Source organism: Xyrauchen texanus, chromosome 23 (assembly GCF_025860055.1).
Source record: "Xyrauchen texanus isolate HMW12.3.18 chromosome 23, RBS_HiC_50CHRs, whole genome shotgun sequence".
NCBI lineage: Eukaryota > Metazoa > Chordata > Actinopteri > Cypriniformes > Catostomidae > Xyrauchen > Xyrauchen texanus.
Genome location: NC_068298.1, coordinates 6209269 through 6281179, shown reverse-complemented (window position 1 = coordinate 6281179; position 71911 = coordinate 6209269). Strand labels below are relative to the sequence as shown.

The 71911-nt window shown below is 38.3% G+C and overlaps 3 protein-coding genes across 8 annotated transcripts in view; 2 read left to right on the top strand and 1 right to left on the bottom strand.

Moving 5' to 3' along the window:
• Positions 1 to 16935, top strand: part of LOC127663336 (UDP-N-acetylglucosamine--peptide N-acetylglucosaminyltransferase 110 kDa subunit) — a 23392-nt gene extending 6457 nt beyond the window's left edge. For 2 of the 4 annotated variants that reach the window (XM_052154873.1, XM_052154872.1), the window contains exons 5-22: positions 3821 to 3937; positions 4045 to 4124; positions 4222 to 4417; positions 4801 to 4941; positions 5052 to 5152; positions 7586 to 7739; positions 7823 to 7924; positions 8013 to 8192; positions 8709 to 8867; positions 8943 to 9032; positions 9138 to 9263; positions 9646 to 9816; positions 11353 to 11469; positions 11563 to 11727; positions 12724 to 12876; positions 14543 to 14795; positions 14901 to 15024; positions 15709 to 16934. In XM_052154873.1, coding sequence (XP_052010833.1) covers positions 3821 to 3937; positions 4045 to 4124; positions 4222 to 4417; positions 4801 to 4941; positions 5052 to 5152; positions 7586 to 7739; positions 7823 to 7924; positions 8013 to 8192; positions 8709 to 8867; positions 8943 to 9032; positions 9138 to 9263; positions 9646 to 9816; positions 11353 to 11469; positions 11563 to 11727; positions 12724 to 12876; positions 14543 to 14795; positions 14901 to 15024; positions 15709 to 15889 — 2610 coding nt within the window. In that variant the 3' untranslated portion in view covers positions 15890 to 16934. Of the gene's footprint in view, positions 1 to 3820; positions 3938 to 4044; positions 4125 to 4221; positions 4418 to 4800; positions 4942 to 5051; positions 5153 to 7585; positions 7740 to 7822; positions 7925 to 8012; positions 8193 to 8708; positions 8868 to 8942; positions 9033 to 9137; positions 9264 to 9645; positions 9817 to 11352; positions 11470 to 11562; positions 11728 to 12456; positions 12505 to 12723; positions 12877 to 14542; positions 14796 to 14900; positions 15025 to 15708 lie in introns of all 4 variants that reach the window. The other 2 variants (XM_052154870.1, XM_052154871.1) reach the window with 2 other exon arrangements.
• A 7176-nt stretch (positions 16936 to 24111) lies between these two features.
• On the bottom strand, positions 24112 to 27097 carry LOC127617046 (centrin-2-like). Its single transcript, XM_052088917.1, has 5 exons — positions 27024 to 27097; positions 26324 to 26482; positions 26048 to 26176; positions 24998 to 25135; positions 24112 to 24866 (listed from the first exon to the last, which is right to left on the bottom strand). Exons 1-5 carry the CDS (start codon positions 27024 to 27026, stop codon positions 24777 to 24779), a joined length of 519 nt encoding a protein of 172 aa, XP_051944877.1. The 5' UTR covers positions 27027 to 27097; the 3' UTR covers positions 24112 to 24776.
• A 16590-nt stretch (positions 27098 to 43687) lies between these two features.
• LOC127663055 (cell surface glycoprotein 1-like) lies at positions 43688 to 71018 on the top strand. Of its 3 annotated transcripts, none has more exons than XM_052154460.1 (24): positions 43688 to 43859; positions 49025 to 49075; positions 49397 to 49514; positions 50184 to 50288; positions 54653 to 54685; positions 54795 to 54851; positions 55009 to 55056; positions 55141 to 55221; positions 55326 to 55406; positions 56686 to 56742; positions 56838 to 56918; positions 57009 to 59468; positions 61385 to 61444; positions 61615 to 61686; positions 62098 to 62163; positions 63293 to 63337; positions 63438 to 63482; positions 63591 to 63641; positions 66357 to 66416; positions 66762 to 66788; positions 67621 to 67686; positions 68666 to 68716; positions 70182 to 70284; positions 70469 to 71018. In XM_052154460.1, exons 2-24 carry the CDS (start codon positions 49066 to 49068, stop codon positions 70565 to 70567), a joined length of 3876 nt encoding a protein of 1291 aa, XP_052010420.1. In that variant the 5' UTR covers positions 43688 to 43859; positions 49025 to 49065; the 3' UTR covers positions 70568 to 71018. The 3 variants fall into 3 exon arrangements, with proteins under 3 accessions (XP_052010420.1, XP_052010419.1, XP_052010418.1); XM_052154459.1 differs by having other exon boundaries at positions 43689 to 43859; positions 49400 to 49514; positions 70179 to 70284; XM_052154458.1 differs by having other exon boundaries at positions 43689 to 43859; positions 70179 to 70284.
• Positions 71019 to 71911: the final 893 nt, after the last annotated feature.

Below are 71911 nucleotides of genomic sequence, written 5' to 3'. Positions count from 1 at the left end.
CTTCTAAAGCGCCACGTCAGCACTCTTTTTACCATCCAGTCCCAGCAAATAGAGCAGAGTGTACTAAAAGTAATGTTCATAGTTTTCATGTGACGTCACATCCTTATAGGAATGCCCACCTGGAGGGCAAAACAAGGCTTTCTTCCGCTTCCCGTCAGTTATTTTTATCAGGTTTGTTTAGCGAAAATGCCGGATAGTTGTTGTTTAATTGGGTGCACTCTCCGACGAGGAGACAAGCCTGGGTTGTGCCTCTACAGAATCACGTCTGAGAAAGAAAATCTAGAGAGGAGATTGTGGATTTGTGCTATTAGACTTGCCTCCGTCCCTGAGGAGGGCAAAGAATGGTAACCATCAAAGTACACACTTCTTTGCAGCAAACATTTTGTCAAAGGTAAGCTCAAGTAAACACTGAGTATTTAATTGTTGCACTCACCTTTGCTCTGACAATGAAGAATTTATTTTCCTTCACATCCCAAATGGCAGCATTATTGACCCATCCAGATCAAAAATATATATAACTGTCTGTACTTTTGTACTCTTTCATCCTGGCGGCAGTGTAAGGGGTGAGATTCTCCAAAAGATATATGTAAACATTGTAAAAGTGGAGCTTTGGCAGGGACAGTTTTTAGTTATTGAAATACTGCGGCAGGTGCTGTATATGGATCGCAAGTGCCCAAAACTTGCAGTGTGTTTACATGTATTGTTTTTTTTTCTTTTGAGAGGTGATCTAAATATTCGTTGCTTGAAACAGATGGAAAATGAACAGTGTTGGCTGCCATGTTGGAACAATGTTTTGCCCTCCAGGTCTCCGCGCCAGTCACGTGACTGAAAACTATGAATAACCTGAATAACCACCAGGCCACTCATCACATTGCTCAGAAGCAAATCTATTTGGGTTTATTTGTTTTAGCAGTATTACAATCCCTTAAACCCTCTTTGTTTTATTGTTCATTTGGATGGGAAGATTAGATACAGGCCCCTTCTGTCCACTCCTTCTTCCTTGCCCTCTCTCACTCCAGTGCTTCTCTCGGTCTAAACACTGACCCCCCCACACACACACGGTAAGAAAGGCTGGGTATTTCTTAGTCTCACCAAATGGGGACATGGGACACATGCTGCTGTTTTGGCATGCTTTTTTTCCTTTAGTCTCACGGGGGGGATTTTGCTGGCTCGGTCTTGGAGAAATAAATGGACTGATGAAGATAGTGATCTTTGCAATGCCAAATATGAAAATAAGATGGCTTCTAACCCTAACCACGCAATTCTGGTCCCTTGTGTTTTTAAAACCATTTATTCCCCTCAAAAGCTGAAAAATGGCCATCTGGCAATAGGTTCGATTTACTTTTACTTCCCCAACTATATGAGGTCAATATTAAATGCCTTCTTTTCACTGCTTATAGGCAGTGTTGCAAATTGTGGTGTTAGTGAGACTTTGGGAGATTTGTATAGAGAGTTCTCCCCTTGTTGGTTAGAAGCCCTCTTATTTGGTGCCACAGGGGGGCGGAGTGGGGAAGAGTACAAGGGTGCCAGCGGCTCCCCCACCAGCTCTGTCGCTCCTAAACCCCCGCGCGCTTGCTCAAGGCCCGTGGAGTGTGTGCGCTATGAACTGTCTGCCTGAACTGTCAGCCAAGCCAGCAGATGCTCATCAAGGGTCCTCACAGTGCATTTAATCAGACAGGCGTATGAGCTTGGTCCTCGCTTTTCCCCAGTGCAATGTCACTTCCCCTAGTTAAGTATGGCTAACCAGGTTTGGGTGGGTTAATGTGTTTCAAACACTGCATTTGCCCTGGGCTGTGCCAGGCAGACTGATCTCTTTATGCACTCCACTGCACGCGTCAGATAACATGATAGAGACAGAATTACACATGCGCAGCACAAGCGATGACCTCTTTATTTCAGAGCTGTGGAGGCTTCTATATGATTATGAAATCTTTAAACCCCAGGCTTTTCTTCTTATCCATTGGCCAGGAGTCAAGAAGGCAGGACAGAATAAAGCAAACATGGTATTAAACTATGTAAACAAACAATACACAAAGGAAAAGAATCAATGATGATTTTTCTTCCCCTTGTATGTTATGATTATTAATAATATTCCCAGAGGAATGTGATCAGTTCATTTGAGTAAGATCAAGCCAGTTTGCCTCCCTCCCTTGTGTTTTAAAATGTGACAGGATAATAAAAAAAGACAAAAATCTGTGTAAATCTTAACTCGCCTTAAAAGCCTTTCTTCACACTTGAGCCCTTACGAACATATTCCTTTCTCTTAAAATGAATGTAAAATCCTTTACATTGCATGGGTTTAAACTGATGTTAGGTCATTTATAAAGCTGCCTTCTTTGTTTTTACTGGTTTTGTTGTCAACGCAAGTTTTGAAATCCATATGAAATGCCTTGATTACAAACTTTTACTAACGTTCTTGTGTTCTTATTTTGTCTCTTTTGGTTTTTCCACCAATGATATTGTTATTTAGAAGGTTTCAGGTGGGTGGCACAATTCCTGCGTAGGTGCGGTCCAGTGGACAGGAATACTAGGGCAGCATCAGTCCTCTCCTCCTCTTCCAGCTGCGGCCGCCCCCCCCCCAGAACAAAGTCCATAAATATGGTAACGGGTTTGTAACTGCCAACAAAAGAAAAGCACCTTACTCCAATACGTTCTTCTGTCTTGTGGCTACCTTTGAAGAACGCAAGCAAGAAAAGAATAGTAAATGAAAGAAAAAATTAAATGTCCAAGTAATTAAAAAAGAGGGATGGATTAAATGCTGAAAGCACAGTAAGATCCTCTAACTCTTTTACTTGTTGATGATTTTTTTCCTGTTCATTTTGGAGTATGATTTATTTTTTCTCCTTTATTTGAAGTTGTAGCGTTCTGCTGAGCAGATGATGCGCTGTGAGTCTTCAGTGGCGCAAGGGCTGCGCAGCGACCAAATCCCTTCAAATGCAACCAAAAAGGCGCGTGCTTGAACCACACTCTCCCTTCATCTCCCTGGTTTGCGGTTTGCAGACCTGCATGCCCTCCCTGCTAGCATGGCACCCAGTGGCTACACAGCCATACATATTACTACATTGGCTACAACTATTACGTAATAATAACTTGCTGGAACTCCAGTGTATAATCCCTTTAGATATAAATAGATTTGGCCGTGGGATCTAACTCCAGTTGCACACCCCAAATGAGAAGAGGGTTTCATAGCGTGTGCCAGTCTGGTGGGGAGTTGGATCGCTCCAGGTCTGTAGACTGCCCCCTGAGCTGGTGTTTGCGCATGCGAATGCGGGCGCTAGCGGAAACAGCGCAAGCGGCGACCACGGCATGGTTACACCAAGTGGCCGTCCGTGTGGCTTTTTGCGCTTGCATTACAGGGACCTCCACCTGCATGCCGCATTTGCATTTGAGGTTGTGGAATTGTCTTGAAATTAAGTAATAAATATGTTTTGCAAGTTTTTATGATCTCAAAGCAGAAGGTGATCTAAAATGTTTGTATCAAAATATAATTTTAAACTTAATTCATGGCTCACAGTTGTTTCAAAACTACATAACTGAAGAATGTAAGTCTGAATGTAGGTGTTGGTTGGATCCGCGCAGCGTAGGAAAAAGTGTGCAGCTTAGCGCGGCAGATTTTTGCGCCAGCGAGCCCATGCTGTAGACTCACTTTTTGCTTTTTTTGAGAATGGATACTAACTCTTCTTTTGTCTGCCCTTTTTGTTTTTCTTCCTTTTTTTATTTGATCTTTTGGTTTATTTTCTTTTACAACCCCTCCTCTCTACTCTGCTGTTCCTCTCTCTACCTCCTCTTCCTCTTGGTTTTTACTGTTGACCTGTTCAAGGGTTGTTACCTGAAGGCAATCGAAACTCAGCCCAACTTTGCTGTGGCGTGGAGTAACCTGGGCTGTGTGTTCAATGCTCAGGGAGAGATCTGGCTGGCCATACATCATTTTGAGAAGGTTTGTCAGCACCTGGTCCTTTTTGGTTATCTTTGGAAGTACTTTATGAAAGCTTGAACAAATAAATACATATAAATTTTACATGGCATGTTCAATTGTCTTTACAGGCAGTGACATTGGATCCTAACTTTCTAGATGCTTACATCAACTTGGGCAATGTTCTGAAAGAGGCTCGTATCTTTGACAGGTGACCAATCACGTTACAATGATTTTTCTTTCTGATTTTGCCTTATAGCCTAAAAATAAAAAATAAAAATTCATATGGTTTTAATTGTTTCCTTTAGAGCTGTTGCTGGTTACCTGCGTGCCCTCAGCCTGAGTCCTAACCATGCTGTTGTCCATGGTAACCTGGCTTGTGTGTACTATGAGCAGGGTTTGATTGACTTGGCCATTGACACCTACAGACGTGCCATCGAGCTACAGCCACACTTTCCTGATGCATACTGCAATCTTGCTAATGCCCTGAAGGAAAAGGGGAATGTAAGAAAATATTTGTGTGTTTACAAAAAATATCACTCTGTTTTTGTACACTCTCTGTATGCATTAGCCTTGGTCTTTGTAGAGGGGCATGATTAGTGTCATTTCTAATCAAACTGAAGACTGAGAAGCATTCGTTTTTTCGGTATTGAGTGGATTTATTTATTTTTTAGTATAAAGCTTCTCACAATGAAGGCTAATGAAAATATTGGCCATTCTGACCAAGATCTACAGTGCTGCTTTAAAATGAAAGAAAATAGCATCCGAGTTCTCTTTATTTTTAGCTTTATAGTGCATATGAGATTTGTTTGCAATTGCTCCCAACTTTCAAAGATCCTTTAGCTTCCAGTGTTTCAGAGTCCACTAACTCCTGTGTTTCCTGCTAGGTTTCTGAAGCTGAAGACTGCTACAACACAGCCCTGCGTCTGTGCCCCACCCATGCTGACTCCCTTAACAATCTGGCCAACATCAAGCGTGAACAGGGCAACATTGAGGAGGCTGTGCAGCTCTACAGGAAAGCTCTGGAGGTGAGTTGTAGATACCAATATAGTCCAGGAGCGTAAAAAAAAAAATTGCTTCTCCAAAGTTATGCATTTTGGTTCCATTAACTTGAGGTTTTGTTTTCTTTTTTGGTCAGGTGTTCCCAGAGTTTGCTGCTGCCCATTCAAACCTTGCCAGTGTCTTGCAGCAGCAGGGGAAACTTCAAGAAGCTCTCATGCACTATAAGGAGGCCATCAGGTAAGTTGATTTTGCTTTCTTTTAGCAATGTAGTAATACATTAAAGTGAACAATTTTCCCCAGTATCTACGCCCTAAATATCTTAAAGGGGTCATGCATTTTTTCCCTCTAGTTTTATTATTTTCTCTAAGGTCCACTTATAACATAAGGAAAGTTTTGCACCAAAAACAGTCAGAATTTAGTTATATATGACTGAGCGTTTTGTTTTTTGCTTTGGAAGAGTAACCTTTAAGGCCGTGATGTAAATGGCCTCTGCTATGATTCACCAACGTACAACCTCTCGAAAACAGCCATATATATTTGAAACTCATTCAATAGAGAGAATTAACCAACTCCACAAAAACTATATTTCAGGGTTTGTACATAACGCACATCCATCACAAAATAAGTACAGAAGCAAAGACTTTGCATCTGAGTAACTAGAACTAACTGCCTTCTCGACAATATGCTTTTGTCCCCGGAATTGAATAGTCAGAGTCATTACAGGATAACTGTGGCTATCATTATGTGCACACCTTCACCATGTGACTAGCACCCAAAGCCTCGTCTTGAACCAGGCATTGATGGATGGAGGTTTGGTTGCAACCCGAATCCACGAAGGCCTGGTATGTACCCCCTTAATACTCACGGGTATTTGGTACATTCCTGCTTGATCGGGGGTGGCTTGTGAAGAGTCGGGGACTGAACCAATGTCCCTACCTCCATCATGGGCATTGGTGCTTGAAATGCCGCGGCTACCCGCAGCTCCTGCAAACTGTCCCAGACTTCCTACCCGTGCCTGCGTTGGTGGATTCACTGACCTGGAAATGAGAGCGGAGAGGGACAGGGGAAACCGGCAGGTCCCAGGGAGAAGACTTCGGGGGGAAGAGAAGGGGAGGAGGAATGAGAGAGAGGAGAGAGACAGAAAAGAGCTGGCCATGTGGAGCGATGCATTAGACCCACTCCTCTGTCTGTCTCGGAAGCAGAGCAATAAACTGCTCCAGTACCACCAGGTCCATCACAGCCCCGACGTCGCGTTGCTCAGCCAGCAACAATGGCTGGCAGGGGTCCCAGAGCTGTTGAGTGAAAACATGCGTTTTAGGCCGATTTATTGCAAGATGGCTTTCTCTCTTTTTTTCTCTTATTCTCTCCTTTTCTCCCCAATTTGGAATACCCAATTCCCAATGTGCTCCAAGTCCTTGTGGTGGCATAATGACTCAATCTGGGTGGCATAGGATGAATCTCAGTTGCCTCAGTGTCTGAGACCGTCAATCCGTGCAACTTATCACGTGGCTTTTTGAGCGTGTTACCGCGGCATCACTGCACAACTCACCACGTGTCCCACCGAGAGTGAGAACCACACATTATAGCAACCACGAGGATGTTACCTCTTGTGAATCTACCCTCCCTATCAACCGGGCCAATTTGGTAGCTTAGGAGACCTGTCTGGAATCACTTGGCACACCCTAGATACAAACACTCAACTCAAGGTGTGGTAGTCAGCCCCTGTTTGCTCGGTCAACTGCATGCCCCCGCCGTCCACTCGGAGAGTTCCAGGAAAGCCTCTGGATCATCCTATGGGCCTATCTTGACCAGTGGAACATGGGCCGGGGCAGTCGCATGGTCTGGGGTTTCAGCAGCAGCCCCTCCTGGGGTAGCAAGCTCCAGAGCACCTGCCGGTCATCCGCTTGGCTCTGGAGGAGCACGATGAACTGCTGCTCCTGCTCTGTACGCAGCTTGAGGAGGGCCTGATTCTGTGACTGGTGGATGCTGGTGAGGGTCTTAAACATTTCCTCCAGAGGTGAGGCCTCCATGGCGGTGTTCTTCCTCCTTCAATCCCAGGTTTCAGCACCAGTGTGACAGGGTTCTTAACTCTCTTCAAAGGAGGAGGTAGGAACCAGGTGAACAATCACGAAGACTTTTAATAACAAACTATTTAAAACACACAAATATTGATGCGCACACACAACGCACCATGTTTATCTCTCTCCCACACTGACTTCTCTGGCTCCTCTTTATCCCTCTCCCAGCTGATTGGGTTAAATCAGCACCAGGTATCCAAACTTACGGCCTGTCCCCACACTCTTCCTAGTCACAGTCCCCTTTGGAGTGCAGGAATAATAGGCCTATCTGTGCTACTCTCTTCTCTTCAGCCAACTGACCGCCAGTGGCTGGACCAAGGGTGCAATTATGTAAAACTAGATGTTGATATCATTGCTATCGAGGAGTTCATGAATTGATGAGCCCCTGTGTGATGTCGAAGGCACAAAGTAGAGAATTAGGTGGTTTTGATTTTCTGAAACTTGCAGTATGTTTTTATAGTACAATGACCTCTTTATATGTCAAAATATCAAGGAAAATTTGATTCCACATGACAGATTACTACCCCTTTAAGTATTTTCAATATGTTGTCTATTCAATATCACTGTCTGTTTCTTGTCAACCACTTAACAGAATCAGCCCGACATTTGCCGATGCCTACTCCAACATGGGCAACACTCTTAAAGAGATGCAGGACATTCAGGGAGCCCTGCAGTGCTACACTCGTGCCATTCAGATCAACCCTGCTTTTGCTGATGCTCATAGTAACTTGGCTTCTATACACAAGGTTTGGATTTATAATCCTGTTAAATCCTCTACACTCTTGTTTAGTTTTTTGTAATGTGTAATTGTGACCTTCTCTCTTTGAAGGATTCTGGGAACATTCCTGAGGCTATTGCATCTTACCGCACTGCCCTGAAACTCAAACCTGACTTTCCTGATGCTTACTGTAACCTGGCTCACTGTCTACAAGTATGCATACATTATGAATGCACACATTTTAGAGTTTCCACCTAGTGCTGGTGTGAATCTTTGTGACATATTCTGCTGTCCTGATCAGATTGTGTGTGACTGGACCGACTATGACGAGCGTATGAAGAAGCTTGTGAGCATTGTGGCAGACCAACTGGATAAGAACAGGCTGCCATCTGTGCACCCCCATCACAGCATGCTGTACCCCCTCTCCCACAGTTTCCGTAAGGCCATAGCTGAGAGACATGGGAACCTCTGTTTGGATAAGGTAAGGTGTGCATTAATAGTCTCCACTAACACAATTTAACATCAAATATTACTGTTAAAGGAGTCATATTTGGACATTGACATAAAAATGCAATCACAACTCTATTAACTTCCATAATGCAATGTATTTCTGAGTGAATCAGAATTTTCATCATGTAAAGTGTAATATTATTTATTAGGTTAATATTGTTTTTCCACATCCATTGAGACTCGGTTGCAAAAATTTTGTTTTAGGAGTGTTTCAGAGGAAAACATTATCACGTTTTATATAAAAGGAAAAAAGGTTATGAATAATTTTCTTTAGAATAACTATCCATGCAATACACATGTTTCCAGTAACAAAAATGCTGTGCAACATGACACAATCTCAGCATGAACATAAAGCGGTCGTGACTGGTTAGGATGAAAAGGAGATTTATTAAGACAGTAAATAGTGTTCTTTTTTATTTCATGTTGTCTCTAACAGCTTGACTGCAGTAAGATTAGTGCTTGAATGTATATGTAATCTGTTTGATAGATCAATGCTCTGCATAAACCTGCCTATGAGCATCCAAAGGACCTGAAGGTCAGTGGAGGACGTCTGCGTGTGGGCTACATTAGCTCCGATTTTGGCAACCATCCTACATCCCATCTGATGCAGTCCATCCCTGGAATGCACAACTCTGAGAAGTTTGAGGTGAGGAGTCTGCTGTATTGGAGTTAAAATACTTGACTGTGTAGAGCTGGAGTTCTCATACTGTTGTTATTACAGGTGTTTTGCTACGCCCTCAGCCCTGATGACAGCACCAACTTCAGAGTCAAAGTCATGGCAGAGTCTCACCACTTTATTGACCTCTCACAGGTCAGTATACATATGCCTAGAATTAACTAACGTACACAGATTATTTATGTCCTCCATGCATTGCATTTTACTCTTGTGGTTTTATCATGTTTTGTATCTCCATAGATCCCTTGCAATGGAAAAGCAGCAGACAGGATCCACCAAGATGGAGTCCACATACTGGTCAACATGAATGGTTATACTAAAGGAGCACGCAATGAACTGTTTGCGTTGCGCCCAGCTCCCATTCAGGTAAGCATTTGTATGTCCCCCTAATATCCGCCAGAAGGTCATTCTGTCTAGGATGTTTACTATACAAATTCCATAACACAAAGTTTTACAGTTCACCCAAAAAGGGAAATTCTGTTACAATTTAATCACCCTTGTGTTCCAAACCTGTTTGACTTTTTTCTTCTTCTGTGGAATAAAAATGGTGATGTTAAGCAGAATGTTAGTCTGTCACCATTCACTGTCATTGTATGTAAAAAAAGATGCAAAAAAAGAGAATGATGGCGAGTACATTTATTTTTTTATAAACTATTTGTTTAAACTCGTAACACTCTAGCAGGCACCCAAAATCACTGTAAAAATGTAATTGAATCCTATTTATATAAATGTTTTCAATCCATTCCAGGCTATGTGGCTTGGGTACCCAGGCACCAGTGGAGCTCCGTTCATGGACTACATCATCAGTGATAAGGAGACGTCTCCTATTGAGGTTGCTGAGCAATACTCTGAAAAACTAGCCTACATGCCAAACACTTTCTTCATTGGAGATCATGCTAACATGTTTCCTCACCTCAAGGTAAGATTTAGGGCGTTTTCACACATGGCACGTTTGGAGCCTTTGTTTTGGAACCTGGCACGTTTTCTCCCTTGGTTCAGTTCGTTTAGACTTTTGGCAGCTATATTAGATATAATTGCACATTTAAAATAGGAGCTGATTTATAATACCCGGGTTAAGTGTAGTACAATAATTTTTCTCTTTTGGATAGCGGCAGAATACAGGTAGGACAGCACTAGCAACTTTTTGACAAAAAACTCTGCTGTTTGTGTGAGTGTGTACGTGTGAGAGAGGGAGAGATCTGTGATATCAGGTTTCAGTGGAGTTATAATGCAAAATCAACTAATGATGGATAAAAATAACCATGACTGAATCTTTACAACTCCTATCCATCCGAGTGTCAGATCATTTGTATTTGGAGCACCAGCTCTAACTAGCGACACTCGAAAATTCTCAAATTTTTTTAATGGTTGACATTTTTTACAGGCATATAATTTTAACCGGTATATCAATGGATGAACTTAATACTGGAACAGTGAACAAACATGGTAACATAAGGAGACAGCTTGCTCACATGTGACTTTTATTGACATAATGCAACATTGCAACAATTTAGTCCCCATTTTGGAAAACGAAGCAAACGGTCTACAGGTCTGAAAATGCCCTTAGTCTCTGTAATCATTTGGGATTTGCAGAATGACTAAATTCACTGATGGAGTGGATTTTGGAGTAGACTAGTCAACTAGCCAAAAATGTAAGAACATTTCAGAAAACAGTAAAAAACTAATTTGACAGCTGTTTGACAGACCAATAGGCCTTTTTTTGTCATGTAAAAAAAATTACTATAGGATAGGGGAAATATAGGTCTGAGGTACAAGAAACCTAATGTTTTCAAAACATGACGTGCAGACAGAATAAAAGATAGTTTAACCAGTTATGCAGTCGGCATATCATTGAAAATAGCCTTCTTAATCAGCATATTAAAAAATGGCATACTGCAAAAGCACAGATTTTATGATGAGCAAAATTAACACATCTACATGGTGTGAAATTCAGGACTTTGCTCACTAGAGGCGATCATCTTGTGCTTGGAAAACTCTCTCAGTGGAAAAATAACTTACAAGCATAAAGCTTAAAGACGACTCGAATGTGAAAACATCCATAGCGACTTTCAAGCTAGCATTTTGGAAATTGCTTCCCACACCACCACCACGAAATTATTTTATAGCTACTTTGCTGAGTTTCCCTTTAAAAAATAATAATATTTGTATTATTAATTATATTTAAAATGTGACATTTAAAATGACAGTAATTTAAGCGCAGCCTTTGTTAAACTGTAAAGCCAAACGTAAATGTGTAAAATTGTTGAATAGTTTAATGGGGAAACATATTAACCAGCTAGTAATTCCAGTGTCGACTAGCTGCATCAGAACCGTTTAGTTGACTAGTCTTGCACATCCCTAGTAATCATCTGAGCATGATTTAATTTAATGAAAAAAAATGTGTGTGTGTTTTATATGATTGAATTCATGTACTGTATTTTTTTCTTTTCTTTAGAAAAAGGCAGTTATTGACTTCAAGTCAAATGGACACATTTTTGACAATCGCATTGTGCTGAATGGTATAGATCTGAAAGCCTTCTTGGAAAGTCTACCAGACGTCAAAGTTGTGAAGGTAGTGAAGAAACCACTGCTTTTTATACCTCCCATTCCTCTGTTCACTTAAACAGATATGCTAATGCTAATTTTTCATTATTCCCTTTAACAGATGGAGTGTGACGGTCAGGAGACAGCTGACAGTAATGGCTCCCTCTCCATGCCCGTCATCCCAATGAACTCAGCTGCTGAAGCCATCATTAACATGATCAACCAAGGCCAGATCCAGGTCACTATCAACGGCTTTACAGTCAGCAACGGCCTGGCCACCACGCAGGTACGGCCCACAGCATGCCAACAGTGTTCATCTCCACACACTGTGTGGTTAAGAAAATTAATTATTCGTTGCACACTGGTTTCAAAATTAGGCTTCTCCTTGGCTGAGAGGGTCTGTGCTTACTCTAAGGCTGTGATTTGGTCTTTTCAATTAATCATAGCATGACAAATAAGTGAATAATTGACCGTATTTACATGCACATCAGTTCCTAATTAAGGTCCATTTCCATTTAAGCTTTTATTTAAATAATAAGAGGTTTACGTGCTCCATAGCTATTGGAATATTCCTCTATACATCGCACATTCTGATAAAATAATAGTTTTTCTGAAATAATGCAATTAGGTATAATATTATATATATTTCTTGTAATTGGAATATTGGCTTAATTGGGTTGGAATATTAATCAAATTCTTTTTAACATCAAAAACAGATTTTCTGTGCATCTAAATGTGGACATTTACTCATCCTTTATGACTAATTGTGCAAATTGCATATGGAGATTTATGGGTGTGGCGGTCTGTTCCCAGAAAGCTGTTACTTTTGCACCTGTGCCTTTTTGTATTCACTCATGAGGGTCTTTTTTCCGTCAGGTTGATGATTAAATGATTCTAATCCTCTCCAATCCATTTTCTCTTTTGATCATCCCTTAATGAAATTTGACTCCATGAAAAAAGATTTGGCATAGAGACAATTTCATAGCAGAACATTACCATGTTGTTGTTTTTTCAGATTTTTACAGTGGAGGAGGTTGTAGTATCTGGAACTGTAGCCTTGCAGGTATGGCACACTCAAGCTGACTGTGAATGGCACGCTTTGAGACAGGATGTGCAATAGCCTTTTCTCTGTTCACTTGGGCCTTCACACCACTTCTGTAGGTGGCACAAACATGGTGGCGGAGGAGTCTACTGGCTTGTAGGGATGGGCTGTGCTGTCACATGCTTGTCTTTTCACAGATCTAAGCTAGCTACTCATGTGTTTACTAATGTTTCTGTTTAGATCAACAATAAGGCAGCAACAGGAGAAGAGGTTCCGAGAACAATCGTGGTGACCACCCGCTCGCAGTATGGCCTACCTGAAGACTCCATTGTCTATTGCAACTACAACCAGCTCTATAAGATCGACCCTCCTACACTGCAGATGTGGGCCAATGTAAGATATTCTTATGATATATGCAGCAATAAAACCCTCCACAAACATATCACAACTTAAGTTTTATTGCAGCATTCGCTAGGACATGCAGTTAACATATATATTCCTACTTTTAATTTGAAAACTAGTTAAAGTACTTGTAAGTAGGTGCAATTTTCTCTATCTGCCCTCTGACACAAAAACATAATGTACCTTTTCAACAAAAAAGTATGTATACCCTTTCAAGAAATAAAAATAAAATTAAATATAAATTAAAAATAAATAACCAAAAACAACTAACTTAAAACATATGTTTAAAATAAAACTGTGTCAGGCTAGGAGAACCTTCTTTATTCAGTAATCTAACGATCAGCCGGATAATCACAGCACATTTACGCTCACTGAAATCTTATTCAAGTAGGAAAAAATATTTAGCATTCACAATATAAAGCTCTTTAAACTTAAACAACTCTTCGGATTTACAGTTTCAATTCAGTGTTTGACTTTACCAAAAAGTAAGTAGTTCACTAAATATAATATTTACCGTGTTTGTAAAATTATTACCTTCATCTGGGCATGAATCTCTGGATGGTGATCCCTCACTGGAACAAATTAGATGTTCACTGCTTTTGCTGACAGTTTTCATCTGCATGAATTTTGCTGTTATTTTTAAAAAAATATATTTTTTTTTCACTTTTATTAATGTTATTGTTCATTACGTTTTTTCCCAAAAAGTATCGTTTTTTTATTTATTTTATTTTGAAACCATTCTTGGTAATGTTTGTGAATAAAACTAAATATACGTTTTTAATGTGCCTTTCAATTTGTGAGTAATCGGGTACTCGTTTTTGTGCTTTAGAGTACTTGACAACAAAATTATGCGAAAATGACCATCTTTAATCAAAGGATTTGTTTCAATTAACGGATTGTCAAGTGAAATAATTTCTCAAGTTCAGCGCGGACTGACAACAAACCCGTTAATCCAAAGCAGAAAGCGAATTTCTGATGCAAGCGCTTCTGGATAGAATTTTTGAAAATAAAAGTCCCACAAGGAATGATGTAATTTTGAAATGAATTACTTTGGAAAAAAATTAATTAAAATATTTTACAACAAAGATTGTTTTAGGATATCTAACAATATTGTGATATTTACTTCATATAAATGTTGTTGTTTTTTAACCAAAAAATTGCTACATAGCTAATGTAAACTTACATATTATACAAAGTCTTATACAATTTGGAACTAAAGACAACCATGTTTGTGGTATGATGGTCATTTTTTATTCCAGTAAACTTGAAAAGGTTTTTAAAGCTTTGGGGGTTCCCACTCCAATGATGTCATCATTGGGTTATCCTATCACAGATCGCTTTTTCCAACAATTTATGGCATAATGCATTTTCACTCTCCTTTCTAATATATGCTTTCATACTCGCAAGAAATGAAAGATTGCAAAATAAGTCTAATGACAAGGTGTTTGGGGAAACTTTGAACAAATAATAATCACATTTAATTAATTGCAATATACACAATGTTACAGCATCACAACAATATTCTGAATATTGCCCAACTCAAATATTATTTTCCATCAGATGCCCCCTAAGTAATTGCAAAAACTTAAAGAGGAATTATCAGTGTATATCTGTTGTTAAAGTCAAATTGACGCCTACTGTGCTTTTGATTGTGTAGATCCTGAAGCGTGTGCCCAACAGTGTGCTCTGGCTGCTGCGCTTCCCTGCAGTGGGTGAGCCCAACATCCAGCAGTACGCTCAGAACATGGGCCTGCCTGCTTCTCGCATTATCTTCTCTCCTGTAGCTCCCAAAGAGGAGCATGTGAGGCGCGGGCAGTTAGCAGATGTGTGCCTGGACACCCCGCTCTGTAACGGCCACACCACAGGCATGGATGTTCTGTGGGCTGGTACTCCAATGGTCACTATGCCAGGTCAGTAACACAAACTCAGAGCAAATGCAACTGCTCATTACACCTTTTTAATCTTATTTATGCATTGATGTTTTTCATGCATTGATCTTTTGACTTGTTGTGCAGGAGAGACACTGGCTTCTCGTGTAGCTGCCTCTCAGCTGACCTGTCTTGGCTGTCTTGAACTGATAGCCCATAGTCGTCAGGAGTATGAAGATGTTGCTGTCAAGCTTGGCACTGATATGGAATAGTAAGCCCAGTTCTTCTTATTAGTGATGTTCAAGGCATCACTATTTACTATTTTAACAAACCTCAAACCCGAAATATTAGATTTGAACATGTAACGTGGCCTGCATGTTTGTGCTATATGCATGAATTTTGCCTTCAATAATGTGGCTTTTAGAGGAGAGATTGTACATGTCTAAGCAATTAGATGAACGAAATCCACTTGGCAGATGATTAAAAGGGTGAAAAATCCCATAGACTTGCATTCAGGCTACCCAAGGTCATGTAAAACCTGGACCTATAGGGCAAATGTAAAAATTAAGTTTTGAGTTCATTATGCTCAGTTCTTTAAAAAAATGTATAAATTACTGTCAATGAAATCTCAATACATTTATTTGTAAAATCTTTAACCAGTAATTACAAACAACTGGAAAAGTCATTAATTGTTCCAAAGGTGTGGGAACCTGTACATTTAAAGGAGGGTCCCCAGATTTCGAGACCAGAATATCATACAAACTTGGTGGGCTCTTTTTACTTAGGCTTGTTAGCAACCACCAAAAACACCCTAGCAACAGCAATATCATGTCAGCCACACACAACATCTTAGCATCGTGGCGGCAAGTTTTCCACAGGCAAATATCACTCAAGTGTCATTTTACACCTGTAAAACAAGACATGTATGATATACTTTTTCCTCAATCCCACACAGCCTGAAGAAAATACGCACCCGCGTGTGGAAGCAACGCATCTGCAGCCCACTCTTTAACACCAAACAGTACACCATGGACCTGGAGAAGCTTTACCTGCAGATGTGGGAACATCATGTTGCCGGAGGCAAACCTGACCACCTCGTCAAAATGCAGTCTCTGGAGACCAGCGAGAGCACCTAAATTAAGCTCAAAGGTTGCATGCCCCTCCATCCTCATTAACCTACAAGCCCCACCCCCTTACGTTCTCCAGGATGTGTCAATCACAAAGACTCTATTGAGAATAAGAGAGCACCTATTTATCCCAGTCAGCTTTAGTTTCCATGAGCCAGAGTGGACCGCAGGATACAGAGTTGCTCCACTGAGACTCTGCTCCCCTTCTTATCGTACCCTAAATAAATCGATGTTGGTTGGCTCTACTGGTTTCTGCATCTGCTTGGAATTCCAAAGGATGAGGACACCCTCATTCTGTAATTGAAGTGGTCTTTTTGAAAATCACATTGGATGATGGGGCCTTTCTTAAAGGAAAATAGAAATATAACAGTTAAATAACATCCTGTAACACAGAGATAAGTTTTTTAGTTAAGAGGATTTGCTGCTTGACCTATTTTAGCTTTCTCATCATATCCTAAAGGGTGACAGATGCAAAGCTCAGCTCTCTTTTCCCTAATGAATGCCAACATTGTTTTCCAAATGCTATCAATAGAAAATAATGAATCCTGCTTTCCTTTTTTTATATGCTATGTGAACAAGCTAAACAGTGGAGTGACTTATTACACTGACAAATGGCCTGAACCTGCTATTGACTCCTGATGAATTTTCTTGATTTTTTTTATTGTTTTACCAGGAATGGTCTAGGTAAGTATGTTCTAAGCTTCTTTTTGTTTTGTACACTGTCTTGCTGATAACTCATTTTATTTATGCCCTGTCTTTGTCATTTTTGCAAGGCTCTTTACATTAACTGAAATAAAGAGATGTGGCAAATCTTTCAGAGAGTTGCACATGCTTGGCTACAGTTTTCCCATTTACTCTTCAAATCCTTTCAGGAACGAACACATTCGTTTTGGAACTATCTCTGGTAAAATACTGGTGAATTGTGATCTGTATTGCTTTTTTGTTGTGCAGGGTGTCTGTTCTTGTTGCTCGCTGAACTGTCATTTGCGTTGTAAATTTGATTGCTGTGTTCAGAATAAAGTGCTAAAGATGTTTCTACACTTGTGTTGTAGGGTATCCAAGATTTTACTTATTTTACATATGGCCAAAAGAGGGCATCATCCATAAAATTAGACAAGTAGTTTTGCTTACTGTCAACACAGACATATGATGACACTCATTAATTAAATCTACTTGCGATTAAAATCCAGTCTAGATGTATTTTCTACTTAAAGGAATATTTTAGGTTCAACACAAGTTGAACTAAATTAACAGCATTTGTGTCAATGTTGATTTGACTTGCGAAGAAGCTGAAACCTGAGTGGTGGTGGCGTAGTGGGCTAATGCACACAACTGTTAATCAGAAGGTCGCTGGTTCGATCCCCACAGCCACCACCATTGTGTCCTTGAGCAAGGCACTTAACTCCAGGTTGCTCCGGGGATTGTCCCTGTAATAAGTGCACTGTAAGTCGCTTTGGATAAAAGCGTCTGCCAAATGCATAAATGTAAATGTCAACTGGGCTTACAGTGAGACACGTACAATGGAAGTGAATGGGGCTGATCCGTAAACATTAAAATACTCAGTTTTTCAAAAGTATAGCTACAAGATGCAAACAATATGCATGTTTAAAGTGATTTATTGTGATAAAATTGCTTACTAACATTCTCTGTGTAAAGTCATTTCCAATTTTACTATTTCATTGCCATGACAATGTAATGCCATGAACAGTATAATCATAAAACGACTGTAAAACCAATGATTTAAACAACTTTACAGCCCAAATAATACATGAATGTAGCACTCTTCACATGAAGGACGACAGGAAACACGTCTTCCCCACAAGGTAAGCTTTTTAATTCATGTTGCTCTTTACACTATAACTTTACACACACACAACACACAATAACAGCGCACTGGGTTAGTCTGTCATCTTCCTCCCCTGGAGGCACACTCGCTGCCCTTTTATGCCGCTCTCCCCGTGCTCACTGAAATTAGACACCGGTGTTAGACATAATTTAGCTCAGGTGTAAGCGCCCTTACCGCTTTTCTCTCCCGGACGGGCGCTTGACCACGCCCCCGCTGCCACAATGAATTAAAAATGAATGTGCTTATATAAAATTAAAAGCTTTAGATTTCTGGCTTTTTAAACCCTCCAAAAAATATGCCCCATTCACTTCCATTGTAAGTGCTTCACTGTAACCTCGATTTTTGCGAGGAAAACAAGTCGAAATTGCGTTTTATGGTAATCAACGTTGTTACACATGCTGCCGATTGAACTTAAATTGTGTTGAAACCGGAATATTCCTTTTAGTGATTTAAAGTGATTGTTTATTTTTATGAACCAGAATACAATGAAGGTGAAATTTTAGTGTATGCCCAATTAACAGGTACATTTATTATTATATATAAAAAATTACAAATTAATCAAAGAAATGCTGAAGGAATTATGATAATTGGAAATCAATCCACATTCAATCTAATAATATTCTTTTGGATAAACCAAAAAATGGGAATGTCAGTGTTTCTAGACACTATTATTTTTCAGATCTTATTTGAATCTGTGTTGGGTGTAATCTGATTACAAAGTAATTGTGTAATACATTACATTTTAAATTCTTGTCATCAGATTACAGTTACTGACTTCTAGTGAAGTGGTTATTGGTTAAACCACGTGGCTCGAGTGTTTTGACTACATTCACCAAAGTTTGTTCAGATCCATTTAATGATTCAGTGACCATTTCTTGTGGTGACAACATTTACATTTATGTAAATGCAGATGCTTTTATCCAAAGCGACATACAGAGCCCTTATTACAGGGACAATCCCCCCGGAGCAACCTGGAGTTAAGTGCCTTGCTCAAGGACACAATGGTTGTGGGGATCGAACCAGTGACCTTCTTATTACCAGTTTACCAGTTATGTGCTTTAGACCACTACACCACCACCACTCCTGACAAATGAGTGTCTTGTGTGAAATGAGTTAGTCACTGAATCAACGATCAAAATAAAATTATAATCCTTTAAAATGTGAATGTCTACAGACATACAAAGAGACTTTTGAAGAGTTTTTAAGCATTATAAGAACAAAGCAAATCATTTCCCTACAGTTTGTGATCTGCTGAGCATGACTTTTATCAAGAGACAACAATAATAGTCTTATAATGATTATGAGTTTCAATAATGTCTGTAGGTTTTCATGTATAAAAAAAAGCATTTCTACATATTGATTCACTTCAGTAAAATCTTTTTCCCTCACAATTTGTCAATTGCACACCAACATAGAGGTAAAAAAACAGGAGCTGATATTAAAAATAGCTTTACATATTTAACACAGATCTGGTAATCTGCTTCAATTAGCAAAATCAACCGATCAAACTATGACCTCACAAACAATGTAAAGAGCATAACTTAATGCAGACTCAGTCACTGATATACAGCTGAAACTCGAAAAATTAGAATATCGTGCAAAAGTTCATTAATTTCAGTAATTCAACTTAAAAGGTGAAACTAATATATTATATAGACTCATTACAAGCAAAGTAAGATATTTCAAGACTTTATTTGATATAATTTTGATGATTATGGCTTACAGCTTATGAAAACCCCAAATTCAGAATCTCAGAAAATTAGAATATTGTGAAAAGGTTCAGTATTGTAGGCTCAAAGTGTCACACTCTAATCAGCTAAACACCTGCAAAGGGTTCCTGAGCCTTTAAATGGTCTCTCAGTCTGGTTCAGTTGAATTCACAATCATGGGGAAGACTGCTGACCTGACAGTTGTGCAGAAAACCATCATTGACACCCTCCACAAGGAGGGAAAGCCTCAAAAGGTAATTGCAAACGAAGTTGGATGTTCTCAAAGTGCTGTATCAAAGCACATTAATAGAAAGTTAAGTGGAAGGGAAAAGTGTGGAAGAAAAAGGTGCACAAGCAGCAGGGATGACCGTAGCCTGGAGAGGATTGTCAGGAAAAGGCCATTCAAATGTGTGGGGAGCTTCACAAGGAGTGGACTGAGGCTGGAGTTACTGCATCAAGAGCCACCACACACAGACGGGTCCTGGACATGGGCTTCAAATGTCAAACGTCTTACCTGGGCTAAAGAAAAAAGAACTGGTCCGTTGCTCAGTGGTCCAAAGTCCTCTTTTCTGATGAGAGCAAATTTTGCATCTCATTTGGAAACCAAGGTCCCAGAGTCTGGAGGAAGAATGGAGAGGCACACAATCCAAGATGCTTGAAGTCCAGTGTGAAGTTTCCACAGTCTGTGTTGGTTTGGGGAGCCATGTCATCGGCTGGTGTTGGTCCACTGTGCTTTATTAAGTCCAGAGTCAACGCAGCCGTCTACCGGGACATTTTAGAGCACTTCATGCTTCCTTCAGCAGACAAGCAGATGGAGATGCTGACTTCATTTTCCAGCAGGACTTGGCACCAGGGGCGTCGGACTGGGGGGGTAAAGGGTACCGAGTACCCAGGGCCCGAGGCAGGGGGGGCCCCTTAGAAGTCAGTTTTCTATACATACATATTTGGTACGGGGGCCCAGCAAGATGGTTTGTACCCAGGGCCCAAAATTTGGTGCTACGCCCCTGCTTGGCACCTGCCCACACTGCCAAAAGTACCAAAACCTGGTTCAATGACCATGGTATTACTGTGCTTGATTGGCCAGCAAACTCGCCTGACCTGAACCCCATAGAGAATCTATGGGGCATTGCCAAGAGAAAGATGAGAGACATGAGACCAAACAATGCAGAAGAGCTGAAGGCCGCTATTGAAGCATCTTGGTCTTCCATAACACCTCAGCAGTGCCACAGGCTGATAGCGTCCATGCCACGCCGCATTGAGGCAGTAATTAATGCAAAAGGGGCCCAAACCAAGTACTGAGTACATATGCATGATTATACTTTTCAGAGTGCCGACATTTCTGTATTTAAAATCCTTTTTTTATTGATTTCATGTAATATTCTAATTTTCTGAGATTCTGAATTTGGGGTTTTCATAAGCTGTAAGCCATAATCATCAAAATTATATCAAATAAAGGCTTGAAATATCTTACTTTGCTTGTAATGAGTCTATATAATATATTAGTTTCACCTTTCAAGTTGAATTACTGAAATTAATGAACTTTCGCACGATATTCTAATTTTTCGAGTTTCACCTGTAAACTCCACTTACAATGTGTGCTTAAAAGAAGGAGTGTCCTGTTTGTTTTCTGCAGTGCATTTCCTTTATTGCTGCCAATCAAGAACGATATGCCGATAAATAACTCCCATTTGTGTGTTCCTCATCTTTAGATTATTCATTTAGATCAACATCAATGGCATACAAAGCATAGATAAATGAGCATTGTTGAAAGCAGCTTTGTAGAAATTAATGGAGCCATATTGACTCTCTGACTGACGGCCTGTTATGTAAGGGTTGTTTCGGCTCATGAAACTCACCTGTGATTGGCTGGATGTTCGCTCAATCAGCCCAAAGTAACAAAACGCAAATAATACTGTATACAAATCCACCATTTGGACTCTGTTTGGGTTTAGCTTGTAAAAGTGGGGGACAAAAATCACCAATTTAAAGAGTGCAGGGGACGTGTCCCCCATGGCTGCTACGCCCTTGGTTTTGAAACTGTGAGTATTTTAACGTTTACAGATTGGCTCCATTGACTGCCTTTGTAAGTGCCTCCACTTTTAATGTGACCTATAATGTGAACAATTCAATTGAAAAACAAACTGAAATCTTCATGGGGGGAAAAATGAAAATTAAAAACCTTAAAATAAACTGTGCTAAAATATATTTAACGACACTCCCTATATTCAATCTATTTCAAACGTTATAACTCATTATCTTTGGCAGCTCTTCTACTTATGGTTTTACATTTCAACATACACTCACCGAGCACTTTATTAGGAACTCTTTGGTCCTAATAAAGTGCCCAATGTGGTCTTCTGCTGTTGTATCTGCCTCAAGGTTCTACGTGTTGTGCATTCTGGGATGCTATTCTGCTCACTACAGTTGTACAGAGGGGTTATCTGATATACTGTAGCCTCTCTGTCAGCTCGAACTAGTCTGTCCATTCTCCGTTGACCTCTCTCATCAACAAAGCGTTTCCGTCTGCAGAACTGCCGCTCACTGGAGGTTTTTGGCACCATTCTGAGTAAATTCTAGAGACTGTTGTGCGTGAAAAACCCTGGAGAGCAACAGTTACAGAAATACTCAAACCAGCCCATCTTGCACCAACAATCATTCCAAATCTAATATTTTCCCCATTCTGATGGATGATGTGAACATTATCTGATGCTCCTGAACGGTGTCTGCATGATTTTATGCACTGCATTTCTGCCTCATGATCAGCTGATTAGATAATTGCATGAATAAGTAGGTGTACAGGTGTACCTAATAAAGTGGTCGGTGAGTGTATATGGATATACTCATCAATGAAACTAAATAAATATTAAAACATACATTTAATAAAAATGGGGTGATGGTTGTGTATCCGGTCCTACTCAACCCGCTCCAAACGTGACTCGAACTGGTGTGGGTGGCGGGCGTGCTAACGAGGAGGCTAAAGGCTACAGCCTCTAGCATCTGTCATCAGTGCACCTCTTGAGGCCAGGGGAGTGAGGTTTACACACTGCACAGCTACCTACCAGCTGGCTCCCATTACACTCAACCACCTAAACCTCACTCCCTTCCGGGTCACGGCACCACTGTAACCGATCCTACTCGACCCGCTCCGAATGGGACTTGAACCGGCTTCTCTGGCATGGGAGGCGGGTGCGCTAAAGAGGAGGCTAAAGGCTACAGCCTCTAGCGTCAGTTGCTAGTGTGCCTCTTGAGGCCAGGGGAGTGAGGTTTACACACTGCACAGCTATCTACCAGCTGGCTCCTGTTACAGATGTGTTCATCAGATCTTTCTTGAATTGCAGTGTTCGAGGCATGTAGTTGTTTCATGACACCCTTTACTAGTCTCCTTCCCTTCTATCATTTGTGGTTTATGATGATCTTTGTTAAATGTCTGCTACAGGCCTCCGTTTGAGGAGAAATGGTGAAATGCGCTTGGTGTATACAGTCAATGCTTTCTCAGATCAGCTTGGTCTGAATGAAAGCTCTGAAAACTGTTATTCCACTGAATGAAGAAGCTTTACACAGTAATGTTAAAAATGTTTCTTCTCCTGTCTCTGAAAATATCCATATTTTAAAATCTTCTTCCAAACACTCCTGGAGTGTTTTGAGTTTTAATTGGCAGTTTGGGAACAAGGCACATGTAAACACATACAACTGGAAACTAGCGGGCCACATTATTTCAACGTGGTAGTACGTCATCGGGCTCAGTGCAAGTAGTTCATTGCAACATTGAACATTTACATTTATGCTTTTATACAAAGCAACTTACAGTGCACTTATTACAGGGACAATCCCCCCAGAGCAACCTGGAGTTAAGTGCTTTGCTCAAGGGCCCAACAGTGGCATCTTGGTGGTGCTGGGGCTTGAACCCTCAACCTTCTGATCAGTAACCCTGAGCCTCAACCACTGAGCCACCACTGCCCCCAATCCGATGCAATTGAAAACATGCCTTTTCAAACACTCCCCCCAATCCCATGCAATTGGTCAAGCCAGTGTTGCTGTGTTGGGCTGGACAGGCCACTGAAAAAGAACAGAGCAATTTTTCACTGTTTCTGACGAAATCAACCTACGGATGGCTTACTGGAGTGGTGGTGGCGTAGTGGGCTAAAGCACATAACTGGTAATCATAAGGTTGCTGGTTTGATCCACACAGCCACCACCATTGTGTCCTTGAGCAAGGCACTTAACTCCAGGTTGCTCCGGGGGGATTGTCCCTGTAATAAGTGCACTGTAAGTCACTTTGGATAAAAGCGTCTGCCAAATGCATAAATGTAAATGTAAATGGATTAAACTGTCAGGTTGCTAAAGAACCGATGTATGTAATAATGTTTGGCAAAATGCCTATGTATTTAAGGGTTAAGCAAATCTGTAAAATGTGTGATCAGCATACAGTATATTGTAATTTAAAGGTCTAGTTAACCCAAAAATAATCCTTTTATCATTGTTTAATCACCCTCATATTGTTCCAAACACTTATTACTTTCTTTCATGGAACACAAAAGGAAATGTTAGAATTACAACCACTGTCAGTACTGACTTTCATTGCATCTTTTTTTCCATACAATGAAAGTGAAGGGAAACTACATGCCTTGTTGAGACAATAAACCTCAAGACCAGTAATCTCAAGAACAGTTGTTTGATATATTTTACTCAACTTTAAATAATACTTAAATAGCATGTCAGTTGTTATCAAGTGCAAAACATCTGAAACCAGTTTGAGAGAGACATGTGCAAATAGGAAAAATACAACCACAGGATGACATTATATTCACTTAAACTGCTGAGATCTCTTTACAAGCCGAGGTACAGAGAAAGGTACACTACAAACATCCCTGAAAGCGCAAAGTATTATAAAGCCTACAAAACACTGATGCTAAAGTCAACTGAAGCAATTGTTAATGTACAATATAGGCTTATATATAGACCATTTAGATTGTTAAATTGGTGATATAATCATATAAAAAAATAAAAAAAAGATATATATATATATATTTGAACATTAAAAATCCCTAAGGCATAAACTCATATTATAATCACTGTTTCAAAGAATATTTGAGCACATACTGCACCTTCATATAAATCTGATATATGCTACTGATTTATGATGTAGATTTAATGCTAAGGTTTAAATATATTGTCTGTAAACAGTTGATGTCTTTGCTATTTGGCAAACATCCATGGACCTGAAATTACCCCCGGGGATGACAGGCATCAAGGTTTTGGAATGGAGTGCATAAAACTGTGAAATCATAAAAAGGTACGATATTTATATAGCAATGAACATTTCCTGTGCTTATGGTGGCAGTCAGTACAAACTTGTTTTCTTCATGATGCGAAGAAATTCTTGTTGGTTAACTTCCCCATCGCCATCTCTGTCTGCTTCATCAATCATTTCCTGGAAGACAGATATACATGGAAAAATAAATCTGTCCCACAGCTTTGCATTCTTGAAAATTCAGAGGGACAATCTTCTTGTATTCTCATTAGACCAGAAAGCAAATATTAGTTTCTCGATTATTCTCATACCTGTAGCTCTTCGTCTGTGAGGTTCTCCCCCAGTTCTTTGGCCACTCGCTTTAGATTCCGGAAAGATATTTTTCCTGTCTCATCATCGTCAAACAGCCGAAATGCTTTAAGAATTTCTTCCTTAGAGTCCTTATCAGCCTTTAGAAAACATGAATTAACATGTCTGGTTTATATTCAACCCACAATCACACATTCATTTATTTTTAACTTATGGGTAAAGATATACTGTAATTAGTGGTAGTGATCGAGTCAGATGTAGTATGCACTCAAATTTTTAGTGTATATACTGTGTGTTTATATACATATATATGTATATATATATATATATATATATATATACAGAGCGGTTATCTGAGTTACCGTAGACTTTGTCATTTCTAACCAGTCTGGCCAATCGCTGTTGGCACCAACAATCATGCCATGCTCCATGTTGATGTGAACATTAACTGAAGCTCCTGACCCCGTATCTGCATGATTTTATGCACTGCAGTGCTGCCACATGATTGGCTGATTAGATCATCGCATGGATGATTGTTGGTGCCAGATGGGCTGGTTTGAGTATTTCTGTAACTGCTGATCTCCTGGGATTTTCACACACAACAGTCCCTAGAATTCCCTCCGAATGCTGCCAAAAAAAAAAAACATCCAGTGAGGGGCAGTTCTGTGGATGGAAATGTTTTGGCAATGAGAGAGGTCAACAGAGATTGTCCAGACTGGTTAAAACTGACAGAGTATACAGTAACTCAGATAACTGCTCTGTACAATTGTGGTGAGAAGAATAGTCTGAGATGCGGGTTGGTGCTGTTTTGGCGGCATGAGGGGGACCTACAGAATATTAGACAGGTGGTTTTAATGTTGTGGCTGATCGGTGATATATATATATAAAAACACACATTATAACATATACAGTACATACTGTGTGTGTGTGTGTGCGTGTGTGTACTTTAATTTTTTACAGTTATTATATGGGGAAATCTCAAAACGTAGACATTTTCACAACAGGTTTTGTTAGATTCACCAATGACAGTTTTATCAACATTTAAATCTTACCATTTTTTGTGTCATAACTGTCAGAAAATCGTTGAAAGTGATCTTGCCAGTAGCATCTTTATCCACCTCGGTAATCATTTTCTTGATTTCCTCCTTTTTAGGCTCAAAACCTAATGCTCGCATGGCCACCTGGATAGTTTGCATAATTCCCCATTAAATGCATTTGTTCAGTACTTTGTGCTTTGACAACATTCTTGATTAAACTATCACTCAGAGACCCTTGAGTCTCAAAGTGATTTAGCATGTTTCTAACAATTGCGAGGCATTATATCTTACCTTTAACTCTTTCACTTCAATGTAACCAGAGCCATCAGTGTCAAACAGCTCAAACGCCTCTCGGATCTCCTGTCTTTGCTCCTCAGTCAGTTCAGGCTTTGGATTTACTTTTTTACGATGGGCTACTGCCCCCAGTGATGGTCTTTTAGGACTAGTGGCCTATATTTAGAACAGAACAGAATAGAGCAATATTCAATGCAGATACTAAATACAGGACGAGAGAGAGAGAGAGAGAGAGAGAGAGAGAGAGAGAGAGAGAGAGATAAATAATAATAATAATAATAATAATAATAATAATACAGTACAATACTCAATAGAGAATTATACAATGCCCTAGTGTAAAAATGGAAAATGCATATGACAACAATGCATAATGCTTAGAATAAGACTGTTTGATGATTATTATGTGAAAGAAAAGAAGAGTAGTGGACAATGGAAACCTGTGATATTATATAGTCATTTTTAAAATGATTGTAAATACACTCATATATACTTAACTTACATGGAAGGACCTTTACCAGTAATAAGCATCACATATGGTTACGTTGGGCCTATATACTACAGGACACGCGTTAAAAAGGAAATATTACATATATATAAATAAACATCGTTTAACGGAAGAGATGCTACTTATATTAATCGCAAACATAAATGCACAAATCACAAATATTGCTACATAGTTGCATTCGCAGTGACTCACCATCTTTAGCGAAAGAAGACCCGAATTTCTTTAACCTACTATGGTGAAGGATTGTCTCATGAATATTATTTACGCTTCGTGACGTTCTGCCTGATGGGCGTGACGCGACGTGTGTGGCGAAGGCTTGGTTTATGAATATTAATTAGTTTGCGTTCCTGACGTTCCAGGAAGCAACTTCAAGACGACTCGATCAATATTCATGAGCAAGGCATTCGCCATAGTAGGATTGGATATTTTCCTAAAAATATCGCTTCTTCAAACAAGCTGGTGGATACAGTATCTAATTCATACGAAAGCCCGGAATCGCATGTGTGGGGGGAAAAAAAAATAACGGTTAAAAAATAAAAAATAAAATTGTGTAAAAAAATAGTGTTCCTTACTGAGCCTAAGTCTTAATTTGTTTTCTCTCTTCCAAAATGTATTTTTTCGCTCTTCAAAATTTTTTTTCTGTCTTCAAAACAATGTATGCGGTACCAACCTTGGCCACCAGGTGCCACTATCAGTAAACATGTAATCGTATGCTTTTAATGCTTACAGAAGCTCTGAACCGCAAGGTGAAAAACAAATGGTGAAAAAAAAAAATTATTGTCTCAGTCTTAAAAAAAATAAATGTTCTCTTCAAAAAAAAGTTTTTTCCAACATTGCTGGCTTTGGTCTACTAGTGATGATGTTTCTGGGGGCACAGACAGCAGATACATGTAAATAAATGCATATTTATTAGTATATTTTGTGTCGTATTTTGAATATTGTTTATACAATTAAATGAAATATAACAAAACTAATTTAAATAAACAGCGACATCCAGTGCCCAGAATATGAACTTCATATACTTTCTCCATAGCGGGCCTAATTCTGTTCTATTTCTAAAGTCTCGCAGGCCGCATCGGAGCAGTCAGAGGGCTGCAGGTGGCTGTAAATACAGTATATTTCAATAGATGTTTACTACTATTACTATTTATATACTTTAAGATATGAAGTTGGAGACATGATATATGTGTAGATGTGGCATGTTTCCATAAAGTCGCTTTTTTTTTGTTTGTTTGTTTTTTTGCATGCCTTCGCTTCAATTTAGAACACTTGATTATCTAAACAAAAAAACTAAATATGCTTTGATGTGAGGATAAAAATATGGATGATATTGTCAAAGATGAAAGACATAGATACCGCAGATCCCCACAAGGAGTCAGGGATTGTTTTTATTTCACCTCTAGAGGCCGCTGTTATACTGTAGAATCCTCAAATGCCATCCACAGGGGAACTTGGAGGAATAATAATAATAATAATAATAATAATAATAATAAATAAACTATCGACAAATAATGCATGACATATTTTATTAAGTCATATATTCGGGTCACAGGAAAATCCCAACGTTCCCAGATCTGTTCATACTACTCACCTGCATACCTGAAGAACATACTCTTTTACCGGCCGAAAAGTGTCCTTCATTAAATACAGTACATAATCTGACAAATGTGTATGTGTGATGCAGCTTCCATTGGAAGTAATGGTGCAGAGACAGTTTAGATCCATTAGATGGCAGATTGTCATTATCTTGACCAGAAGTTGGCAACCAAGTTTTGCCATTTATATTTTTTCTTGCTACTCTCTGTCCCATACCACATCCCTCCCAATCCCCATTTAAAATTATTCCTTGCAGTGACAAGGAATACATATCGTGTTCCTTCCTCTCTCTGTCTCATCGCTTGTGTGCCAGTGATTACCTTGTCAATGGTGGAATGCATGATTACTGTGATGGAGATAATCTGTCTGAACTGCATACATAAGTATAAATTGTATACATTGTGCAGAGTACGACCACTAACTGTGATGCACACCACTTTTCTCAGGCTAAAATAGAAATGTTGTGATTAATACAGTACCTCATCATGCAAGCTTTGGGTGTAGGCTTTGTGTGTACTCTCAGTTAAGTACATTTCTAATGAAATAGTTTTTACTTCGTTACAATGGGCGGCTTTCCTGTCGTTACATTACTAGGTTGAATTTTAATTAATGCGTTGTATTGACAGATTATTGAATGAGATTTATACGATAGCTGTAGTCCACACAGCTGCGCACTCTATCACAGACTGTCACTCGAGCCGAGTCCATCACTGCTGCAGCATCATGCTCACCCATATGGTGAAAAAATTATAATTAGTTAAAATTGCAGCTCCAACTTAAGGCAGTATGCTGAGGTAAGTGGCTCTAATGATAACACAGGCTTTTCCGTGACATGGTGATTGTCATTTTCAGGGTGATTCTGTAAATATTGTCTCTTGTGACCAATGTGCTTTGTCCCGCGTGTCATGAGCAGTATTTACGCATTTATCCTGCGCCCTCACTGGTCTACTGGAAACTATCACAGCTACTTCAGGCTGATTAACTGTATAAATCCATGTAAACATCCACATTATGTGTAAATGCCTTTTGCTCCGTTGAACGTGTAATTGACAACTGGAGCACGAACAGACAGCATTTGTGCACCTGGTGCCCTAAACAGGCTGCGTAGACTGCATTTTGGGAGCTGCTGTACTGTGTACTCTGTTGTAAGTTTTTCGACACTGAAAACTGTAACTACACTGAACTAAGAACTAAAAGCTGTAAAATAGCGAAAGTAGGCATTAATAATACATGATCTTGCTTTGGTTTATATTTCAGCATTGTATATAATGTCCCTGTGGGACATTGTTCACATTTTCACCGTAATAATTACTAGAAATGTTTCCAAACCTCTCTTCTTATTGACAAAGAGCCCTTAAATGGATAGTTTACCCAAAAATTCTCTCCTCATTTACTCACCCTCATGCCAGATGTGTATGACTTTCGTCTGCTGAAATCAAATGAAGATCTTTGAAGAATTTCTCAACTCTTTGGTTCCGTATAATGCAAGTGAATGGATGCCAACATTTTAAAGCTCAAAATCACAAAAGTCAGCATATAAGTAATCCATATGACTTCAGTGGTTAAATCAATATCTTCAGAAGTGATATGATAGGTGTGGACAAGAAACAGATCACTTTCACATTCTTCTATGCATATTGCCCCCTGCTGGTCTGGGACAAGTACTTTTAGCAAAAAATGACTTAAATGTTGATCTGTTTCTCACCCACACCCAGGGCTGGCCTGGCAATCTGGCATACCAGGCATTTTCCTGGTGGGCTGACGCACTTTGGGGCTGACGCACTTTGGGGCTGATCAGGGACAGACTGGCCAGCAGGAGAACTGAGCCGCCTCATTATGCAGAATGGAGCACAAAACGGCAGCGCGATATGCAGAAAAAGACAGCGAACCCCATAATAGCTCATCCATAATTTAATATTCTGTCATAATTTCTCTACCCTCATGTTGTTCCAAATCCTGTGACCTTCTGTATTCTGTGGAACACAAAATATGTTAGTGTTTCCCAAACTGGGGTACGCATACCCCTGGGGGTACGTGAGGTGACAATGGGGGTACGCGAATACAATTCTGAGATTTACTGTTCTTTCAATTTCATCACAGTCTAAAAATAACATTTAAAGGTGGGGTATGTGATTTGCAAAACGGCCGGCAGATTTTGAAAATACACAACTCTAAGGTTCTACCTTCTCTCCTCCAACGCTGGCCCTGACTCCACCCATTCGAAAAACATGGACGCGCAATCATGCACGCGCGAAAACTCAGATGCGCAGTGTTCTAGCAGTGTTCTAGACTCACTAGTCAAACAGTGCATTCACCTGTCAGACAATTTTTCAGAGCAAATTGTTGACACAGCAGGAGGAGGGGGTCGCATACCACTCTTGAAAGGTGTAGAGCTGATTTTCTCATAACTGTAAAAAAAAGAACATCGCCAGCCCTAGGCGTCTGTACAGCTGGTCTTCTATTCAAAACAGGATTCATAGAAATGTGGAACAACCCCACTAGCACCTAGCACTAAAAGCTCTATTCTCCATACATAAATACAATCGCTTCCTGTTACTGGGTCACGAAGCTTTGAGTATGCGCATCGAACGGGACACGCAGCCAGGGTGGTGGGGGAGGGGGCATGTACAACCGTTTGATTGACACATTTTCTGTCCAATGATTCTAGATGGTCTTGAAAATGATTGGCTGGAGTTTTTCGAGTCCTGCCCGTTCCACAGATGATTAAATTGCTTAATTTTCATTTCAGTGCTTCTAATTTACAGCCAGTAAGTGGGTTAGGAATAGGATTTCAAGTTATTTTGAAAAAATGGTCAAAAAAGAAAATCACATACCCCACCTTTAAGTTAATGTATTTCTCACTGACAAAAAGTATTTTGTGTGCCCTCTAGTGTAGAAACACCAAAATGGTTGTGTCATAAAGGTCAGAAAAATCTTTTGCCGCTAAAAAAAATGCATTTACTCATGCATCATGCATCACACATTTATATTTTGTCGCCAGCCCAGACCAGTGCTAGGTGACGTAGCTTAGTGATAGCAAGTTAAATTGATACTTAACTGTTTTACCAGACTCACACATGTCAGTCATCCACGATTTTAGTTGGTCTGTTTTTTTTTTTTTCGCGGTTTAAAACATCATTTGTATTTAAGGTTAGATGCATAGGGAGTTCATAAGCTTTGATGACAGGTGTCACACGCAGTCATTTTCACTCACATTTGCTTGCACGGTAGAGACCTGTGCATGACAGAGAGCTCAACTTTAACTGTCAATGGACATAAAGCTTTGGCGAAGTCTGCACGATCTAACGCAATGACGTTCCTGCAATGGTGCGCAATTACCGGCACAGAACCGAACGCTATTCTTGCGTACCATGATGTGATGAGAGGGGAGTTTTCAAGTTAAGCAGTTACTGTATATCATATCTAGCATACCCATCTCAATCGGTAAGCCATTTATACAGTATGTGTATGATTAATATAACATGTACAAAACATGTACAAATATACTTATAATATAAGGGAGTTGTTTTACAAAGATAATTGTTAAACAGACATATTTTAAAATGACCTTGTGAATTTGATCTATGCGTTAGAGACGTGGTAGGTACACAAAAGGATGTTGAATGTTTGAAGGGGACGCCACTGTAAAAAGTTTGGGATCGACAGAATGTCAGAGACTGACAGTCTCAGTCACCATTCACTTTCAAAATATATAGAAAAAAATACACATTTACTAAAAGTAAATAGTGACTCAAGCAAACATTCTGTCTAAAATCTCCTTATTGTGTTGGAATATAGGGGAGTTAACGTCCATTTGTGAAAGTAACGAGTTACTCACTACTTGAGTACTCTTTTAATTGGATACTTTCTTACTCTTACTCAAGTAATAATTTATGTTAGCACTTTTGCTTCTACTTGAGTAATTGTTTTATAAAGTAATTGTATTTTTACTTGAGTACAGTTTTTGGCTACTTGAGCCTCTCAAGTTTTTGGCTACTGTTCATTTTTATGATTTCTTATGCTTATATTACATCTGTTTCTCAAAATGCATGAATAAAGTAGAGTTTTTCTGTAGAATGCTACTAGCCCTAGCTCTGTAACTAGTGGGATCTCAAACTCAACCACCAGAGACATTCAACCAAAAGTGAGGGGAATTAATAAAAAAGTGCACTTTCTCACTCCCATAAAACAAAAATAAGAGAAATCTCAAACCTGAAATGTTCTGCATCCACACAATACTTGCCTAGATACCCCCTAAAAAATGTTTGACTTAGAATCAAACCCTTCCCATTATACATTGACCCTAAATATGGAAGTTTGAGCAATCTTGAGCATTACATCAGGACTTAAGTTCTAAGTCTAAGCAACAAAAATGTCCAAAATGTTTATATATGTACATTGTAATGTGCTCTAGAGATCAGTTTTTGTTCCAAGGAGCTAGGACCATCCTGAGCCACGATATTGAGGTTTCCGTAAACTGTTGTATAAACAAATTTTGTCATGTGCCATGACACAAAGATGGCCGTCGTGATTTTGCAATAACAATATTTAGAGGTAATCACTCAAAAAAAAAAAAAAAAAATAGGAATAATATAGCTGCAAGCAGCGATGGCGGGCCCAAGCCGGTGGCACCGCCACCCCCGTGCCTTTAGGGTTGCTGTGCACGATGGGCAATAACGTAACCTCACTTTGACTGTCGAGAAGATGTGTGCTGTAGACCTTGCATCAGTGTGGGCTCTGCAAAAGTGCGCATCGAGGGCACATATCAACCACAAAGTATGCGTGAGCACCCTTCTGATACCTAAAATGAAAAATGAGACACCCTACGGTCTCATGGAGTTAATGGACACATGAAATAAGTACACAAGACTGAAAATTCATATGAAGTGTGCCATTTGGGACAGGGCCTATGACCGTGAACCACAATAGTCACATCTATGAGGTAATTCAAATGTAGAATAATTTTTAATGTCATAGGATGTCATAGGCCAATATCTTTTGCAGCACTTAAATGTGTTAATCCAGAAGGCCAGTATTTATCTGGAGGTCTTTGTACAGGTTTATTAATGTAATTATAATTTACGCTTATGTGTTCCTATGATATGCAATGGAAGTACATTTTATGTTTAACATGGGTGTATTCACAATACATAGCATACTGATATCATATTTTACGATTATTTATCATTATGTTAAGTAGATCATTAAAGTTAAGATAGTAAATGTATTTATATATTTTGTAGTAGCTAATATAACAAGCAAGTACACTGTGGGAATTATGAATTATACCAATGGAGTCGTATGGATTGCTTTTATGCTCCCATTATTATGCTGTCCTTTTTATTCATAAATTAATTTCCTCGCCACGGCCAAAACGTTGGAGATATCAAAAATCCATCCGCAATGTAGCATCCTCAATGTCTTGACTTCATGCTGACCGAGTTTGGTGGCGATTGGATTAATTCTCTAGGAGGAATATATATAATTCCAGAGCATGTGTTTCCAAACAACCTATAATAGCCGACTTCCTGTTGGGCTGGCGTAAAACTTAGAGCACGAAAGTTGTTCGGCCCGATGAGATCTAGAAGTGTTCCAAGTTTCATATTATTACATGCAAGCATGTTTGATATATGGACCAAGTTTTCAGACCCCGCTCAAGGGGCGCTGTCGAGCCCCCTGCCACGCCCGGTACCAGCTTCAGCCCGGCCCTGATGGCCATGGGTTCTGACCCGTGTGCAAAGTTTCAAGAGTTTTTGAGCAAGTTAAGGGCCCCAAAAGTCCCGGAAACCTTGAAAAACAATATCTTAATGCAAATCTCACCCAACAGAAAACCCCTCTCCCTCCCCCTCCCCTTCCCTCCCCACACACACACACACACACACACACAGAATCGCAGGTCTGTCTGTCAGAGAGAGAAAAATTCAGAGAAATCCACATTCAAACCACAATATCTGACTTTCTGTTGGTCGGAGCTAATGACTGTAAATTAGAAAGTTGTTCAGCTCGACGAGAACAATATACACGCCGAGTTTTGTAACTGTAGATAGAACTAACTAAGTTATAACACACTTCATGTGTCCTTTTTAGTCCTAAATCAATTTCCTCGCCACGGCCAAACCGTTCGAGATATCAAAAATCCGTCCGAACGTAGCATCCTCAATGTCTTGACTTCATGCCGACCGAGTTTGGTGGCGATTGGATTCATTCTCTAGGAGAAATATATATAATTCCAGAGCATGTGTTTCCAAACAACCCATAATAGCCGACTTCCTGTTGGGCTGGCGTAAAACTTAGAGCACGAAAGTTGTTCGGCCCGATGTGATCTACAAGTGTACCGAGTTTCATATTATTACATGCAAGCATGTTTGATATACGGACAAGTGTTTGAATCCCATTCCAGGGGCGCTGTCGAGCCCCCTGCCACGCTCGGGTACCATCTTCGGCCCGGCCCTGATGGCCGCGGGTTCCGACCCGTGTGCAAAGTTTCAAGAGTTTTTGAGCACGTTAAGGGCCCCAAAACCTTGAAAAACAAAAAATAAAAGCATTTCACTCATCAGCAAAATCAGCCCCCTCCCCCAGACACAGAGAGACGTAGGGTCAGTGGGAGAGGCAGAGAAAATTCTCCAAAAAATCCACATTCAAACCAAAATATCTGACTTTCTGTTGGTCTGAGCTAATGACTGTAAATTAGAAAGTTGTCCGGCTCGATGAGAACAATATAATTACTGAGTTTTGTGACTGTGGGTTAAAGTATAAAACCAACCCCTCACTTTTGTCAAAAGGTGGCGCTTACTGAGCCCCTGCACCACGCCCGTTTCTGAAACTTTGCACATGTCTACTGGCTAATAAATGTGATGTGTCTGTCGAGTTTCATGCAATTTCAAGTATGCTAAGAGTCTAAAAGCATCAAAAAGAATATTCGAGTTTGAAGCATTGCCGCTGCAACAGTATCCAAGATATCAATAATCCTTTCACATGTCTACATCTGCCGTGTGTTTACATTACACACCAAAAGTTTTAAGTAAATCGGGTAAAAATAAGAGGGTGATTTCAAAGCATTTTGAAAGTGACACACTTCCTTCTGCCAGTTGGTGGCGCTATAACTTTGACTCACAATAGTCACATCCATGCGATCTGGCTCTTACAGCGAACAAACTGCTGAAGTTTCATCGAGATCAATTAATGTATGCAGAAGTTATAACACACTTCCTGTTTCTCTTTTCGTGCCATCATTTCGTTTCCTCGCCACGGCCAAACCGTTCGAGATATCAAAAATCCGCCGGCAATTTTTCATCCTCAATGTCTTGAATTCATGCTGACCGAGTTTCGTGGCGATTGGTGGAATTCTCTAGGAGGAGTATTTCAAATTCCATTGCATGCCTTTTCCAAACAACCCTAAATAGACGATTTCCTGTTGGGCTGAGGTAAAAAGTAAAAGTATGAAGGATATATGAAACGATGAGATCTATATGTGTACCGAGTTTCATATTATTACATGCAAGCGTGTTTGATTTATGGACCAAGTTTTTGGACCCCGTTCCAGGGGCGCCGTCGAGCCCCCCTGCCACGCCCCGGTACCAGCTTCAGCCCGGCCCTAATGGCCGCGGGTTCTGACCCGTGTGCAAAGTTTCAAGAGTTTTCGAGCACGTTAAGAGCCCCAAAAGTGCCCCAATAGTCGTAAAAAAAATAATAATCATAGTCATCCTAACGAAAACAATAGGGCCTTGCCTTTTCAAGGCTTGGGCCCTAATTAAAAATGGTCAAGCAACTTGTATTGGACCACTTGAGATGGACTGACCTAAAAGCTACTTTTGACACTGATTAATCTGTAAAACTGATATAGCTCTACTTGAGACCCTCATGACTGTGTGTAATATTTGAGATATTTTTACATTTTTATGAAAAGGTCAAAAAAGAGTTTGTTCAGGTCAAATGATTGAAACCCTTTTTGAAATGAATAATTAAGTTGTGTGCAATGAAATTAAGGTTAAAGAAAGTATTTTAACATTTACTTGATGGTCACCAATTGACATTTTCAAAGTCATTAAATCAATATATAATATATTAATATAAATCTGTGTGGCAGGGCGGAGGGCGGGGCTGGGTTGTGATTACACACACCCGGTCCCTTATCAGGCTAATTAAGCCTCTGAGAGGGATAAAGGCCGATGGCAGATGGCGGTGTGACGAGCGAGACATGTCTATCATGTGTGTGTTTGTGTCTTTTGTTTAAGTTTATAATTAAAATATAATTTATATTGTCAAGCCAGTTCTCGCCTCCTCCTTTCAATTGAACTCCTTTACACTGGTGCCTAAATCCGGGAAGGAGGAGGGATATGCTGTAGTAGAGTTCTCGCCACTACCATCCACCCCAACGGAGCAGCCGCAGCCATCTGCTAGGGGACGAGGATCCCGGCCGCCTGGAAATGGAGGAATGGCCGCCGACCGCGAGGGGAGAAGGGGCTCCTAAACGACTGCCTGGAGCGGTCAGGGCTGCTGCCAGGGGCGGAAGAGTCCCCACCAGCCGCTGTTTTTTTGGGGGGGTACAACACTGTTACAGGAAGTACCCCCCCATTTTTATTATTTCTGTTTCCCTCCCCTTGTCCCCTCCCTCATCCAGGTAGACGGGGATGACCTGCCAGCAGAGGGTACGGAAGGCACGCCCCTCCCCATGGAAAAAAAAGGGGGTGTACGTCATGCCAGGGGCTCCACTGCCTGAGAGAACGAGGGAGGAATGTGGCAGGGCAAAGGGTGGGGCCGGGTCGTGATTCTACCCAAATGGTCCCTTATCAGGCTAATCAAGCCGCCGAGTGGGATAAAGGCAGACTGTGGAGGATGGTAGGGTGTGAGAGAGAGATTGTTTACGGACATGTCCGTCATGTGTGTGTGTTTGTCTTTTGTTTAAATTAAGCATTAAAATATTGTTTATCTTGACAAGCCGGTTCTCGCCTCCTCCTTTCCATTGAACTCCTTTCCAATCTGGTTTGAAAAATCTTACATGAACACAAAGATTACGTTTCTAAGAACTTGAAACCATCATTTTGTTCACTGAATTATAAATAACTGCCACTATTCTTGACAAGCATTTATATGTCTTAGTTTCTCCCGAAGGGGTTTCCTCATATTTATAACACCTTGAATTGAACAGTCCATCACTGCTGCCAAACATTTTTACTGAAGTGAAATTCATTATTCATGTTATTTCAATTTTGTGACTTTTACTGTACAGCATAAATGATTTATCTTAATTGATTCAGTGTTCTCTTATTAACAGGCTTACCACATAACCAACGACGAGCCAGTGCGTTTCTGGGAGTTCATATCACAGATTCTGGTGGGCTTGTTTTACAGTGCCCGACTGTACCACCTGCCCTACATGCTGGTGTATGGAATTGCCCTGCTGCTGTGCCTGATTGCCTTCTAACTGCGGCCCCTGATCCAGATCAAACCCAACTTCACCCCCATGTGAGTAGCTCTGGCTGGCACCCACCACTACTACAGCTGTGCCCGTGCCAGTCAGGACATGGGTTAGCAGCCTGTGGTGTCTTAACAAGAAGCGATAGCACGCACTGTTGATAGCTACCCACATCTATGGAAGGGAGCGTAATACCACAGTAAATGCTTCTTTCTTGCACGCTGAGGCTGGAGGTTTGACAGACATGTTTACTGTTTGCTGAACTGCAATATGAGCCTGAGACGAATCCTTTGGATTGCCAGTGTTTATCTGATCAATTACATTAACAATGCACTTAATCATTCCTATGATAAATGTCATTTTTCACCAACAAATATTGGGTTCAGATGGCACATATAGATATTTGTGACTTCAGATATGAAACAGCTATTCAAGTGTTACTCTGTATAAACATCTACAGTAATTGTATCAAGTTACTTTTTTGGATTTGACGCTTAAAGTCAGCATGAAATGTCAATCACAAACCAATTAATTCTATAATGTGACATATTTAATTTTTAATTTGAATGTAATTTGCAATGCTTTATGGGATTGTAATTCATTCACTAATGAAAGAGGTTAAGTACTTGTGAAAAAAGGAACAATGTGACCTTTTTAATGCTGATGCTTGCTTCTCTGCTTTTATGTTTTCAGTGCTGTCTTGAGCACAAAATGTACTTGACAAGAATGTACTTCTGTAAGAGAGAGGAAACAACCCCATATATGGAGGACTGGGGGGTCAAGGTGGGGGGTGTAACCAGCCTTGTGTGACAAGAACCATAGAAACCACTTGCTTTAATAAATGGAAGAACTGCTTGTGGCATTCTGTGTCCATGTATTTCTTCCCACCGGTGAATTCATCTCCTGATCAAAGAGTGACTGCGAGGAAGGCAGAATGAAGCATCCGAATCATATTTGACAGTTCCTTCGTCTTTTTGTCACGATTTTCAAATACTTGTTTGCTTCAAATCAAAGCTTGTATTCTTACCTATGGAAAAAAAAAAGGGTTAAATATGGGAACAAAGCTGGCTGAAAAAACGGACGGGCACTGTTGTGCTCTATTGGCTCAAGGAATATTCCGGGTTCAATACAAGTTGAGCTCAGTCGACAGAATTTGTGGCATAATATTGATTACCATAAAATGATATTTGGACTCGTTCCTTCTTTTCTTTAAAAGAAAAAAGCTAAAATTGAGTTTAGAGTGAAGCACTTACAATAGAAGTGAATGGGGCCAATTTATGGAGGGTTTAAAGGCAGAAAGGTCATAAAATTGGATATAACTTTACACAAAGGTTAGTAAGTGATTATATCTCTAAAAAAATATCATGTTAACACGCATAATGATAATGTCTTATGGCTATACTTTTGAAACAGTAAGTGTTTTAACGTTTATGGATTGGCCCCATTCACTTCCATTGCCAGTGTTTATCTTCTGCTTCGCTTTAACCCAGATTTTTTGCTTTTGTGCAAAAAAGGAGGGTCCTGTCTAAATTATTTTAGTGGTCATGAACATTATGCCACAATGCAGTCGATTAAGCTGAACTTGTGTTGAACACGTAAAATTGCTTAAGCATTATTGCTCCCATCCACATGGCCTACAAAAGAAAGTCAACAGAAAAAGACAGTTGTTTTAAAGTTGGAGCAAGTTGTTACTTTCTGATGAAATATTACAAAGGTAAAACCAATGAGACTAGGAATTTGTAGTAGGAAAGCAAATTGGGTCAAATTTGACTTCACCTAAACTTTAAAGACACCTTTTGTTGGATGTATTATGATGTAATCAATTTCCACAACAAAAAACAGACCAGTTTGTGAAGAACATCAATGAATTAATCAACATGATGTCACACCTGTTAAGTAATTATAATTATATAGTAACTATAAGATGGACATAAACTCTTTATTACCTACTGAGCATTTTCTCTGTCCATTTCCATTTCTCTGTCTTCCATATTTCATGATGCATCATAATATGTGCCATTCACATCATCTGTCACATATGCATATAACTATTATTTCCCGCTAGTAATCCTTTATCGATACATGTCACCCTGCAAAAAGAACAAATAACAGCGATGTTTCCCCAATCTTGCATTTTTGCAATTCCTCCAGTGGGCGTTTGATGGGAGGTGGGAGTGTTGTTCAGATTGCTGAGATTCCCCACGCACATTTTGATTCACTATCATTATGACACAGTGGTCAAACCTGTTTTGACCCATGGCAGTTGGTGTTACCCACTATGAAACTACATCGGGCCTGTTAGCTCACAGGGGTGTGAATGCATCTGATGGCAGCAGAATGCTGGCCATTGGGTTAGTGAGTATCCTAGAGACAGCACACACTCCATTTGTTGTTAAAAATAGTGTGTGTGAGACAATTTTACACACTGTGATTTGGATTGGTGCCTCAGTGTTCATTTAGGCGGTTTATCATTATTGAACATTGCATTACCATTGGCAAACCTTAACCTAAGAGGTTAGTTTTAGGTTGTCTTTACTTTAGAAAGTCCACAATTTGTGAGTTGTGTTAATTTGGTGATAAATGATATAATTAAAATGACACATTTTGTATTTAATGTCCAATATATATATATATACACAGTGCATCACTTTTTCCACATTTTGTTATGTTACAGCCTTATTCCAAAATTGATTAAATTGAGTATTTTCCTAAAAATTCCACAAACAATACCCCATAATGACAACGAGAAATACGTTTTTTGCAATCTTTGCGAATTTATTAAAAATAAAAAACGAAACAAATCACATATACACAAGTATTCCCAGCCTTTGCTCAATACTTTGTTGAAGCACCTTTGGCACCAATTACAGCCTCAAGTCTTTTTGTGTGTATGATGCTACAAGCTTGGCACACCTATTTTGGGGCAGTTTCTTCCATTCTTCTTTGCAGGACCTCTCAAGCTCCATCCGGTTGGATGCGGAGCATCTGTGCACAGACATTTTCAGATCTCTCCAGAGATATTCAATCAGGGTCAAGTCTGGGCTCTGGCTGGGCCACACAAGGACATTCACAGAGTTGTCCCGTAGCCACTCCTTTGTTATCTTGGCTGTGTGCTTAGGGTCATTGTCCTGTTGGAAGATGAACCTTCACCCCAATCTGAGGTCCAGAGCGCTCTGGAGCAGGTTTTCATCAAAGAAGTCTCAGCCATTTAATCAAAGCTTAAATGGGTGCATTCATCTTTTCCTCGATCCTGACTAGTCTCCCAGTTCCTGCCGCTGAAAAACATCCCGCAGCATGATGCTGCCACCACCATGCTTCACTGTAGGGATGGTATTGGCCAGGTGATGAGCGGTGCCTACTTTCCTCCAGACATGACGCTTGCCATTCAGGCCAAAGTGTTTAATATTTGTTTAATCAGACCAGAGAATTTTGTTTCTCATGGTCTGAGAGTCCTTCAGGTGCCTTTTGGCAAACTCCAGGCGGGCTGTCATGTGCCTTTTACTAAGGAGTGGCTTCCGTCTGGCCACTCTACCATACAGGCCTGATTGGTGGAGTGCTGCAGAGATGGTTGTTCTTCTGGAGGTTTCTCCTCTCTCCACAGAGAAATGCTGGAGCTCTATTAGAGTGACCGTCGGGTTCTTGGTCACCTCCCTGACTAAGGCCCTTCTCCCCCAATCGCTCAGTTTGGCAGGGCAGCTTGCTCTAGGAAGAGTCCTGGTGGTTCCAAACTTCTTCCATTTACGGATGATGGAGGCCACTGTCATTGGGACCTTCAATGCTGCAGAAATGTTTCTGTACCCTTCCCCAGATCTGTGCCTCGAGATATATATATATATATATTTCAATCCATATATATATATATGTATACATAAAATTGTATCTTACATTTAAATATGCACCATATATAGAAAAATTAAAACAAAACAAATGTCTGGGTAATAGTATAATCTTGAGATCATTAGGAAAAAAAATATTATCAAAAGGCGTTAATAAAAATTAAATATTTAATAAATGAAAAGAAGAGAAAAAGTCAAGGAGTTCTAAAAAAATTCAGATAAAAAAAAAAAATGAATAAATAAAAAATAATCCCACCAAATCGGTTGGTTTGATGTAACTAGCATGCAGGAAGCTATTTTGCTGTCATGTGACTACAAAATAATGTCAATGAGATGGTTAAAAAACACAGGTGGCCAAACGTTTGGAATAATGTACAGTTTTGCTGTTTCGGAAGGAAATTGTTACTTAAATTCACCAAAGTGGCATTCAACTGATCTAAAGTATAGTCAGATATAGTCAGGACATTACTGATGTAAAAAACTGCTGCACCACTATTTGAAAAAAGTCATTTTTGATCAAATCTAGATAGCAGCATCACTCCAACACCTTATCCTTGAGTAATCATGCTAAATTGCTAATTTGTTGCTAGAAAATCACTCGCCATTATCTCAAACACAGTTGAAAGCTACTTGGTTTGTTAAATGAAGCTTAACATTGTCTTTGTGTTTTCTTTTGAGTTGCCACAGTATGCAATAGACTGGCATGTCTTAAGGTCAATATTAGGTCAAAAATGGCAAAAAAAGAAACATTTTTTTTTCTAGAAACTCGTCAGTCAACAATTTGAGGAATGAAGGCTATACAATGCTTGAAATTGCCAAAACACTGAAGATTTCCTAAAAAAGTGTACACTACAGTCTTCAAAGACAAAAGCACAACTGGCTCTAACAAGGACAGAAAGAGATGTGGAAGACCAGATGTACAACTAAACAAGAGGATAAGTACATCAGAGTCTCTAGTTTGAGAAATAGACGCCTCACATGTCCTCCGCTGACAGCTTCATTGAATTCTACCCGCTCAACACCAGTTTCATGTACAACAGTTAAGAGAAGACTCAGGAGGACTTATGGGAAGAGTTGCAAAGAAAAAGACACTTTTGAAACAGAAAAACAAAAAGAAAAGGTTCGAGTGGGCAAAGAAACACAGACATTAGACAACAGATAATTGGAAAAGAGTGTTATGGATCTTAACCCCATTGAGCTTTTGTGGGATCAGCTAGACTGTAAGGTGCGTGAGAAGTGCCTGACAAGACAGCCACATCTATGGCAAGTGCTACAGGAAGTGTGGAGTGAAATGTCACCTGAGAATCTGGACAAACTGACTGCTGGAATGCCAAATATCTGCCAAGCTGTCATAGCTGCATGTGGAGGATTTTTTAATGAGAACTCTTTGAAGTAGTTTAAGTAAGTAGTTTTTCAATTTGTAATTGTAGTTTTTCATGTTATTAATATCCTGACTATACATTTTGATCAGCTGAATGCCACTTTGGTGAATAAAAGTACCAATTTCTTTGCATAAGAGCAAAACCTGTACATTATTCCAAACCTTTGGCCACCAGTGTATATATTTTTTTATTGCATTGAAAGTTTTGTGTTGTAAGTTTAATTCATGTTTTTGAACGATTTAACCAAGAACATAACCTTGTATTTTAGTTTTTTAAACAACTTTTCATAATCTCTGACAAATGTATTTTTCATTGGCCCCAAAACAAAAATGCAACCTGCTGCCCTCTCCACTGCGAATTACAATAAACACTCAATTCAGTTCTCACTGCATCCCTGTTCTTATTAAAGTTACACAAGTCGTTGTACTTTAGTAGCTAATTTGCATCAGTCCCATAGGACTGGAATGTGGTTTGACCATTTCCAGTTATGTTTTCTGTAGTTCTGACACTATCTAACAGCAATACATTCAACAAATAAAGGGAAAAGATTAATACACTTCCCATTCCACCCAAAACAGTGACACAGACACACACACACACATACACACAGGTACACACCCAACTGGCTGGGCAGGTCTGTGCCCACACTTGGATCTGCTCGCTCAATTAGACAGCTGTCAGTGCAAACATCTCCTCATGTGTGTTTGTGTGCGTTTATTGACCGAGAGCTCAGAAAACGTCAGGTGAAATTTCCAGAACACCTCAGAGCAGATTGTACCAAGAGACTACAACTGACCAGGTAAGTCATCTGTTATTATCATTAAATCATCACAAGCTAGTTTCTAACTACTTCTGACATTTTGGAGTTTACAACCATTCTTTGCTCTTTAAATATGACTAGCTTTGATTTCAATCCATTCCATAGTATTGATTGAATCTCTCTGTATCTGTGTTGCTGGAATATTGCACTGGTGAAAGTGTATTTGCCTTCGTATGATCATTTGGCTCTCGCTCTGTGATTTGACACAAACAATGTTCAATTGTTACTCATAATCATTTAGTAAGTCTATTTTAGAATTGAGCCTTTGGGTTAGTGGACTCTAGTGGTTTTTGAATTCCTGGAAAGCTTTATTATACTCTAGAAAATTGAACTACTGGGTATTAGCCTCACCACATAGACCTTTTAGATGATATCAGATTTGGACATTTGTGTTTAAATGTTTCATATCATGTGATAATTAGATTGCGGAATGTTAAGGCAAACTCAGGATAGTCCCATCAGATATGTACAGTACAATGATTACAAACAGGGGTGATAATTGAAAACTATGGAATTATTATTGACATTAAGGGTGCTTTCTTTTCATTGCAGTGCAGTTTATTAATAATAATGGGGTGATTTGAGGTAAATCAAGTTCAAACTCATATTTCGCCTCTTGTGTCACCCTAACTGACCATAAAATGCCATGATTGGCTTTGACTGACATTCAGGACATAAATTAACTAATGACACTTAAATTCTTTTGACTTGTTAAGAGGTTGTGGTTGTCAGAGTGAGTGTTTTCTCTCTCTCTCTCAAGAGGATGGACAGGCTCTGTGACATGGTTATGAAATGAAACTCTCTGGAATCTTGCTTAATGCATCATAGCTACAAACCCCCACAGCTGTTTATCTGAGCATCAAAATACTTGAAATAACTGGTTTGTTGAAAATATTTATGATTTATGGGCTATGCTGAAAGGAATGAATAATATGATGAATTGTACTCATTTAAGACTGAAGTAAATAAGACTATTTAACATGCCACTGTATAAAAATATATTCCATTTTGTCAGATAAACTCAATTTTAAATGTTGATTAAACTACCTACTGTAAATAGAGATGACTTAAAACTATCAATAAAGTCAACTTTTATTAATTTAAGTAAAACCATCTTAAAATTTTAAACAGTGTGCACACACAATGTCATGTTGGATTGTATATTATCACATCTATTGACTTCTATTGACTGCCTTACTTGTTGACATGTTTTTTTTGTGTGTGTGTGTGTGTGTGTAAAATAACTGCATATGATGGTCCATTTAGTGGCAATCTTGTAAGGCTAAGCACTATGCACTTCATATTGTTGCATCTGCTATTGAGGATGCCCGTTGGAGAAGCATTGTGGCTGAAGACAAAATCCACAATCCCTTTCTCTTGAAATTATTAAAGTGATGAAGGAACACCACCTTCAACTCAACCCTGCCAAGACCGAACTCCTTGTCTTTCCAGCCAACCCTGCTGTTGAACACAACATCACCGTGCAGCTGGGTCCAACTACAGTTTTGCCTTCCAAAACGGTCAGAAATCTAGGGGTAACCATTGATGATGAGCTAAATTTCACAGACCACATTTCAAAAACGGCAAGATCTTGTAGATTTACACTCTACAATATCAGGAAGATAAGACCCTTCCTCTCTGTACATGCCACACAACTGCTTGTTCAGTCCCTTGTCATAACTAGACTGGACTACTGTAACGCTCTCATTGCAGGCCTTCCTGCATGTGCTATTAGACCTCTCCAAATGATCCAGAATGCAGCAGCACGTCTGGTCTTTAATGAACCAAAGAGAGCACATGTTACACCACTCTTTGTCTCTCTCCACTGGCTGCCGGTTCATGCACGTTTTAAATTCAAGGCCCTGATGCTGGCATACAAAACAGTCACTGGGTCTGCTCCAGCATACCTAAAAACATTTATGCAGAGCTACGTTCCCACCAGAAGCCTGCGGTCGGCTAAGGAACGTCGCCTTGTCGTACCAAAACAAAGAGGCACCAAAACACTTTCCCGGACTTTCAGTTTCATCATACCACGGTGGTGGAATGACCTTCCCAACTCAATCCGGGAAGCTAACTCGCTCTCTATCTTCAAAAAAACGGCTAAAAACACATCTTTTCCAAAAGCACTTAACCGGTCAATAAAAAAAAAAAAAAAAAAAAAAAAAAAAAATATATATATATATTTAAATTTCTTGTTGCACTTAAATCTGTTTTGTATACTATTATGATGATAGTGAAACTTTGTAATATGGCACTTTTTGTACCACTGTCTCCCTAAGATGATTCGCTGATGTTCTCCCTCTTTTGTAAGTCGCTTTGGATAAAAGCGTCTGCCAAATGAATAAATGTAAATGTAAATGTATTTGGTCAGAGCGTGCCAATTTATGAGGACATGAAAATAATTAGTAAATAATCTGTTTTGAATTAATAGATGTTTAAAATACTTGTTACCTACACCACCAAAAATGATGATTCTCTCATTATTTACTCAGATAATTTATCCCAGATGTGCATGACTTTATTTATTCTGCAAAACACAAATAAAGATAAAGAAAATATATATTTCAACACTTTGGTCCTCACAATGCAAGTGAATGGTGACCAGAACTTTGAAGGTCCAATAAGCACATAAAGGAAACATAGAAGTAATCCATATGACTCCAGTGTTTAAATCCATATCTTCAGAAGCGATATAATAGGTGTGGGTGAGAAAAAGATAAATATCTAGGTGCTTTTTTGTTTCTTCTGAAAATCTACACTTTCACTTTTACTTCCACATTCTGGTGTGAAAGTGACTTTCAATTACACATTCTGCCACCTTCTTGTTGGGGCTGGTCAAAGGGGGAGATTAATAGTAAAAAAAAGGACTTAAATATGAAACTGTTTCACACCCATAACTATTATTTCACTTCTGAAGACATGGATTAAACCACTGGAGTTGATTACTTTTATGTTTCCTTTATATTCTTTTTGGACCTTCTGAGTTCTGGTCACCATTCACTTGCATTGTATGGACCAACAGAGCTGAGATATTCTTCTAAAAATCTTCATTTGTGTTCTGCAGAAGAAAGAAAGTAAATTTTTTGGATTACTGACTTATATATAAGTTATTTTCAAGAGTATTGAAAATTATGGACAGGTGTACCTAAAAATGCGAGTTAACGGGGCGGCTTTGGTTTAGGTGGTAGAGTGGGTTGGCCACTAATCACAGGGTTGGCGGTTCGATTCCTGGCCCACATGTCTCCACATTCCGAAGTGTCCTTGGGGAAGACACTGAACCTCAGGTTGCTCCCAATAGCAGACTAGTGCCTTGCATGGCAGCTCTGCCACCATTGGTGTGTGAGTGTGTGTGAATGGGTGAATGAGTCACAGTGTAAAGCACTTTGAAAACTGCTATGGTTAAATAAATGCTAAATAAGTGCAGACCATTTACCATTGAACTTATTGTATTGAGTTCATGTAATTTACAATCCAACTTGAATTGTTAAGTTGGCACAACTATTTTTCCTGAAGTTGAATAAACAAACAAACAAACAAAATGCTTTGTGGCATGGTTGCTTTACTTTTTTATGTTTGCCCAACTTTTTATTTTTTACAGTGCAGCAACACCCCTTTCCCTCTTAATATAATAGTATAATAAATATGGGAATTCCATGACATAAATAATTCGTTTAGAATTTCTTGCAGGAAGGCTGCATGACTTTTATTATCTTTTTATTATTTTATTATCCACAATGAGAATCTCTCTTAGAATTTCCTTTTGTTTTGGTTGCAATCTTCTCTAACAACAACGCATCACCATCAGTTTTATGTAAACAAAGTGTGCATACAAAACAAATAACTGATGATTTGGGCATGTAGCTCACTTTAAAAATATATTATATACATAAACAAAAAGGTCATAATATGAAAAGGTTGTATTTGTTTATGTTTTAGGTAACTAAACATGAATAATTATTTTTTACACCATTTATTATTCTTGGTTAAATTTGATAAATACAAATTATATTATTCATTGTGCATGTAAGGACATAATGCATTAACTAATATTAACATATGCAGATTTTAATGTAAACAAATATTAGTATATGTTAAAGTTTAAATTAACTGAGACTCAAAGAGATTCACAGGACTTAATGACTACAGACCTGTCGCTCACACGTCTGTGGTCATGAAGTCATTTCAGAGACTGGTTTTGGCCAACCTGAAGGACATCACTGGATCCCTGCTGGACCCCTTCAGTTTGCTTACAGAGCAAAGAGGTCTGTGGAGGATGCAGTCAATATGGGACTGAACAGACCTGGGACTTATGCAAGGACTTCAGTTCAACCTTCAATACATCATGCCTGATCTTCTCTCAACCAAACTGACCCAGCTCTCTGTGCCCACCCCAATCTATCGATGGATCACCAGCTTTCTGAAAGATAGGCAGCAGCTAGTTAGACTGGGGAAACTCACATCCGGGAACCTCACTATTAGCACTAGTGCTGCTCAGGCATGCGTCCTCTCATCATTGCTTTTCTCCCTGTACACGACTGACTGCACTGCAACCCCACTGTCAAGCTCCTGAAGTTTACAGATGACACCACGGTCATCGGGCTGCGATGGTGACGAGTCTGCATACAGACAGAAGGTTGATCAGATGGTTGTCTAGTGCGGTCACAACAACCTTGAGCTGAACACGCTCAAAACATTGGAGATGATAGTGGACTTCAGGAGAAGGCCACTATCCAGCTGATGCAACAGAGCACTCAGCGCCAGGACATCCAGGCACAAGAATATTATTATAGATTTAAGGTCAACCTGATATATACTGATGAGGTTAAGCATTACTAACAAATAAAAATACTATTTTCAAATGCTGTATATATGCATAAATTCAGTAGATATACTGAACTATGGTGAAGAAAAGGAATGAATTGTTTATGGACTGACTGAATGCTTGTAAGTGACGAAGTGTAAATTATGTAAAATGTGATACACACAACAGACTTAAAACTGCAAATCCAGTATGTCATTTTGTTCATTAAATTATTTAATTTTACATTTATATACACCTTTGTTGCATTAAAATGACAATAAATGCCATTATTAAAAATGTACGTAGTGTCATATTTTAATGAGTTCTTTGTTTCTCTCTCCAGGTTACTTTTGAAGCAGTTTTCTGAAGAGCGTTCTGCTAACAATGTCTAGTGGTAAGCTGTGATGACCAGTGGGTCAATCTCACATGAGATAAACTGTCTGTCTTTATTCATAAGTCAAAGCTATTAATATATGGCATTCTTGCTCAAACCATGCAATGATGTACTGGGTCAGTGTGTGCAATCCTGTTGTCACATGTCACAATGCTTCACACACTCAACTCTCATTGTTATACAGATTTTTTTGAAATCTTTAAAAAGTATCACACTGCCCCGTTCAAACTGTGCCTGTATTATCACTAGAACAATGGTCTTGTGGCTCATTATTGTAAAGTTATGATATTAAAAGATGCATAAGTATATTTGTCTTTTTAGTAGAGGGGGACAAACAGTCGGTTTTCCGAACCACGAAGGTTCGTTCTGTTTTGAAAGGAGACAGCAGCTGGATACAACGTAGTCAGGAAGCAAATGCCGAGGAAGAGGAAAAACCATGGTGAGGAAGAAATTAGTGATTATGTGTATGTGAAAGTATTAAAGCGTGAAGTTAAAAGAGAGACTCGCAGGTATTTAAGAAACCAGGGTTTTCTATGATTATGTACTGCTAAGGGATGATGGACATCATTTTATGTGGAATTTTCTTTAAAATCTAATGATCTTAAAAATATAAAAATAGTTCATATTTTAATATCATTAAAACATTTCAACATAATTTTCAAAATATTTTTGTATTTGTGTTTCATCTGTCCTTTAACTCTGATATAAAGCCTAACTAAAGCCTAATTCAAAATATGAATATGCTCCTGGTAATTAATGTGGATCATTTAAATGCGAGTTCAATTAACATCACAGTAAATATAGTTGCTTAGCCATTTACCAAACTGTCATTTCTAAAAATATATACATTTTGTTCATTATATGTACATTACGATCAAACGATTGAAATGCGTAAATCTTTAAAACTGACTGATTTCACAAGTGTTTATTAAAACATGTGAATCTAAGTTTCATGATATTTCTAACTATATGAAGACACATTAAGACATGATATTAAGCAATGTATCATATAATAATGTTTCTAAGTTATTAATGAAAGTATATAAAGGTCTATAATTAATGCTACATACTAGCAGAAGAGTTCTGAACATTTCTTTTCCTGTTGTAGGTTGGCTGAGGTGCGAGCAAACCGCTCAAATTGTGTTTTGACAGAAAAAAGTCCTGATACTTCACCTACGGCCAAAGTGTCTCAGCCCACAACCAACACAGAGAAGTATTATAACCTTCCATAATTACTTTTACATTTATTCATTAAACAGGTTCATTTATCCAAAGCAACTTACAAATGCAGAAATACTACAATATAAGCAATAGGCAATTCATACTAAGGAGACAGTAACATTGGGAACGCCACAATAAAAAGTTCCAGAATATCCTAGTCAAGAGTTAGATCAGATGTACAGTTAATGTGTAATAATGTGTGAAAGAGTTGTGGGGTGTGCATTAACAGTTTTGAGTCGAGTACTCACAGAAGAGTTGTTTGTTCAAATGTTTTTTGTTTTTATTATCTCTGCATTTGGGATGCCCAATTCCCTGTTTCTTCGAATGTATGCAACTATCATTGCAGTAGTCTTCTCTAGAGATGCCAGAACAGCATTGCAGTAGTCTTCTCTAGAGATGCCAGAACAACATTGCAGTAGTCTTCTCTAGAGATGCCAGAACAGCATTGCAGTAGTCTTCTCTAGAGATGCCAGAACAGCATTGCAGTTGTCTAGTATAGAGATGTCAGAACAGCATTGCAGTAGTCTTCTCTAGAGATGCCAGAACAGCATTGCAGTAGTCTTCTCTAGAGATGCCAGAAAAGCATTGCAGTAGTCTAGTCTAGAGATGCCTGAGCAGCATTGCAGTAGTCTTCTCTAGAGATGCCAGAACAACATTGCAGTAGTCTTCTCTAGAGATGCCAGAACAGCATTGCAGTAGTCTTCTCTAGAGATGCCAGAGCAGCATTGCAGTAGTCTAGTCTAGAGATGCCAGAGCAGCATTGCAGTAGTCTTCTCTAGAGATGCCAGAGCAGCATTGCAGTAGTCTAGTCTAGAGATGCCAGAGCAGCATTGCAGTAGTCTAGTCTAGAGATGCCAGAGCAGCATTGCAGTAGTCTAGTCTAGAGATGCCAGAGCAGCATTGCAGTAGTCTTCTCTAGAGATGCCAGAGCAGCATTGCAGTAGTCTAGTCTAGAGATGCCAGAGCAGCATTGCAGTAGTCTAGTCTAGAGATGCCAGAGCAGCATTGCAGTAGTCTAGTCTAGAGATGTCAGAACAGCATTGCAGTAGTCTTCTCTAGAGATGCCAGAGCAGCACTGCAGTAGTCTTCTCTAGAGATGTCAGAACAGCATTGCAGTAGTCTAGTCTAGAGATGCCAGAGCAGCATTTCAGTAGTCTTCTCTAGAGATGCCAGAACAGCATTGCAGTAGTCTAGTCTAGAGATGCCAGAACAACATTGCAGTAGTCTAGTCTAGAGATGCCAGAACAGCATTGCAGTAGTCTAGTCTAGAGATGCCAGAACAGCATTGCAGTAGTCTAGTCTAGAGATGCCAGAACAGCATTGCAGTAGTCTAGTCTAGAGATGCCAGAACAGCATTGCAGTAGTCTTCTCTAGAGATGCCAGAACAGCATTGCAGTAGTCTTTTCTAGAGATGCCAGAACAGCATTGCAGTAGTCTAGTCTAGAGATGCCAGAGCAGCATTACAGTAGTCTTCTCTAGAGATGCCAGAACAGCATTGCAGTAGTCTAGTCTAGAGATGCCAGAGCAGCATTACAGTAGTCTTCTCTAGAGATGCCAGAACAGCATTGCAGTAGTCTAGTCTAGAGATGTCAGAACAGCATTGCAGTAGTCTTCTCTAGAGATGCCAGAAAAGCAGTGCAGTAGTCTAGTCTAGAGATGTCAGAACAGCATTTCAGTAGTCTTCTCTAGAGATGCCAGAACAGCATTGCAGAAGTCTTCTCTTATGATGCCAGAACAGCATTGCAGTAGTCTTCTCTAGAGATGCCAGAACAGCATTGCAGTAGTCTTCTCTAGAGATGCCAGAACAACATTGCAGTAGTCTTCTCTAGAGATGCCAGAACAGCATTGCAGTAGTCTTCTCTAGAGATGCCAGAACAGCATTGCAGTAGTCTTCTCTAGAGATGCCAGAACAGCATTGCAGTAGTCTAGTCTAGAGATGTCAGAACAGCATTGCAGTAGTCTTCTCTAGAGATTCCAGAACAGCACTGCAGAAGTCTTCTCTAGAGATGCCAGAACAACATTGCAGTAGTCTTCTCTAGAGATGCCAGAACAGCATTGCAGTAGTATTCTCTAGAGATGCCAGAACAGCATTGCAGTAGTCTAGTTTACAGATGCCAGAACAGCATTGCAGTAGTCTTCTCTAGAGATGCCAGAACAGCATTGCAGTAGTCTAGTTTACAGATGCCAGAACAGCATTGCAGTAGTCTTCTCTAGAGATGCCAGAACAGCATTGCAGTAGTTTTCTCTAGAGATGTCAGTACAGCATTGCAGTAGTCTTCTCTAGAGATGCCAGAACAGCATTGCAGTAGTCTTCTCTAGAGATGCCAGAACAGCATTGCAGCAGTCTTCTCTAGAGATGCCAGAACAGCATTGCAGTAGTCTTCTCTAGAGATGCCAGAACAACATTGCAGTAGTCTTCTCTAGAGATGCCAGAACAGCATTGCAGTAGTCTTCTCTAGAGATGCCAGAACAACATTGCAGTAGTCTTCTCTAGAGATGCCAGAACAGCATTGCAGTAGTCTAGTCTAGAGATGTCAGAACAGCATTGCAGTAGTCTTCTCTAGAGATGCCAGAACAGCATTGCAGAAGTCTTCTCTAGAGATGCCAGAACAGCCTTGCAGTAGTCTTCTCTAGAGATACCAGAACAACATTGCAGTAGTCTTCTCTAGAGATGCCAGAACAACATTGCAGTAGTCTAGTTTAGAGATGCCAGAACAGCATTGCAGTAGTCTAGTTTAGAGATGCCAGAACAGCATTGCAGTAGTCTTCTCTAGAGATGCCAGAACAGCATTGCAGTAGTCTAGTCTAGAGATGTCAGTACAGCATTGCAGTAGTCTAGTTTAGAGATGCCAGAACAGCATTGCAGTAGTCTTCTCTAGAGATGCCAGAACAGCATTGCAGTAGTCTAGTCTAGAGATGTCAGTACAGCATTGCAGTAGTCTTCTCTAGAGATGCCAGAACAGCATTGCAGTAGTCTTCTCTAGAGATGCCAGAACAGCATTGCAGTAGTCTTCTCTAGAGATGTCAGAACAGCATTGCAGAAGTCTTCTCTTATGATGCCAGAACAGCATTGCAGCAGTCTTCTCTAGAGATGCCAGAACAGCATTGCAGTAGTCTTCTCTAGAGAGCCAGAACAACATTGCAGTAGTCTTGTCTAGAGATGCCAGAACAGCATTGCAGTAGTCTTCTCTAGAGATGCCAGAACAGCATTGCAGTAGTCTTCTCTAGAGATGCCAGAACAGCATTGCAGTAGTCTTCTCTAGAGATGTCAGAACAGCATTGCAGAAGTCTTCTCTTATGATGCCAGAACAGCATTGCAGCAGTCTTCTCTAGAGATGCCAGAACAGCATTGCAGTAGTCTTCTCTAGAGATGCCAGAACAACATTGCAGTAGTCTTCTCTAGAGATGCCAGAACAGCATTGCAGTAGTCTAGTCTAGAGATGTCAGAACACCATTGCAGTAGTCTTCTCTAGAGATGCCAGAACAACATTGCAGTAGTCTTCTCTAGAGATGCCAGAACAGCATTGCAGTAGTGTAGTCTAGAGATGTCAGAACAGCATTGCAGTAGTCTTCTCTAGAGATGCCAGAACAGCATTGCAGAAGTCTTCTCTAGAGATGCCAGAACAGCATTGCAGTAGTCTTCTCTAGATATACCAGAACAACATTGCAGTAGTCTTCTCTAGAGATGCCAGAACAGCATTGCAGTAGTATTCTCTAGAGATGCCAGAACAGCATTGCAGTAGTCTAGTTTAGAGATGCCAGAACAGCATTGCAGAAGTCTTCTCTAGAGATGCCAGAACAGCATTGCAGTAGTCTTCTCTAGAGATGCCAGAACAGCATTGCAGTAGTCTAGTCTAGCGATGCCAGAACAGCATTGCAGTAGTCTTCTCTAGAGATGTCAGAACAGCATTGCAGTAGTCTTCTCTAGAGATGTCAGAACAGCATTGCAGTAGTCTAGTCTAGAGATGTCAGAACAGCATTGCAGTAGTCTTCTCTAGAGATGCCAGAACAGCATTGCAGTAGTTTAGTCTAGAGATGACAACAGTTGTGCAGCTTGTACAAATAGATGGAAACATTGTTACACCAAGATGGTTAGGCATGAAACACAAGAGCACTTATGGAGGTAACATGATGCTGTTGAGGTACTTCAATTGTTTTTGCCATGTTTTAAAGGTTTTAAAACAGTGGGGTTACCTGTGAGGAGTGAGAGGTGACATTTAAGGGAGATAGTTTGTAAAGCTGATGGAGAATATGGTCACAAAGTCTGTTATTTTATGTATGAGTTTTGTAATGTCTGAAACACAGATGTGTTCATCCAAGAATAGAAATGACAATACTTCATGTTTGCTTTTACAGACCAAAAGCACCAACATCTGGATACCTGATCAGGTAATAAGCATCCTTAGTCAAATAATTTGAACAAAAGTGATCTTTATTAAAACTGTACTTTTCCATTGGTTTTATTTATATTATAATTTTTTTTTATTTGCTTTTGCAGAGGGGTCTTCACCAAAACTGATTCCAAGCCAACATCAAAGTCAGCCAATGGTTTTGTGTAAGTTCCGTTCACTCCAGAGCCTGGCAAAATATATAAGCACAACAAATCTAATTTCCAAATATTTTATCTTAAATTTAATTATGTTGCTAATACAATATTTGGTGTGGAAAATCTATTTTAATAGTATGCTATCTCTCTCACTTTTCTCTCTTAGCTGCATGAACAACTTCACAAAAAAGCCATCAGACAGTTACAAGAAAATGTAAGTGAGCCAAGCAAATAACACTCATGCAATTCAGCTCATTTTAGCAAATCTTTATTATCTTTATTTCTTGATATCTTCCAGAGCTCCTCATACAATTCGTCTGAACACTGAGAAGCCGGAGCAGTCTGAGCCTACTATGAGTCCAGAGGAAGCGGAGAAAAGGTGGAGGAGACCATACACAGAGCAGACTCATTTATCTAAGATGCTACAAGACTTTAAGATCATCTTCATGATTTGACCATCTCTTTGTGTGTGTGTGTGTGTAGGACGGAGGCAGCCAGCAGTGTTCTCAAAGGCTCTGCAGCCAATCGGCGTTCATATGTGCTCTCAGCTGCTAAGAAATATGAGTATGTTTCATGTTCAAAATATGACATAGCTTTTGAAAACTGCAAAACCTAACAGGATTAGGTTACAAGATGATAGATTAGAAGATGATAGACAACAATATAGGAACATGGTAATGCCATGCTTTTTTTGTGTGTAATTACCATGGCGATACCATGTTTTTTTAGACTTGTAACATGATAATACTGTTTCTTTTATTTTTTTGTTCATTTATTTTTATTAGTAATACCATGTTTTTGGAACATGTACCATAGTAATGCCATGTGTTTTACAAACCTGTACCATGATAATAACCTGTTGAAAAATGTACCATAGTAATACCATGTTTTTTTTATAATATAACATGGTAATGCTATGTTTTTTGTAATGCACCATAGTAATACCATTTTTTTAATGCAAGTGCATAGAAATATCAAGTTCTTTTGAAAACATATCATGGAAATACAATGTTTTATTTGTAATTTACCATGGTAATACCATGTTCTTTACACATGTTCTATGGTAATACCATGTTTCTGGAACATGTAAAATAGTAATACAATTTTGAAAAATTCACCATAGAAATGCCATGTTTTTTGTACCATGGCATGATAATAACATGATTTTATTTTGTTTAGTTTTTTGTAATTCACCATGATAATTCCAAGTTTTTTGGAATATGTACCATAGTAATATCATGTTCTTTTGAAAATATACCATTGCAATAACATGTGTTTTTTTAATACACCATGGTAATACCATGTTTTTTTGGACATCTAACATTTTAATACTGCATATATTTGTTTGTAAATGTACCATGATAATAACATGTGTGTGTGTGTGTATATATATATATATATATATATATATATATATATATATATACACACACACACACACACACACACACATATATATATATATATATATATATATATATATATATATATATATATATATACATATATATATCATACCATATACTATGTTAATACCACATCTCTTTTTTTTTGCCATGGCAATACCATGGTGTTTTGGAAATATACCATGGTAATACTATGGTATTCAAGTGCCTTGAAGTAAATACCATGGAACATGAATACATAAATCATTCAGTTGATTTATGATATTACCCTCTGAAATCATCACTGAACCGTGGTGACTCTAGAGTACTGCACATTTTCTAGGGGCAAGAATTATTTAATTTAGATCCCATAGACATAGAATATACCATATGCTTCTAGTATTTAGTGATTCCATCCCACCCCTACTGCATACTTAATGAGTTTTTAATATTTCCAGGTCCTCAGTCAAATCCAAGAGCCCACCTCAGACGAGCACTTCTTTTGTTGCCAAAAGGTACCTAAGACATTTCTGTGTTAAAAAGCACAGACTGACAAAAATAAAGATATATTTAACTTAATACTTATTATTTGTGTGTATGTGGTTTGTAGGGTAGTTATCAGTGATGATGATGACATTGATTCAACTGTACCTGCAAGCACAGTATCTGTTCAATCTGCCCCTCCGCAAAGGTAAACTACACAACATCTCTCACTTATTCAACTGCATGACGTTATTTCTTGTTAAACACTATCTCCATTCTGTTTTTGTTGTTTTCACAGTGTTAAAGCGAGCATTGAAGAAACCCCTGTCCCAGCAGTGAAGGAGGTCAAGCCAGTAGCATCTGAAACTAAATCTGAAACTAAACCTACAGCTAAAACAGCACCTGAACCTAAACTTACATCAGAGCCTAAACCTACAACAGAAACTAAACCAGCACCTGAAACCAAAATAGCATCTGAACCTACACCTAAAATTACACCTGAGTCTAAATCTGAACCTGAAATTAAAACGGCACCTACATCAGAAACTAAACCAGTGGTTGAAACTAAAACGCCAAATGAACCAAAACCAGTAGCTGAAACTAAACCAGTGGTTGAAATTAAAATGGCAACTGAAACAAAACCAGTAAATGAAACTAAACCAGTGGTTGAAACTAAAACAGCAACTGAACCAAAACCAGTGGTTGAAACTAAACCAGTGGTTGAAATTAAACCGGCAACTGAACCAAAACCAGTGGTTGAAACTAAAACAGCAACTGAACCAAAACCAGTTGTTGAAACGAAACCAGTGGTTGAAACTAAAACAGCAACTGAACCAAAACCAGCAGTTGAATCTAAACCAGTGGTTGAAATTAAAACGGCAACTGAACCAAAACCAGTAGTTGAATCTAAACCAGTGGTTGAAACTGAAACAGCAACTGAAACAAAACCAGTAATTGAATCTAAACCAGTGGTTGAAATTAAAACAGCAACTGAACCAAAACCAGTAGTTGAATCTAAACCAGTGGTTGAAATTAAAACAGCAACTGAACCAAAACCAGTAGTTGAATCTAAACCAGTAGTTGAAACTAAAACAGCAACTGAACCAAAACCAGTAGTTGAATCTAAACCAGTGGTTGAAATTAAAACAGCAACTGAACCAAAACCAGTATTTGAATCTAAACCAGTGGTTGAAATTAAAACGGCAACTGAACCAAAACCAGTAGTTGAATCTAAACCAGTAGTTGAAACTAAAACAGCAACTGAACCAAAACCAGTAGTTGAATCTAAACCAGTGGTTGAAATTAAGACGGCAACTGAACCAAAACCAGTAGTTGAATCTAAACCAGTGGTTGAAATTAAGACGGCAACTGAACCAAAACCAGTAGTTGAATCTAAACCAGTGGTTGAAATTAAGACGGCAACTGAACCAAAACCAGTAGTTGAATCTAAACCAGTGGTTGAAATTAAGACGGCAACTGAACCAAAACCAGTAGTTGAATCTAAACCAGTGGTTGAAACTAAAACGGCAACTGAACCAAAACCAGTAGTTGAATCTAAACCAGTGGTTGAAATTAAGACGGCAACTGAACCAAAACCAGTAGTTGAATCTAAACCAGTGGTTGAAATTAAGACGGCAACTGAACCAAAACCAGTAGTTGAATCTAAACCAGTGGTTGAAATTAAGACGGCAACTGAACCAAAACCAGTAGTTGAATCTAAACCAGTGGTTGAAATTAAAACGGCAACTGAACCAAAACTAGTAGTTGAAACTAAACCAGTAGTTGAAATTAAGACTGCAACTGAACCAAAACCAGTAGTTGAATCTAAACCAGTGGTTGAAATTAAGACGGCAACTGAACCAAAACCAATAGTTGAATCTAAACCAGTGGTTGAAATTAAAACAGCAACTGAACCAAAACCAGTAGTTGAATCTAAACCAGTAGTTGAAATTAAGACGGCAACTGAACCAAAACCAGTAGTTGAATCTAAACCAGTGGTTGAAATTAAAACGGCAACTGAACCAAAACCAGAGGTTGAAACTAAACTGGCAACTGAACCAAAACCAGTAGTTGAATCTAAACCAGTGGTTGAAATTAAAACGGCAACTGAACCAAAACCAGTAGTTGAAACTAAACCGGCAACTGAACCAAAACCAGTAGTTGAATCTAAACCAGTGGTTGAAATTAAAACAGCAACTGAACCAAAACCAGTAGCTGAAACTAAACCGGCAGCTGAACCAAAACCAGTAGTTGAATCTAAACCAGTGGTTGAAATTAAAATGGCAACTGAACCAAAACCAGTAGTTGAAACTAAAATGGCAACGGAACCAAAACCAGTAGTTGAAACTAAAACAGCAACTGAACCAAAACCAGTAGTTGAAACTAAACCAGTGGTTGAAACTAAAACAGCAACTGAACCAAAATCAGTGGTTGAATCTAAACCAGTGGTTGAAACTAAAACAGCAACTGAACCAAAACCAGTAGTTGAAGCTAAACCAGTGGTTGAAACTAAAACGGCAACTGAACCAAAACCAGTAGTTGAAACTAAACCAGTGGTTGAAATTAAAACGGCAACTGAAACAAAACCAGAATTTGAAACTAAAACAGCACAAGTGCCTAAACCAGCACCTGAACTTAAACCAGCAACTGAACCTAAACCAGCACCTGAAACTAAAACAGCACCTGAAACTAAACCAGCACCTGAAGTTAAACCAACATCAGAACCTAAACCAGCGGCTGGACTGGCTCCTGAGAAAAGGTTTGTTCTTCTATATTCATATTTATAGGGATTTTGCATACAGGTGAAACTCGAAAAATTTGAATATCGTGCAAAAGTTCATTAATTTCAGTAATTCAACTTAAAAGGTGAAACTAATATATTATGTAGACTCATTACAAGCAAAGTAAGATATTTCAAGCCTTTATTTGATATAATTTTGATGATTATGGCTTACAGCTTATGAAAACCCCAAATTCAGAATCTCAGAAAATTAGAATATTGTGAAAAGGTTCAGTATTGTAGGCTCAAAGTGTCACACTCTAATCAGCTAAACACCTGCAAAGGGTTCCTGAGCCTTTAAATGGTCTCTCAGTCTGGTTCAGTTGAATTCACAATCATGGGGAAGACTGCTGACCTGACAGTTGTGCAGAAAACCATCATTGACACCCTCCACAAGGAGGGAAAGCCTCAAAAGTTAATTGCAAAAGAAGTTGGATGTTCTCAAAGTGCTGTATCAAAGCACATTAATAGAAAGTTAAGTGGAAGGGAAAAGTGTGGAAGAAAAAGGTGCACAAGCAGCAGGGATGACCGTAGCCTGGAGAGGATTGTCAGGAAAAGGCCATTCAAATGTGTGGGGAGCTTCACAAGGAGTGGACTGAGGCTGGAGTTACTGCATCAAGAGCCACCACACACAGATGGGTCCTGGACATGGGCTTCAAATGTCAAACGTCTTACCTGGGCTAAAGAAAAAAAGAACTGGTCTGTTGCTCAGTGGTCCAAAGTCCTCTTTTCTGATGAGAGCAAATTTTGCATCTCATTTGGAAACCAAGGTCCCAGAGTCTGGAGGAAGAATGGAGAGGCACACAATCCAAGATGCTTGAAGTCCAGTGTGAAGTTTCCACAGTCTGTGTTGGTTTGGGGACCCATGTCATTGGCTGGTGTTGGTCCACTGTGCTTTATTAAGTCCAGAGTCAACGCAGCCGTCTACCGGGACATTTTAGAGCACTTCATGCTTCCTTCAGCAGACAAGCTTTATGGAGATGCTGACTTCATTTTCCAGCAGGACTTGGCACCTGCCCACACTGCCAAAAGTACCAAAACCTGGTTCAATGACCATGGTATTACTGTGCTTGATTGGCCAGCAAACTCGCCTGACCTGAACCCCATAGAGAATCTATGGGGCATTGCCAAGAGAAAGATGAGAGACATGAGACCAAACAATGCAGAAGAGCTGAAGGCCGCTATTGAAGCATCTTGGTCTTCCATAACACCTCAGCAGTGCCAAAGGCTGATAGCATCCATGCCACGCCGCATTGAGGCAGTAATTAATGCGAAAGGGACCCAAACCAAGTACTGAGTACATATGCATGATTATACTTTTCAGAGGGCCGACATTTCTGTATTTAAAATCCTTTTTTTTAATTGATTTCATGTAATATTCGAATTTTCTGAGATTCTGAATTTGGGGTTTTCATAAGCTGTAAGCCATATCAAATAAAGGCTTGAAATATCTTACTTTGCTTGTAATGAGTCTATATAATATATTAGTTTCACCTTTTAAGTTGAATTACTGAAATTAATGAACTTTTGCACGATATTCAAATTTTTCGAGTTTCACCTGTAATTGCTTATGGAATTTTAAATGGACACTTTTGAAAACTCAAGTCACAATTAAAATATCTGAATGTCATTGCATTAGATACAAAATATCAGATAAGTGGCATCTGGAAACAAATGATTCTAGACCTTTTCAAAGCAACTTCACCAAGTACTTTATAGTGGATGCATGTGTACTAGCAGAATAACCACACTATGATCATGTTTGGCAACCAGAAAGTAACCAAATATGTTGTGTACATAATTCTGAATCCTATCGAGTATTGTTTTATTGCTTGCATTATATAGATGAACATGTGTTATAATGTATAGGTTTTCTTGTTTTTGTTTCTTTACAGTACTGAAAGTCTGAATGCGCTGTCTCATACCCTGATACCCTTCAAGACAGAGCCGGTCAGGTACAAGATGATCTGATGAATGCATAACAGCCCATCATATAAAGATTATGTTCATTAATCTAAGTGGCATTCATGTGTAAAATGAATTGGACCGTTTACACCTCTGACTCTTCAGTACTGTGTAATGTATCACTCACGTATCATAATCTGCATTCCTTTATGTGTCTCAGACCTGATCCTAAACTGATCCCAGAACAGAGTGATGGCTTGCATAATGATGACCTTCTAGATCTTGCTAAGAGGTCTGTATGACACAATAGCATGTCACCACAGTTGTTTACTCAACACATTTATGTAAACTAAGTGTTTCACACTTATAATCACACACTTAGCCTACCGAACATGACAAAAGAATGTTGTAATAAGGCTGCTGATTGACATGACTTTATGGTAAATGTATTATACTGAACACGTGTCATAGCATTTACTATGGCATGTATTTTTGTACAGCTAGAATGCTTTGTTTATGCAGAACATTTTAAAACATGCTGTTCTGTAAGAAACCACAGGAGGACACCAGAGCTCTATCAGGGACTTTAGTGGACAAAAGCAGTTTTACATTTGTGGGAAAGCCATTAGTTATGCTCTCTGAAAGAATAAAGCCATGTACAGTAAAATCTAAATACTCATTGCTGTCTGTCTTTATCCTATAGTACTGGTCAAGTGTCTGTGAATCCTGATATAGATCTGCTCAGTCAAGACCTGCTCACAGACAACAGGTGAGAGGGCCCATATGGAAATATCGATCATATCATATTAATAAAGGAGTGCAATATAATGGACATTCCCCATAAGGAATGACATTTGTGATATATAGTTATATATATATATATATATATATATATATATATATATATATATATATATATATATATATATATATATATATATAATTTATTTATTTATTTATATAAGTGTCAGAAATTAACATAAAAAAATATTTGCTCCAGGATTTGAAGTTTCAAGGGCATTTTCTTGCCATTTAGATCAAACTGTCTCATCCGTTCATGTCAAATACTTACATTTAATCGATTAATTAATACAAATTATACAATTATTAATACAACTGAGAATTAAATCATAATTATATTAATTAATATAAAATAAAGAATATTAATATAGTATATCATATGTTACAATAAAAAAACTGAAGAATTCCTTATGAGGGCATATTATACCCCCACATTTTGAATTTAGGGGGGCATCTTTTTTGCCCCGAGCCCCCCTACATTTCTGACACTGATATATCTATCTGTCTATATATGTGTAAACAATTGTATAACAATAACTGAGGTCAAAAAATCCATTTAAGATTATCCACTTCATATTTAGTTAAAAATCACATAATTAAATTTGATCGAATTTTGTTATGAAACTGTCAGTTCTTTGTTTTGAAGAATACATGTACACTAGAGCAAATAAATATTGGCAATAATGCAAAAATGTAATCCACAACAAATAAATGGATCCTACCAATTCATTGAACACTGAAACATTGAAGCATTACTAATAGTTTCAATTTTTTTCTCAATTATTTTAACACTGAACCAAATATACACAACCAGTCAAGTTTATGTTTCGTGATCTTAAAAAACTTTAGATCTGAAGGCTTATGTTTAAATGTATTTAAACTTTTGACTGGTAGTGTTGATTAATATATCTGTGCTTTACCAATACAGTAAAGCAAAAAACAAAACAATAAAAGTGTTGAGTATTTTGTAGTATATAGATATTTTACAGCCTTCAGTACAAACAGTGTCGTGCTTTAGCTGTACAATGAACACATCAGAATTCAAATTGCATACGACGAGCATGTTTCTGCATTCAGTGTGAAATGAATTTTTTCAGCTCTGCTGATCCATTTGATCCAATTCCAAGCGAGCCCACAAAGAGGTAACAATTTCAGCTTACAGGTGATCATTTATAATATTATTGCAATCGTGTCTGTATGTACACACTGCAGCAAACTGCTCTCATATTCTCTCTCACATAGTCCTGACTGGTTTGATCCTCTTTTATTGGACTCTGCCAACAACAGGTAAATGTACAAATTCAATAAATACATTATTCAGGCTCTGTTTGGGAAACTGTGACAAGAATAATTATCATAATGAGGTTTGTAATAGATTTAAATTGTCATTTTTAGTTCCAAAGATGTAGACAATCATCTTCAGAAGCCCTTAAACTTGGTTCCTGAGTAAGTGAAACACAAGTAACATGTTGTTTTATTATAATTTTTTGTTTTGTCTTGTCTTACATTACATTACATTTACATTTGGCAGACGCTTTTATCCAAAGCAACTTACAGTGCAATTATTACTGGGACAATCCCCCTGGAGCAACCTGGAGTTAAGTGCCTTGCTCAAGGACACAATGGTGGTGGCTGTGGGGTTAGAACCAGTGACCATCTGATTAACAGCCCTGTGCTTTAGCCACTACGCCACCACCACTCCCAGACTAGTGTAGTCTTGTTTTGTGTCTTTACTTGGCTTGTCTGGTTTTGTTTTGTCTTGTCTTGTTTTGTGTCTTTACTTGGCTTGTCTGGTTTTGTTTTGTCTTGTCTTGTTTTGTGTCTTTACTTGGCTTGTCTGGTTTTGTTTTGTCTTGTCTGGTTTTGTTTTTTGTATCGTTTTGTGTCTTTACTTGTCTTGTTTTGTGATTTGTTTTGTTTTGTTTTATTGTAGTGTAGTGAAATGTACACTCACCTAAAGGATTATTAGGAACACCTGTTCAATTTCTCATTAATGCAATTATCTAATCAACCAATCACATGGCAGTTGCTTCAATGCATTTAGGGGTGTGGTCCTGGTCAAGACAATCTCCTGAACTCCAAACTGAATGTCAGAATGGGAAAGAAAGGTGATTTAAGCAATTTTGAGCGTGGCATGGTTGTTGGTGCCAGACGGGCCGGTCTGAGTATTTCACAATCTGCTCAGTTACTGGGATTTTCACGCACAACCATTTCTAGGGTTTACAAAGAATGGTGTGAAAAGGGAAAAACATCCAGTATGCGGCAGTCCTGTGGGAAAAAATGCCTTGTTGATGCTAGAGGTCAGAGGAGAATGGGCCGACTGATTCAAGCTGATAGAAGAGCAACTTTGCCTGAAATAACCACTCGCTACAACCGAGGTATGCAGCAAAGCATTTGTGAAGCCACAACATGCACAACCTTGAGGCGGATGGGCTACAACAGCAGAAGACCCCACCGGTACCACTCATCTCCACTACAAATAGGAAAAAGAGGCTACAATTTGCAAGAGCTCACCAAAATTGGACAGTTGAAGACTGGAAAAATGTTGCCTGGTCTGATGAGTCTCGATTTCTGTTGAGACATTCAGATGGTAGAGTCAGAATTTGGCGTAAACAGAATGAGAACATGGATCCATCATGCCTTGTTACCACTGTGCAGGCTGGTGGTGGTGGTGTAATGGTGTGGGGGATGTTTTCTTGGCACACTTTAGGCCCCTTAGTGCCAATTGGGCATCGTTTAAATGCCACGGCCTACCTGAGCATTGTTTCTGACCATGTCCATCCCTTTATGGCCACCATGTACCCATCCTCTGATGCTACTTCCAGCAGGATAATGCACCATGTCACAAAGCTCGAATCATTTCAAATTGGTTTCTTGAACATGACAATGAGTTCACTGTACTAAAATGGCCCCCACAGTCACCAGATCTCAACCCAATAGAGCATCTTTGGGATGTGGTGGAACGGGAGCTTCGTGCCCTGGATGTGCATCCCACAAATCTCCATCAACTGCAAGATGCTATCCTATCAATATGGGCCAACATTTCTAAAGAATGCTTTCAGCACCTTGTTGAATCAATGCCACGTAGAATTAAGGCAGTTCTGAAGGCGAAAGGGGGTCAAACACAGTATTAGTATGGTGTTCCTAATAATCCTTTAGGTGAGTGTAGCTTGTTTTGTTTTGTTTTGTGTCTTTAATTGTCTTGTTTTGTTTTGTTTTATTTTAGTGTAGTGTAGTGAAATGTAGCTTGTTTTGTTTTGTTTTGTTTTGTGTCTTGTACTTGTCTTGTATTTGTGATTTGTTTTGTTTTGTTTTATTTTAGTGTAGTGTAGTGAAATGTAGCTTGTTTTGTTTTGTTTTGTGTCTTTAATTGTCTTGTCTGGTTTAGTGATTTGTTTTGTTTTAGTGTAGTGTAGTGAAATGTAGCTGGTTTAGATTAGTTTAGGTTAGATTTGTTTAGTTTAGTGTTTTTGTTCTTGTCTTCTTTTGTCTGGTTTTGTCTTTAGTTTTGTATTGTATTGTATTCATTTGTTTTGCTTTGTTTTGTTTTCTTTTCTTTTGGTGTAGTATAGTTTAGTGTAGTAAGTGAAGTGAAGTGTGTTTTGTTTTGTCTTTGTCTTGTCTTCTTTTGTCTGGTTTTGTCATTTGTTTTGTATTGTAATTAATTAATTTTGCTTTGTTTTGTTTTGTTTTTGTGTAGTGTAGTGTAGTTTAGTTTTGTTTTGGTGTAGTGTTGTTTAGTTTAGTGTAGTGAAGTGTGTTTTGTTTTGTTTTGTTTTTGTATTGTATTGTCTTGTCTTGTATTGTTTTTGTCTTGTCTGGTTTTGTTTTGTTTTTGCCTTGCCTTGTCTTGTTTTGTTTTGTTTTTGTCTTGTCTGGTTTTGTATTGTCTTATCTTGTTTTGTTTTTTGTATTGTATTGTCTTGTCTTGCCTTGTCTTGTCTGGTTTTGTTTTGTTTTTGTCTTGTCTGGTCTGGTTGACCCTGGTAAAATGATTAGAATGTCATTTTAAAATATTACATTAGAATAGATGTTAATAAATAATAAAATAATTTGTTATTGACTTATGCATAATAATTTTTGAAATTACAGTCTGTTCATATTATTTCATGTTTATTAATATATGGATATTAATGAAGGCATTTTTTGTTTTAATCACAGTATGTCCTCACATGTTTTGGTTTCCCTTGCTGATGATGTCATTCCAATTAACACTGACAGGTAAATCCTCAGAAATGATATCCATGAAATTTTTTCTGCTCTAAAAAAACACTCACAGAAATAATAGCACAGCACATTTCTTCAGCATATACCTGAACCTCTGTGTGTTGATTCACATTGTTTACACTAAGATCATATAGAGCTTCTATCAAAAGTTAATAACATAATGGGTTGAAGTCATGAAGGAGGGATCAAACCCAACCCTTAATCTCCACCTGAGCTGCAGATACACTCTCACACAATCTCAAGCACATGTACACTTACGCTGAGAGTTCTCAAGAAGAAAGACTGACCACATCACAGAAAAGGGTAACATTTTGATCATTTTGACTGTTGTCTTGACAGGAGTAAGTGGAGAACTGACATGGAAAGGTAAGCACTTCTGTTATGTCAAGTTCATACTATTTAACTGGCCAAAATAGACTAATTATGGGTAAATATTTAGACCTTAAAAATGATCATTTTGATTTTATGCTGTCACATCATTCTTGGTTAGTTGTGGACAAAAGAGTTTGGCCAGTGTGATTATTAACGACAACAAGATTACTGAAGGCAATAGCCACACTGTTTACCACTTTAGATTCATATATTTCTTCAATATTCATATTTAATAATCAAGATTAGAATTACTGGTCAAATCATTATTACTCATCATTTGCACTTGGTTACATTTGGTAGCAAAGGAAAAGAAAAAGATTTACTTTTTAACTTAGGTGTGTTATATTTATGTGTTAAAGTAGTGTTCATTTGGGGTGCATTGTGACCTGGGTTCAAATTCAGACCTCATTTACAATTCTTTTTAAGAACCCGAACAAAACAACCAAAGCCATCATGCAATTTCATTGTATGAAAAAGAGCAGATTTTTCATGCAATCTTCACTTTTTTATGTTAAATATTCATGCAACTTAATTGTCAACTTAAGAATTGAAAGTTGCATTGAAAATCCACTTCACACAAAAATCTGAGGAGGCTCGTGAATGGGGCTCGACAAATCATAATAACCATTACACCATATGGGCTGATCATCCATCATTTAAAACTCATACATTGGTCACAATATAGACTAAACTTGCATTTCCTGATTCAAATCTGAATTCAGGACTGAGAAATGGAGCGCTGAATCTTAAGATATAGCACAGGCTTTCTTGGACAACAGCTAAATAAGTATAGCCCTATACATTACGTGACTTTTTTTTTTTGTAGCACAACCTACACCAAAACAGTGGAAAGTCCTGAGCAGGAGAAGTTACCGGAATCTGAATCCAAAAAGTATGTGCAGAGCTCATTCAGCCCCAATGTATCCCGATTGTGTAACCTGAAAGTGTTGAATGTTCTATATGTTCTATAGTGAATGTTCTATAGTGAAAGATCTATATGTTCTATAGTGAATGTTCTATAGTGAAAGATCTATATGTTCTATAGTGAATGTTCTATATGTTCTATAGTGAAAGTTCTATATGTTCTATAGTGAATGTTCTATATGTTCTATAGTGAATGTTCTATAGTGAATGTTCTATATGTTCTATAGTGAATGTTCTATAGTGAATGTTCTATATGTTCTATAGTGAATGTTCTATAGTGAATGTTCTATATGTTCTATAGTGAATGTTCTATATGTTCTATAGTGAATGTTCTATAGTGAATGTTCTATAGTGAATGTTCTATATGTTCTATAGTGAAAGATCTATAGTGAATGTTCTATATGTTCTATAGTGAATGTTCTATAGTGAATGTTCTATATGTTCTATAGTGAAAGTTCTATATGTTCTATAGTGAAAGATCTATAGGTTCTATAGTGAATGTTCTATAGTGAATGTTCTATATGTTCTATAGTGAATGTTCTATAGTGAATGTTCTATAGTGAATGTTCTATATGTTCTATAGTGAATGTTCTATATGTTCTATAGTGAAAGATCTATAGGTTCTATAGTGAATGTTCTATATGTTCTATAGTGAATGTTCTATATATTCTATAGTGAAAGATCTATATGTTCTATAGTGAATGTTCTATATGTTCTATAGTGAATGTTCTATAGTGAATGTTCTATAGTGAATGTTCTATATGTTCTATAGTGAATGTTCTATATGTTCTATAGTGAAAGATCTATAGGTTCTATAGTGAATGTTCTATATGTTCTATAGTGAATGTTCTATATGTTCTATAGTGAAAGATCTATATGTTCTATAGTGAATGTTCTATAGTGAATGTTCTATAGTGAATGTTCTATGTTTTCTTTCTCTATTTTAGGGGCTTTGTCTATGTTAAGGAATATGTGAACAATTCACTTACTGACGGCAGGTAAACTGCAGGCACTCTCATTTTAGAAACATTTCACATTATCGTAGTGCTGGCGAGATTTTTTCTTTTTTAGTTATTGTTTTTGAGCACAGATCAGCTTTCTTTATTCATACCTACACCAAAACTGTCATGACTGACAAAAAGATGCAGCAGTACATGAACATAGAACAATTATCTATGGAGCAATACAATTTATTGTGCTACAAAAATACATTTTATTCGTATTCCTACAGAAAATCATATCGTCCTCAGGCTCAAAGACACAACCCTCCCTGCAATATTCAGATTAGTGGTCAACATTTTGATGGGTTTTTTTTTCAATGTTTTTTTCATGGCAAGTGCTTTTAGCTTCGAAAAGTACTAATATTTATTTGTTGTTAACTCTAATTCACTACATTATTTCACATTATGTCAGTGACTTTTAAATTCATGTACGTATAATTTGAATAATTGTGTTCATTCCGGTAGTTTCACATTAAAATTTTAATATAAATACATTTATAAAACATTATAATAATTGATGTTATAGTGTTGAATATGAGTGCAAAAATGTCTAACTACATTATCTTGCAAATATCAGTGCACCACATCATATTATACATATTTAGTGCTTTCTTGTGCCTAGAACAATATACTGTATTTTCTAAAAAATAATAATAAATAAGATATTTATTATTATTATGATTTTTCCCATTACAGTGTTAAACTATTGACAAGGCCAATATGAGTATAAACAACATGATTAAATCCTGTCACCTGTAAATATGATGTTAGCAAGATCAAACCATCATTTTGAAAGGAGGAAATGTCACATCATTATGGGGTTTATGTATTTGATCAGAAAATGCACAAATAAACGTACAACAAAATTTAAGTTGAATTATATTTTTTAATTATTTAAAACGTAATAGTGATGAATGGAAATGTGCAATTTGGCTGGTATTCAGATAAAACCAATACATTTTAATATAATATGAAATATTAAATGTAATTAATATATTTCATAATATAAATATTTAGTAAACATTATTTTTTATAATATTAATACATATTTTAAATATGAAATATGTTCATAATATAAAATGAAATTCAGTATTTAATATTATTTAAAATTATACATAATAAAAAATATATATTTTTATTCATTTTGCATTACACAATGTCAAACACATATGTCAAATTGATATCAAAGTTTGATGTTAATTACATCAGTAGTACGTCATGGGGACACACAAACCAAACAAAAAGCAATGTTTCCTGAAAATGGCATAACACACTCACACATACATACTGTATTATCCTTCACATTTTATAGCAGTTATACAGATTGCCCTAAGGGTGGGCGTCTATCATTTACTTCAAAAACAGTGGGAAGTGTTTGTGTAATTGAGCAGGTCAAATTGTAATCCTTTTCTAGCTTGTCACATGAGCCAAAACTAATGACCTCATTGTGTCTCTATAGCAGAGAAACGACGATTCCCTGTACATACTGCGGAGAGAATGTGGGAAATGACGCCAAGATCACCATTGAGCACCTGAACATATCCTGTCACCTATCCTGCTTTAAGGTACACAACAATATAGGCTCACACAAAGGACTGCTTCTCAAAGACACCTCTGTAATTTGTATGACACTATGTTGAATGTATCGTTTTGTAGTTTAGGATATAATACCCTGCCAGCACTTAATCATATTTGACATCATGTTTTAATGGGAATGTATATTCAGTTTCTTTCTCTTCTCCATCCAAGTGTGGGATTTGCTTGAAACCAATGGGAGATTTGCTCTACAATATGTTTCTCTATCGTGGGGTCGTCCACTGTGAGAGCTGTTACTCCAATGTCCTGTAAGCATACCTGCTTACATTTACTGTCTGAACAAATGGACTTTTCCACCCCAGTATGGAAGTCACTTGCCTTTTAGTAGGAATTAGTCTTTATACTGCAATGAAACAAGTTCCTTTTCACTGATACAACAGATGTAAGCATATCACTGAATTAACTGTATTGTGCAGAATACCTGTAATGAAATACACCTGTTCATGAGATATGTTCAAAAGGTTTTCAAGTGTTAGAATAGCTGAAACTCTGTTTCGGGGATTCTAGGATTCATATTTTTGTTCTGTGCTTTTGGATGACTTCAAGTGTGCTTTTAGCCTCCAAATAAGAATGTATTTGTCTTCTATTTAATCACCAAAAACCCATTTTAAAGAATTTTTTTGTGAAACTGTGAATCTCTTATGAATTTATGTACTCTGCATCTTTTACTGTAAATCAACATTCACACTTCAATAAAGTTGTATTCTCCTTTTATTGTTACAAAGAGTGTGCAATAGAAAATATAAATATATAAATATAGCACATAAAAATACTGAGGTTTGCAAACACAAGACATAAACAGGTCCCAGGAGTCTTCAAAGAATCTCTCAAAACTTGTCAAGAACATGTCTGTGTGATTTCACCCTAAATTCAAAAGAAAGAAATATTTAAATAAGAACTTAGAAAATGAAGCCTATTACACTCAAAAAACTGTTTAACCTATTTTTAAGATTTACGCATTTAAATTAAAAACAAAATTCCGTCAAATGGAATTGTAATTTTTAAAACAAAATTAGACACTTTATATATATATATATATATATATATATATATATTTTCATTATTATTATTATTTTTTTTTAATTACCCATTTTACTTTTTTTTTTAATTAATTTTGATGGAATTGTTGTGAAATTGCGTGAATCTTAAAATGATTTTTTTTTTATTGTAGGAGCATTTTGATTTTCCTGACAATTAAAACACATTGTTCTTCTAAATTCTTAAAAAAAATGTAAAGCATTTAAATACTATGGTAGCATTTGCTGAACTACCTTTATGCTGTTTTAAAAACGTTTTACAGTATTTCTTTTAATGGATGAAAATCACATTTTAGAATAATGACTATTAAAAAAAAACTTCAAAAGTAATACGCACATATGCATTACAGTAATGAGAATTGGGGAGGGTGATATATATATATATATATATATCAATTTACATTGTCATTAGTGTCCATTGAGTACAATGATGATGATATATATAAAAAACGTTTTGTTTTTGCAATGTGGCACATTTTTGGCCTCTTAATAAATATTCTAAAACAGTGTTTCTAAACTGGTTTTGCTTCGAGACCCAGATTTTACATTGGAAGTCAAA

Excerpts from the sequence above, each read along its gene's own strand:
- LOC127617046 (XM_052088917.1), bottom strand. Across the intron at positions 25,136-26,047 it reads CAGTTATGACACAAAAAATG|GCTGATAAGGACTCTAAGGA; the intron begins GTAAGATTTAAA and ends TGTTTTCTAAAG. Across the intron at positions 24,867-24,997 it reads TCACAGACGAAGAGCTACAG|GAAATGATTGATGAAGCAGA; the intron begins GTATGAGAATAA and ends TCTGTCTTCCAG.
- LOC127663055 (XM_052154458.1), top strand. Across the intron at positions 55,057-55,140 it reads TCAGACAGTTACAAGAAAAT|AGCTCCTCATACAATTCGTC; the intron begins GTAAGTGAGCCA and ends GATATCTTCCAG. Across the intron at positions 68,717-70,178 it reads AATTCACTTACTGACGGCAG|CAGAGAAACGACGATTCCCT; the intron begins GTAAACTGCAGG and ends GTGTCTCTATAG.